At 44.2% G+C, this 72,089-nt stretch overlaps 1 protein-coding gene across 1 annotated transcript; it reads left to right on the forward strand.

Annotated features, from left to right (window-relative positions):
* The first annotated feature begins 10,647 nt into the window (after nt 1-10,647).
* On the forward strand, nt 10,648-47,732 carry NFIL3 (nuclear factor, interleukin 3 regulated). The gene is made up of 2 exons (XM_030193601.1): nt 10,648-10,857; nt 45,828-47,732. The coding sequence occupies exon 2, from the start codon at nt 46,005-46,007 to the stop codon at nt 47,370-47,372; it is 1,368 nt and encodes a 455-aa protein (XP_030049461.1). The 5' UTR covers nt 10,648-10,857; nt 45,828-46,004; the 3' UTR covers nt 47,373-47,732.
* Nucleotides 47,733-72,089: the final 24,357 nt, after the last annotated feature.

Consider the following 72,089-nt stretch of genomic DNA (forward strand, 5'->3'; position numbering starts at 1 on the left):
TGTCCTTTTGATTTTAATTATCTTTTTCATCTATCTACCTTTTAACCATATTGGTGATGGTTCGGTCTTCCTTCATCCCTTCTTTAATGCATAGACTACATTGTATCTGGACTTCCAAGACGGTATATTTAAACAGTACCCAAACCTTTCCTTATGACTTATTTAACCTTTCCAACCTGCTCCATTCAGTTTTTTTTCTAGTTTCCCCATGTATCATAATTTCTCGTTTTGCAATGAAATACTACTGCAGTACTATTATTTACTGCCTTTTCTCCAATGGTTATGTGATGTTTGATTGTGGTATCAAGTCTTGCATTCTGCTGAGGATTAGGTCTAAAGTAGATTCCTTTTTGTCAGTTCCATGACCAGCTTCTCCAGGAAGTAGTGGGAAGGAAAAAGGGGAGGGAGACGAGGATAAAAAAAAGAAAGGGTAAACTGAAAAAGAGAGAGAAAAAAAAAGTAAAGATGGGAGGAGAAAAAGAGGAGAGCAGGTTGAATGAGAGAAAGAGAAGACAGAGAAAGGGGCAGAGGAGAAAGATAGTAAAAAAAAAGAAAGAAAAAAGAGAGCTAGAAGCAGACAAGATAGAGGTAGAAATGTAAGATGAAAAAGAGATAAATGTCTCCCCCACCCTCCATTTACAAAGCTGCGCTAGCGACTGCCGGCCAACACAGCCCAGTGAATGGGATGTGTCAGCATTACCGCATGACTTTGTAAAAAAAAAAAAGTGGGGTTTAGTCAGGTAGATAGGAAAGAAGGTTTGAAAGAAAGGTGAAACAAAAAAAGAATGAGGAGAAAAGGGGAAGGAAAGAAAGAGAATAGGGTTCAGAAGATGATAAAAAGGAAAAAAAGAAGAGAGCTAAAAGCAGAAAAGTGAAAGGTGGAAATGTAAGATGAAAAAGAGATAAATGTCAGTCAGGTAGATAGACAAGCAAGTAGGAATGAAAGAAAAGTGAAATAAAAAAGGATGAGAAAAGGGGAAGGGGAGAAAGAGAATAAGGATTGAATATGGTAAAAATGAAAAAAAAAAGAAGAAGAAGACAGCTAGAAGCAGAAAAGTGAGAGGTGGAAGTGTGATCAAAAAGAGTTTTATGTGATTCAGGCAGATGGACTGAAAGAAAAGTAAAACAAAAAAAAAGATAATGTAGAAGAGAAAGGAAAACCAACAAGAGTTTGGACAAGATACAAAAATGGGAGCAGAGGGGTAACCAAGAACAGATAACATTTATTTTTTTGTTTCTATCATTTTATATGTACGACTTACAAATAGGGTGCACTACAAAAATTTGAAAATTAAATGAAATAAAAACAGCATAAACCAAGCAAGGAAAAAAAATGGAAAATGAAATGAAAGTTTTTTTGTTTGCGTGAGTTATGAGTTCCCCTAAGAACAATATGATGAAAAATATATTCAGACCAGAAAGACTGCAAAGAAAGTATTTTATTTTCAAATGTTACTTACATTTGCGGGTCTGAATGTGTTTGTTTGTGTGAGTGGGAGGGAAATTGGGGATGGGGTAGGTGGGAGGATACAACATACTGCTTTACCTTTTCTCTTTCCATCAGCTCCATCCTCAACCTCCAGAGTCTTCCTGATTTCACAAGTGAAAACATGGAATACCAGGAGGAAAGAGAAGTACAGGTAAAGGGCTAGAAGTTCCAGGTTGAGGAAGAAGCTCTCTCTTTTTTTCTCACTTCTACTCTGTTACTGAAACAGCTACATCTGTGAAAAGTGTTGTCTGATGACAGAAAGGGGAGCCAGTGACCACTCATGAAGGTACAATATCAGATCTTCCTCAGGCTGAAATGCTCTCATGGCAGCTTTCTTTTTTATTACATTTGTATCCCACACATAGCAGGTTCAATGCAGCTTACATATTATATACAGGTACTTATTCGGACCTGGGGCAATGGAGGGTTAAGTGACTTGCCCAGAGTCACAAGGAGCTGCCTGTGCCTGAAGTAGGAATTGAACCAAGTTCCCCAGGACCAAAGTCCACCACTCTAACCACTAGGCCACTCCTCTGACAAAGCTGCTATTATTCAGGTGTGTTTGTGTGGTGAAGTTCAGTGGTAGGTACCAAGCTGAGGTCAGAAAGTGGTTTTACCTATCACTCAAGCTGCAATGGAGAAAAGGAAGCAAGTTCCAAAAAGCTCCAGGTCAAATACAAAAGGCTGCCAAAAAAAAAAAAAAGAAAAAAATCACCACTGGTCATGTGAGATTGTGGATAGAAGTGACCCAGTGTGATGCTGCTGCTGCTAAGGGCTTAGTGCCAGTGTTAACACTGAAGTTATATTTACAAACAGCACTATAGACTTTAGCACTGCAAATAGTCCTGCATTTGGAAGTCAAGTCTAACAACACTGCTTTGCCAACTGATTTCTATGTCCCTTCATTTCAAATGATGTGAAAGGGGTAGGCAATTCTCCCCTCACAATGCTCCAGAAACAAAATCCCTGATTAATTTGTTTAGCATTCCGGATTCCGGATTTCCCACTGCTAAAAAGCAAGTGCTAATTTGGTTGCATTATTCTAATCAAAGTCCCCCCCCCCCCCCCCCCGACATTGAGAGTTTCCATACAACAAAATATTGGGCTGCATGTTTTCACAGTGGGGATGGGCACGCAGATGGTGAATGGATGAAATGTTGCATGGGCTGCACACAGTCAGCAGCCTTGTGCATGAGAGAAATGGGTCTTGCGGTGTGAGTGTGTATGTGTGAGTGCTTGTGTGGCTAGGGAAAAGCATTTTTAAGATATTTGGGCAATTTTTGATGGCTAAAGTAGCTATATTTTGAATGTTTGTATCTGAATCAGGCACGAGGGTGTTAGCATGCGGAACCTGATGATGTAAGGTGTTTAATGTGTATATGTGTTCTGATGTGGTAGTTGGGAGCCAGCACTGAAAGACAGGGATGCTACTGCATGAGTAACCACTGAAGGGGGTTCTATTGAATCTAAACTCTCTAGAAATAGTGGGGTTTAGACAGGTAAGCCCTGATGCGCCAGAAAAACATTGAGTCGGAATTACTGACCAATGCTCAACACTAACAGCATGCAAATAATATGCAAGCTATTAGTTTTGAGCATTGGTTGATAAAAGTGTCTGAGCATTCCTTGTGAATGCCCACAAGAGAAGTGCAGTAGGCACAGCTCTTGTGGGCATGTCCAACTATTATCAGACCCCTTCTGACCCTCTCCCTAACCTTTAAAACTCTTGGTGGTCCAATGAACCCTGACCTCAACCCCCTTAACCTTTAAAACTCCCTGGTCCAGCGGCCCCCTACCTGACCCTTCCAAAACCTTTAAGAACTCCCTGGTGGTCCAGCAGACCCCCTACTGATCCCCCCCTACTCCCAGAACAAAAAAATTCCCTTGTGGTCCAGTAGACCTCCTCTCGAGCCCCCCACTACTCAAAAAACTCTGTGTTGGTATAATGACCCCCACCCCTCCTCTCCCTTCCCTCCACATACTTTGTAAGAGTTGGAGGCAGGAGGGCAGGAGCAATGCCTACTCCCTCCTGCCTCTGGGCCCATCCTTCTCAAAATGGCAGCACTCAACCCCTGCCCAGTGTTTCCTGGGATGCACTGGGAGGGGCTAAGCACCATATAAGGAGTTTTTCCCTTATATGGTGTTTAGTCCCTCCCAGTGCATCCTAGGAAATATTTTGCGGCACTCATTTTCGCTGGTTGGAAGGCCAGTGCTTTTAGCGCTCCTGTCCCATTGAGGATATTACAAGGATTTTACAGCCAGAACTTTTACAACAATCTTGCTGTTAAGCATTCCTGTGACAACACCAGAGATTCACCAGACCCCTGAGGCAGGCCTTTGTGCCTAAACACGGCCGTGTCGGGTCATCTTTTAGCTGTTTTCCAATAAAGACCTTTGATATCCTCCTTGGATCCACCTCACTATTTTGTTTTGTTGCTCACGTTTACGTGAGGTCTGCTCCTCCTTTTCACTTGTCTTAGAAGTGTTGAGCCAAGCTGACATGTAGATGCTGGAATCATCATTGGCACCTCACATATTTCAGCTGGAACATGCACTTTAAGGTAAGACACACAGTTGTGAAATTTGAAAGAAATGTTGTAATGATCCTTTTGAATTTTAAATAATTTTATGCACTTTACTAACTGGCTATATATTAAACTGAGCTATTTAATTGGTTTTAAAATCTACCTTTACAATAAAACACGTATTAACGTTTAAGCAGTCTGTGAGGCCTGTTTGTACCTAGTACTTGCAAGAGTTAACATACTCACTGAAATCAATGCTGGTTTTTAAGCGGCTGTAATGTTTTAGGTCAAAGTGGGCCTTGATTTAGGGGAAATCAGCCAACATGCATTCACTGTGACCAACAGCCATCTTAGCTATTGCCACTGAACTGAGGCAGTGCTGAAGCCAAGGGGGTATTACATTGGCATTGCAGCCAGCGTTGTTATTGGAATCACTTCTGGGGAGAGCAGTTTCGATGTCTCAGACATTGCAGTAGTATTCCCAGATCCGTCCAAAGTCTAAGTCGACATCACTCTTAAGAGCCCTGAAGGAGGGAGAATAATAGGTCCAGAAGAGCTCAACAAAACACCATTGTTGTCCAAGTTAAGCTCCTTCCTATGCCTGACAGAGGATGCGTCTTGAACAACTGGAACCGTGTAAGATGTAGTCACGGTTTGTTGCAGTGAAGATGTTGCAAGTAGGGCATAAACCCTCTGTTTCCCTCTACGCTTTGGTATTGGAAAGTGAAGTAGAAAACATAGCGGAAAAAATTGATGTCACGTGGAACAGGAGCTTCCTCAACCCTGTCTTACGCAGACATTATTTTGTTCCTCCATCTTCAAAGAATGGTAGCCATGTAGGGGGTGATCTATAAGTAGGCATCTCCTTTTAGGTGCCCCACTGCCATGCAGTGAGATCCTATTCTATAACGAAATCTGGAATCAGATTTTGTTATAGAACACTATTGTAACCTGGCATCAGCATGCATATATGTATGTGCTAGGGATGGGCAGGCAAAAAATGTTCATTTTGTGTCATTTCCTATGTCGTTTAGGGGAATTTCTGTTCAGCAGTTCCTTCCCTTTTGTCATCAAGGGTGATGACAGAAAATAAATTTTTTTGGCCCCCTTCTTGCTGCTCCTTCTTCTGGCCCCCCTCCCCATGAACGTCCTTTCTGATCCCCTTCCCCACTGGACCCTCACCCCACTCTCTGTAGGCCCCCCAGGCCTACTTTAATCCCTGGTGGTCCAGCAAAGGTCCACTGGGGCAGGTGCGATGCCCATGTCCCAGCCACATTCAAAATGGCAGCTGTAACCTTTCATCCTAGTGTCATGGTGATATGTCATAGGCATCATATTGGACGTGGCCATGAGTCTGTGACTATTTGCAGGAGCGAATGGGACCCCCACTAGACCACCAAGGATTAAGGTAGGCCTGGAGGGCCTGTGGGGAGTGGGGTGGAGGAGCCGTGGAAAGGGCGAGGTAGAAGGGGTGGGACCAGAAGGGGGGCCTTGGATTATTTAGCAAATAGTAACATACATATAGTAACATAGTAGGTGACAGCAGAAAAAGACCTGTACAGTTCATCCAATCTGCCTAACAAGATAAACTCATATGCGCTACTTTATATGTATACCTGACCTTGATCTGTATCTACCATTTTCAGGGCACAGACCGTAGAAGTCTGCCCAGTACTAGCCCCGCCTCCCAACCATCGGTGCTGCTACCCCATCTCCGCTAAGCTTCTGAGGATCCATTCCTTCTGAACAGGATTCCTTCATGTTTATCCCACACATTTTTGAATTCCGTTACCGTTTTCATCTCCACCACCTCCTGCAGGAGGGCATTCCAAGTATCCACCACGCTCTGATAATTGCCAATTAGTGTTCATTATTGCTTGTTAAGTGCTGGCATCAATGCCAATTAGATTGTTAACACAAATAAGCTACGTGCGGTGTTATAGAATCGGCAACGATTTGGGGGCCTAAATCTAAGCACATTATACAGAATCTTGAAACCTTGCCCATTTAAATTTGCCAGCTACAGGAAGTGACAGAGAAAATGCTGTTTTGGCATTTTCTCTGCCATTAGTAATGACTGCCCATCCCAGCTGCACAAGTCATAGTCCTGGCATAACTGCGGTCGGTCATGTAAATGTGGCAGGGACGCATAACAGACAGTATTCTGTAAGTTGCGTATGTAAGTGTCAGCCTCACCCTTGTCCCACCCATGCTCTGCCCAAATAACCCCCCTCGCATTTACACACTATGCCACTCATGTACATCACTGCAGAATAGGGCTTAGCCTCCCTGCTATTTACTTGCATAACTGTCCACCTACCTGCGAAAGTGCTACTATTCTGCACATTTACGTACTCAAGTGGGATTCAGATGTGTGCACCCAGTTATAGAATTGCCCTTATTGTGGTAAGGAGATACTGGCTCCCTCACGAGCCCAAAAAGAATAGTAACTAAAAGTGGGGGTGCTCAGCTGCTATTAAATAAGAAATACCTGGACTACTGATGGGTATTTAGTTTAGTACAAAATTTCCCCCCTATTACTCAGATCACAAATTAGGTGGTTGGGGTAATTATAATCCTGAATTTGAAGTAAAGCCATGAACATGGGTGAAGGAAAGTTAGGGGTGTTTTAAAAGACAATGTTAGGAGCAGTACAAGATGTCTGTCCCATGGCTCAGCCAGGTAGCACTGTCAAGACAATTCTCAAAACCTATTGCCAAACGGTAAGGCCAGTTAGTGTGGGAACAGCGCACATATGAATCTGTGCGGAATGCTCAGAGGACTTTAGCATGGGAAACAATGTGCACAGCAGAAATGGCTGCAAATTGTATTTAAATGTAGTCAAAAGTATGCTAATCACATCATTTGCTATGCCTTCCCAATGCTTAGAGAACAGTGCACAAGCAAACCCTGCTCTTACCGCTGGAAAATAAAGCCAGCTCAGAGCTGGAAGTGGAAGGATTGATTTTCAGTTTAAAATCTGCCACTTTTGATTTCTTTTTGAAACAGAAGAAAGCTCGTGTAAGCCTGTAAGCGCAGGCACTGAGAAAGAAATGTGCATGAGTCCAGGCAAATCTGCCACTTTTATGTGCTTAAGTATATTTATTTATTTAGATTTTACTCACACATTTTTCAGTAGTAGCTCAAGGTGAGTTACATTCAGGTACACTGAATATTTCTCTATCCTAGGAGGGCTCACAATCTAAGCTTGTACCTGAGGCAATGGAGGGTTAAGTGACTTGTGCAAGATCACAAGGAGCAGCCGTGGGATTTGAACCAGCCACCTCTGGATTGCAAAACCAGTGCTCTAACCACTAGGCCACTCCTCCACCATAAGCCTGCCAACTTAAAAAAAAAATGAAAAATTGAAAAGTGTATATGTAAGGCTGCAGAAGAGTGGAGCTGATGTGTGCTGCATGGTTAGGTTTACCTGGTGCATGCGTACAAGAGCTGTGCTCATGTTAAAACTCTTCTGCGCATGCACCAAGCATGTTTCTCCCCAGGAGTGGATTGACCATTCGGTCAACTGGGCAGTGCCCGAGGGCCCAGATGCCTGCCGCTATCACTGCACACTACAGCCCTCCTCTGAACTCTCGATGGAGCAGGAGGCACGCAACAGGCTCTCTCTCCACTCCCATCCAATACCCCCCCCCCTGTAGCGGCCACCACTGCTACTGCTGCTGGTTCAGCAGTAGTGGCAAAAACAGTGAAACATATTGTGGGGCCGCACTGTTCCTGCTTGCGGCTGCTGGTCCCGCCTTCCTCTGACATAATTTCCTGTTCCAGGGCAGAGCCGGTCAGCCGCAAGTGGCAACAGTGTGGCCCCACAATCTTTTACTTTGTTTTTGCTGACACTGCTGAAACAGTGGTAGCATCAGCAGCAGTGGTGGCTGTAGCAGGAGGGTATTGGGTGAGATTGGGGAGAGCCTGATGTGTCAGTGGGTGTGTCCGGTGGGGGGAGGGCTGAAAAAACCCACAGACACTGGATGGAGGAGGGATGGGGACAGACGCTGGATGGAGAATGGAGGGGGAGGTAGAATAGATGCCGGATGGAAGGGAGGAGAGATGGGAGAGATGCTGGATGGAGGGAGTAGGGGGACAGATGTCATGTGGAAATGAGGAGATGTAGGGAGATGCTAGATGTAGGGAAATGTAGATGTAGGGAGAAGAGGAGGGTCAGAGGCTGGATGAGGGGTAGAGAGGGGTCAGATGCTGGATAGAAGGGGAGAGAGAGGTGGCAGACAATGGATGTAGGAAGAAGAGGAGGGCCAGACGCTGGATGAGAGAGAGAAAGAAGACATGTTGGATGGAAGGGGGGGGGGGGGGGGAGAGAGGTCACACATGGTGGTTGCGGGGAGAAGAAGAGGACCAGATTCTGGATGAGGAGGAGAAAGAGGAGAGACAGAGGTGGCAAACACTGGATGTAAGGAGAAGAGGAGGGTCAGGCACTGGATGAGGGGGACAGAGGGGTCAGATGCTGGATGGAAGGGGGGACAGAGATGGCAGACACTGGATGTAGGAAGAAGAGGAGGTGGATGAGGGGTGGGAGGTGAAAGAAGCTGGATTTAGTGGGTAAAGGAAGGACAGACATTGGATGAAGAGGGGAGCGGGTACAGATGTTGGATGGAAGGGGAGAGAGATGGCAGGCGCTGGATATAGGGGGAGAGGAGGGACAGACACTGGATGAGGGGGAGAGAGTGGACAGATGTCAGATGGAAAGAGGGAGAGGAGGGACAGGCACTCGACGAGGGGGAGAGAAGGGAGAGTTGCCAGATGGAAATGGAGAGAGGAGTGACAGACACTGGATGAGGTGGAGAGAGGGGATAGATGCCAGATGGAAAAGGTGGAGAGAGGATGCAGATGCTGGATGGAACTGGGGAGAGAGAGGGGCCTGAGTGGATGGAAGTGAGGGGAGAGAGGGGGCCAGATACTGGATAGAGGAGGGAGAAAAATAGGAGAGACTCTGGATGGAAGTGAGGACAGAGAAGGGTCAGATGCTAGATGGAAAGAGGGGGGGGGAGAGGAAGGGAAGACACTAGATGAAAAGGGAGGAGAGGGGGCAGATGCTGGATGGAAAGGATGGAGAGAGGGGGCAGATGATGGATGGAAAGGGGGGGGGAGAGAGAGGGGGCAGACACTGGTGAGAGTTAAGAAGAGATCAAGGAAAGAAGAAACAAGAGAGTGGGACCAACACAATTAGAAAAAGTAAATGGCCAGACAAGTAGAAAAAAATGCATTTTATTTTTAGTTTAGGATAAAGTAATGTGGTAGCTGTGTTAACAAATACAGAAAATGTAAATAAGATGGTATCTTTATTGGACTAATTCTAATACATTATTCTAATAAATTTTTGACTAATGTTTGGAGACCAAACCCTCCTTTCTCGTGTCAGAACAGAATACCTTAACAGCAGTATACTGTCTTGAACTGAGGAAATAGGCTTTGGCCTCTGAAGGCTAATTGAAAAATGAATTTAGTCCAATAAAATGGTATCATCATATTTTCCTTTTTTTTTAAACTTGTATTTGTTAACCTATAGTATAGTGACTGAAGTATGCCCGTTTTTGAAATTTGTATCTGCTGTTGAGACCTGCAAGACTACCACAGGAAGTCTCGGCTGCCATTTTGAAAACACAGTGGCCTGGTGGGCAGGGGAATAGCAGCAGCGCAGCCGGCAGTAAGGAACATGCTCCCCCCCCCCCACAGAGGCCACTAGACCACCAGGGCCCTTCAGGTAGGACCAGGATGGCAGGAGCATCGGATGTGGTGATAGGGAGGGACAGCAGCATGGCAGCAGGGTGAGTGTCGGGCAGCAGCCAGGCAGTGGGCCCAGACCACTCTCAGTGCCCAGGGACCCAGAACACTCTCAGTCCAGCCCTGTTTCTCCCCCTTGCTTTTGCTTTTACAGCACACATATAATTTGAATGTGATTTCCTTTGAGCATTGGAAAACTATTTTTCTGCATTGTGCGCTGCTGGCTCTACTGTGAGAGTTCTGAGAATCAGCCTGTTTGTATCTGTGAAGGGAAAAAGTAGATAAAGATAGCAGTGTTAAAAATAGTAATGAAAAATAAGGAATGAAAGAAACCTCTCCTTGCTGGTGAGAGCTGTATTGGTGCAGGCTGTTCGATTATAGGAAAATGTGCTTCAGATATTTGCTGTTTGCTCTGGCCTATTTATTCCACTGTACGACTGCATTCTGCCGAGAGATTACAAATTTTGCTTAACAACACCGTGGTTTGAAGGGGCAGCAGGGGAAGTGGTGGTGGGAGTGGGAAGGGTGGGAGTAGGGAGGGAGACCAGTAGTGAGAAGAAATGGTTGTGCACTGCTATGTATTGTTTCAAATACACACATATACCTTAACAACTGCTCCTGGATTCCTGCTGGGTAATTATGTAAATGCCAGCTCTCTCTGCCTCCTTCCCCCTCCTCCCCCTTTCCTAGTTATGCAATCCAACACATCCATCCTACTGTACCAGCCTTCACAGAGGTTTTTTTTTTTCTTTTTCAATTCAAGGTAGGTCCCGCCTTCTTTGTCCCTTGGGGGAGCCGCCATTGGCCGCCGTGCCGGAGCCCAGCTCCGATTGGCGCCGAGCTGTTGTGTGCCGGAGCTAGGCTGGCAGTGCACTGATTGTACGTCGAGGAGCATTGACCTACTAACACAGATCCCTGCTGCAGACTCCGGCAGAAAGCAGTGAGGGAAAGCACGAGAGGCGCTCGGGGAAAGCTGCTGTCGAACTTCATTCTCTGGTTGCATCCAGCGCATGAGGAAGCAAAAGAGACGCTGAGGCCAAGAGGGTCCTTGCTGGAGGTCATCTCACCCTGCCTGTGAATAGCAGAAAGGTAACACTCTTACTATTGTCCATCCAGTATATCGAAAGGGTTATATATTCCGTACACTCTCGGACCTGTTTCCTCTCTCTCTCTAACTTTCTGCTGGCATTTCGGGGCTCTGATCGATACATTCACATGATCTAATCTGGGGGGCGGAGAGGGGGGGACCTTCTGAGCAGCGCGTTACCCTGGGAGCTGCGGCTCTCCTACTTCATTCTTACATAAGCTGTCACATAAAAACATTGATAGCATTATAGAAGCTGCTTTTTGACATCGATCGATCCCCGGCGGAAACTGGCAGAGATTTCTTTTCTCGCTATTTGAAATATAGTAATGGTTATTTACTCATCGGTATTGTTTAAGGAAAGGATGGCAAAATGTTATGAGAAATTTCAATGAAAAAATTTTTTTTTTAAGGCTGTTTTTTTTTCCTTCTAGTCTTCCTTCTTTTGTTGCTGCTGTGGTGTTTAACCAGCCCGAGGGCGGGTTTGTGTGCCTTGCTCTTTCATACATTGCATAATTTGTACGCTGTAAAATCCTGCCCAGGATTACACGGTATGAATATGCAAGGTTTAGCAAATTCAGGTGTAGCATTACAAATTTAGGATTTGAAATCCAATTCAGACACGCAGTCGACAAATAACATTTATACATAAAGACCCTGTGGAACATAATGAAATGTAGACTATCTGGGAAAAATGCAGTTAAAATTTTTTTAATTAAAGCAAATGTTTACATAGTAGGGCTAAAAATATTTTCCTTGTTCGTATTTTCCGGCTAAATCATTTGCTCATCCCTTCTTGTTTCTTACCGAGTCCAAGGTCTGTCAGACCCTGCAACGCTGATCACATAACAGTTCTTGGAAATGTTGCATTATGTAACCACAGAATTTGCTGGCAGTCAGGCTGCGAGAGAGAGAGGGAGAGGGAGCTGATTACGCGATTTTATATTTTTGTCACAAAATATATTGGGACAATCAGCCTGGAAAATTTCGTTCGAAGAAATTTTGTTTAAGGATGTTGGAACACAGCTGGCAAAGGCGACTGGATGGGTGGCTCGTTTGCTCACGCCGCTGAGTGCGTCATACTCTCTCTGTAAAATCAAATTTGCGTCTGTCTATGTTTAGCACAAAGTATCAACATTTTCGCAGTTGTGGCTTCGCCTGCTATTTCTGTTCTTTCCTCCAGAGCAAGAGAATAGGCATCGCAGGGATATTTGCATCTCGTTTAAACCCGTGCTATCTAAGAACAGACTGCACGATGGATACGCTATTTGCGGCAATTAACAGTACCTCCTGTCTTTTCAAACACATGGCTGCTAGTGGCTTTTGCAGTACAGAACTGGAAGTGGTTGATTATATATGATTTTTTTACCCTTGATTTTTACTGATCGATGGTATAAAATAAAGTATCAGACATGACTTTTTTTGTAACATTTTCCCATAAAAATACAGAATCATTGGAATGTGCTGTGTGTGTATTAAACACACACACACACACACACATACATATATATTTATTTATTTATTTATTTATTTATTTATTTATTTATTTATTATACGCACGGACACACACACATACAATACTTACACATATACATTTTTTACATATAATCGTAACTCAATATTCTCCATATTTGACCATACCCTTTTGTGATACAGATCCATGAATTTTGAACATCTTTCAAGGAAAATAGATCAAACTCTCTAGTTTTGTGTACTTCACTTTTCTTCTTGTACAGTACTTACATACTGCTACGTAGGAAGTACAAGCAAGGTGTGGGCTTTCTTGCTCTGATGGTAGATCGGCAAATGAATAGGGAAGTATATTTTGCCTGGTTTCTATAGGAAGGGTAGAGGTTGGAACTCGGACCGCACGCCGCAGGCAGGGGTTGCGCGGGGGGGGGGGGGGGAGAGGGGAGGGGAATGGATTGTATTTACTGGAGTGTTGCGGTGCATAGGGTGTAGCTCTGATCCGGTGAATGGGGTGTTGGCCAGGACTCTGGAGCAGGGTAATGATCGGACCCGGCTGCGTTGCTATCACCGCATTCCTTTGTTCTGTAAGGCAAAGGGGGGAAAGCAGCAGCTGATGATGATTGGGGGGGGGGGGGGGGGGGGGGAGAGAGAGAGAGTGTTGACTGGGAGGACAGACGCTGCACAATTGACAGGAGTAAGAAAGGATCCTGCTGTTTGTTTGCACTGAGAGAGGGCTAAGTAGCCTGGAGAGGCAGGCATGCTCCTCCAGTCACGTACTCGCTGTTCATTAACACAGTCACACTGAAGGGGGGGGGGGGGGGGGGGGGAGAATAGGGCTTGCCGTCTCCCTCTGTGTTGCAAGTGGAAATATGTTAAGCAATCCAGCTAGTTTCTCCGAAGTGTACTTAACAGGCATTCTGCCACTCCAGTGTCTTGAATTTGCCAAACGAAGAGGGAAGTATGTATTAAGTCTGACGTTTTTCTAAGGAAGGAAGGTGCTTCCTGAAGTGTTTTAACTGCAGTGCAACCTGAGAATCGCCTTGCTCATTAACGTAAATTCCTGCTGCTCGTGGGGCTCTAGCCTTAAAGAAGCCCAGGAATGCTTTTGTTCTATTTCAGCTCTGTATATGGGTAGGGCTCATGCTGGACAGAGCATAGACAGTACGGTTTAGTAACCCGAATCACTTTACTCTGCCAGGGTTAAGGAGCACATCTTGAAATATTAGAAATAAGCCCTTACCCTGAAGTTATTTTGAGGAATTATGCCTATTCCTTAACCAGAAAAATTCTCTTTCGCTTTTTAACCAGACAGGGCACTTAACACCAGTTTTGGTTATTGTACTATGCCAGATATTAGAAACCCATTAAAAAAACTATACTGAAATGGCTTGCTTGGGTGGTTCTTGCCTGCCACCTGATAAATGAGAGTTGGCAGTGGTGGCATCTCCTGGTCATTAGTGTCCCCCTCCCTTGAGCACCCCAGCAGGATTCGGGATTCATTCCCAACATTCTGCTGGGACGTAATTCCTTCCACACACATGACCACTGGTTTACACCGAGTTTATTTGTAGAGTGATGTCTCCAGCAAGCTGAGGCAGTGCTTAATGGTTGTGAACTATAATTAGAGCACACTAGAGTAGCACAGCTGTTCCTAAAATACATCTTGCTGTCTGATTCTTACGCATGTGATGCTTTAACAATTCCTTTAAGCTTTTTAAAAGATCATTAGTGCATTCGAGGTATGCGGTATAATATAGGATCTAAAAGGTGACAGAGTCTATATTGATCAGTATGGAAATAGAAAGATACGACTGAGATTTTGTTTAAACCTTTGGGACACTATTAATCCGAATATCTCTAGGTAGAATTTGAGTTCATAGTCCGATTCAAAATATAATAGAAACCAGATCATTAATATTTCCTGTTTTGAATAAGTCCTCTTAAATAAGTAAGAAAAAATAGGTGATAATTGCTGAGTTTTTTTTGTTTTTGATGCTTTTTTTCTTTTATTGTTCCTATTGCATGAGTTAATCCTTTGCTGCAGTTGCATAACACCAGCACATATATTACATAACCAAATTCTTTAAGAGCAATATGGAAGGCTAACTTTCATAATCATTTTCCAGTTCTCTTTAGAACATTTTGTATCAGAAGTTTTGGAAAGAAAGGTCAGTGAAAGGTGCTGTCTTTTAATACATGGCTTGACTCAGGGTTTGGGAGCTTTTGGGGTGTTTTTTTTTTGTTTTGTTTTGTTTTGTTTTATTTTAAACAGTTAACAATAGGACAAAATGGGATTGGATCATAGGAACCAACTTTCCAAAATTATTGGGGGTGCTAAGCCCTGTGGAAATAACCCTTCCTTGGACACATACAAGGAATTTTCTCAATATTGGGGGTGCTCTAGCACCCGCAGCACCCACAGAGTCGGCTCCTATGGATTGGATGATATATTTTGCTTTGGTATCCTGTGGTATATCACTAATCCATTGCAACTATTGATATTTTCAGCCTAAGGAAATCTAGAGTCTCAGATGTAGGGGTCCAACAGACCAGGGCTGTAGGGAGGAGGGCAGTGCAAGCAGTTTGGTTGCACAGGGTACAAGGGAGGTGGAGGCAGGGCCGCTGAGAGGGGAGCATATTTCCCCCCCCCCCCCCCCGGGCCTGGCCTCCAAGGGGGGCCTGGTGCCAGCAAGGCCTCCGGAGGCAGGCAGAATGTTCTGCTCCCTTGGTCTGTCTCTCTCTTGCTCCTGAGTGTGTCGGGACCCAGATGATTGCTTTAATGCGATAGCCTGGGTCCCGACACACAAAAGCAGACCGAGGGAGGAGCAGACGCAGCTGCAGTGGCCCGGCTCTGTCTCTTGCTGGCCCTGAGTGGCGGTGCCAAAATTGCACCCTGTCAATTGTCTCCTGTGCTTGGCTGCAGTACAGTGGGCGGGTGCAGAAGAGCAGACCAAGGGAGGAGCAGATGCAGGAAGGTAAAGGGGGGGGGGGGCAGTTGTGGTGGCCCTGCCCCGGGCCTGGCTCTGTCTCTTGCCGGCCTTGAGTGGATGTGCCAAAATTGCACCCTGTCAATTGTCTCCTGTGCATGGCTACGGTACAGTGGCGGGTGCAGGGAGCATGTCACACAGAACATGATTCCAGCTCTATATAGTCCTTCTATAGATACTTAAATGCATCTTGTTTCCATTTTTATTTTTTAATAAATATACCTAAAATCAAGCTTAAATCAAGCCAGTGCTTGGGCCATCCCATTGGTGAATGTCCTGTATGGTGTGGCAGTTCCACCTTCAGAGGGGGGGGGGGGGGTGGAGGAATGACCTTGATCCTGGCATCCTGGCAACCTGGGTTCAATTCCCACTGCAGCTCCCTGTGACCTTGGGCAAGTCACCCAACCCCCCCCCCCCCCATTGCCCCAGGCATAGAAAACTTAGATTGTGAGCACTCAATGGACAGAGAAAATAACTGCATATATTGTGTACAACACTGTGTATGTCTAGTGTACACTGACTGCCTTGAGTGAGTTCCTTCCAAAAGGCAGTAAATAAATCCTAATAAATAAATAGTAGCACTATAGAAATGGTTAGTACTAGTATTAGAATGTGCTGTATAGATGAGGTTAATGGGTTTATAGATCTGAGATAATAAACTCAAGGCAAAAAAAAGGAAAGGAGAAAATGTGAAAACTCAGCATTTCAAAGACCAGAAAAGAGGTAAACAAAAGCCAGCAAAGCCAGGGAGGAGTGAGTTAACAGAAAGTCCTGCTGACTGAGGAAGTTATGGAAACCTTTCCATTCCCTCTCAGCTGCTGGTGACAGATCAGGTTACAGGTACATCATGATCCAGAACAGAAACAAAACCAGTAAAAAGGCTCACAGAGTACTGACTTTCAAGAAGTGGGTTCAAGAAGAGCAGCTCAAATGAGCAAGAGAACAAATGTTCATAAAATGTTTTTTTTTTTTTTTTTTTTAACTTGGAGCACTTAATACATTTTGGGTTTTATTTTGTGAGGGCACACATGTAGAGCAAATGTTAAGAGGAGGAAACGGAGCGCTGATTGCATGCTGAAATTCATTTTACATGAATATGTTAAAATAGTCAAGTTATTCAAAATTAGATGCATAAATCAGAATGAGAAAGGAAAAAGTTCCTTTTTGTTTTGTTTTTGGACATTTCTTAAAATGCTGGTGGATTTGCTGTTGTGCTTGAAATGAGGTATATAACCTCAAATGAACGATTTGGTGTTTTGGAGGACAACAAGTGAAGAATCAGAGGCTGGCCAGTGGATGTGCAAGTAAATCTGTGTCTAAATGCAGTGAATCTATAAACCGGTTTCCAAGCCTGCTTGCTTCCACTGTCAGCAGGGAAATAGCTCTTCAGTTTTTGGGCCAAGGTAGTTGGGAAAGATAACAGCCTCCCATGGCTCTGCTGTGAGTCACCTGTAATCAGCAGTACAGTTCCACTGAGAGCTTTGTTCTCTTCTGTTTCATGATCTGTAAAGATGAAGCAAGAGCACACAGAGGAATTAGAGCCCTGTTTACCAAAAAAATGTATTTAAAAAGGTAGTTCCTGGACAATGTGGCACCTGGGCAAAGGTGCCTTTCACATCCTCACGTACTCAGAGGGGGATGATCAAAGGCGAATGCGGGCGCTAGAGGCTATTAGCGCTGGACAAGTGCCCACATTTGCTTGTGCCACAGGATCAGAGCCGGTGAGCTCGTGTCACAACGAACTCCCTGGCTCTGAAGAACGTTAATAGCTTGCAAATGCAAGCTAAACAGGGACATTAGTAGTCCTCCTCAGTGCTCAGCAGGCAGTGCACCAAACAAGGGAGCTGCTCCCACAGCAAACTCTACACTAGCTCGGAGCTGGCAGTAGGGTTTACCAGGGCATTGGGGAGGAATGGGAAGACCCTCTTCAGCACACCTCTCCCGACACAAAGGGGCTGGAGGTCTGGTGGACCTCTAGACCCTCTGACACCACTTGACACCCCCCCACCCCGACATTAGGGACTGGACCCTCTGACCCCCCCACACAGAATCCCCCACTTAGCCGCACCCTCCCACCGGAGCCTGGTGGTCTAGTGCTTCCAACTCCCCCCTTGTACCTGGAAGCAGGAGGAGGGAGTAATCGCTCCCTCCTCCTGCAAGCGCCACCTCAAAACTGCAGCGCCCTGCCCTGCCTGGTGCATCCTGGGATGCACTGGGCCGGGCTTCGGTACCATATAAGGGAGAAGCTGTTCGAGCTGGTTTGACAGGTGTGGGCTTTTTTTGTTTTTGTTTTGACAGCCCGGACCTGTTAACTTCTGCGGGAGGATTGTGCTCTCGGGCAGATGCCCAGGCGTAGTCCTCCCACAGAAGTACCCCAATGATCAAATCTAATAGCATGCTATCGGTTTTGGATCATGGGGCTTTATTTCCCTGAATTGTTCCGGTGCTAATTTTACAGCGCTGTTCGGAACAGCTTGGGGAATTTGATCATTGACCTATCACGGACTTAGTCAAAAGGGTGATAGAGTGCCCCCACCTCAAGGGTGATCACTTTTATTTCCCACTTCTTGCAATGGCCCAATACTTTACTTCTTGTAGGATTTACTAAACCACAGTAAGTGATTATTGTCGCTTAGTAAATCCCATGTTACCATGGCCTACACTGGTTGGGCATTGCCAGTGACAGGAACATTCATTGGGTGGATAACATGAGGAGGGGACTAGCGAAGCTTGAAGAATGGTAGCTAAGATTTAATGCTAAAAGTGCATTTGGGCTGCAAAACTTTAACGGAGGTGTACAGTATAGCAGGATGACTACTTCTGTCCATGAAAGATGAGCAGGACCTGGGGGTGACTGTTTCTTTTCCCCATGTCGTTTGCAGCATTATTTGTTTTCTTTCACTTATCTTCATTTTCATTTCAGGGGTGAGCATTCTTGTGCACTTTTTTTCAGTTAGGTGTGCATTTGCAGAGAAGTTCATGGAACTGTGCCTGCCAGTGCTACAGTGCCCTGCCTGTGTGTGCTGCTACCACTGGTGCCTACTCAGTGAACAGAGTGGAGATCACCTGTTATATGTTCCCCTGCTGGACACTTTGTACTTTGGCTCTAACAGAAGGAGCAGCTGTATACAACCCACATTCTCCACAACCTGCGGAGGCTGGTGATCCAATGCAATCATTTCACCTGTGTACCGTGAAACCACTTTGGATGCAACCTGTCTCTTGGCATGGGACAGTGCGGAGGGACTCCCATGCCATTAGCTCCATTGCAGCCTGCCTCTGTGTCTCAGTAAGGCCTGTGTTGTAACTGCAGGAGGGGCTGGAGGAAGTGGGTAGGGCCTCTGAGAGGGGGGAGGACAGTGGGGGGGGGGGCAAAATTCCCTGTGCCCGGGCCTTCAAGGGGGCAGGGCCGCCGAGAGGGGGAGACAGGAGGGGACAAATTTCTTGGGGCCCGGGCCTCCAAGGGGACCCGGCACCGCAGTCCCACTCACCACCGCCACCGGGCCCCTTCCACCCCAACCCCCGCCAGCAGACGTGCTGTCTTCTGTTCTGACTCCGGCATGCGCAGCCCACACAGACGCGCTCCTCTCAGCTGATCTTCGCTGTACTCTGCAGGGCTTCTGTGCATCTGACGTTGTGCACAGAAGCCCTGCAGAGTACAGCGAAGATCAGCTGAGAGGAGCGCATCTGTGTGGGCCGCGCACGCCGGCGTCAGAAGACAGCACTTCTGCTGGCGGGGGTTCGGGTGGAAGGGGCTCGGCCTGGTGGTGGAGGCGGGTGGTACTGTGGCGCAGGGCTCCCCTCAGGGGGGGCGACGACAACCTGGGGGGTGGCAGTGGGGGCGGGGCCCAGGGGGCCCGGGAGCGGCCTTGTCCCGGGCCCGGCCCAGTCTGTTGGCGGCCCTGCAAGGGGGGCTCGGCACCAGGGTCTCTCTCCTGCTCCTGAGTATGGCATAGTTTACTACTTACAATGCAACACAATATGCAATAGAACATTTTAATTGACAATGTAGGGTATAAGCAAAGATGGAACATATAGAAAGGTAAGAGCATAGGAGCCAACTTTTCAAAATGATTGGGGGTGCTGATTTTTTTTTTTTACAGGTGGTGCATTCCCCCTCCCCCTGCCTCCCCCCTGTCCCCCTCCCTCATCCCCCTCCACCTCCCTCCGAGTTCCAGGTCCCCTCCCTCCCTCCCTTCGAGTTCCAGGCCCCCTCCCTCCCCTCTCTCTCTCCTTTCCCTCCCTTCGAGTTCCAGGGTCCCCCCTCCCAGTTCCAGGGCCCCCCCTCCCTTCCTCCCTTCGAGTTCCAGGCCCCCTCCCTCCGAATTTTAAAAGTCATCTATCTTACCTTGTTGGGGTTAGGGCAGCAGCAGTGTTAAAAAGCATGCAGGCTCGGCTCGGTGCTTAGTTTGTTTTCCCTTCTCTCTCTCTCTCTCAGCTCTGGTCCCACCCTTGCGGAAACAGGAAATGAGGGCGGGAGGGGGCCTGGAACTCGATGGGAGGAGGGAGGGAGGGAGGGAACAAACTTCCGGTGGGTGAAATATTGCAGGTGCTCGAGCACCCACAGCACCTATGGAGTCGGCGCCTATGGGTAAGAGGAGTTAGAAAATAAGGTGATTAAAGAAAGGTGCACAAGAGGTCAGAGATGGTTAAATATTATTTCAGCTAGGGTAGGAGTGAGACTAACAAGTTAGTTGCTTCTTCTATTAAAGGCCTGGTTGAAGAGCCAAGCTTTCACCTGCTTCCTGAAGTAGAGATAGTCTTGTGTTAAGCGGAGCCTCTCAGGGAGTGCATTTCAGAGTGTGGGGTATACTCTGGAGAAGGCTCACTTGGGGTATTACATCGTGTAATGTCTTTTGGAGAGGGTGTAGTTAGTGATAGTCCTTGGGAGGATCTTCGTGTCCTTGGAGGTGTGTAGATGATCATCCTATTCCTCAGGTACTTGGGGGCCATTTCCTTTAAGGGCCTTGAAGATCAGACAGAGTTTTAAATTTGTTTTAACATTTGGACATCTGCCGGTTGCAAAGCTGACTCAGTTAAGCGCAAGGCCCCTAGGAGGCTGCCCCTGTTGCCCTGCCAAGGTTCGCTGCATACATAAAACCTATACACTGATTGGCAGATTCAGTTTGGAACTTTGGACGCATGCACTGTGAAACTAAACTATTCCCTTATAAGTAAACACTTACAAGAAATTTGCAGGATCACTACTACTACTACTGCTACTACTACTCATCATTTCTATAGCGCTGAACATGAAGAGACGGTCCCTGCTCAACAGGATCAGTATGCATGACCATTCCCCTGCCCTTACGTAGGAAACCCTTCACATAGTATACAGTAGCCAAATACATGATATTCTTCTCCACCACTTTTCAGAGAATGTAACTGAAAAAGAGCCAAATTAGCTAAAACAAACATACAGCTGCAAGAAATTGGAATGCAGAGGGAGCAAGGTGCCCTAGGAATGACCCTGCAGGTGTTACATTGTCAATTAGGTAAACAGTGGGGGTGAAAAAGAAGTGTGGAGGGGCATAATTGAAAAGGACGCCCAAGTTTTGTTGAGGACGTCCTTGCAAGACGTCCCGATGGAGGGACGGGGAAACCCATATTATCGAAACAAGATGGACGTCCATCTTTCATTTCGATAATACGGTTGGGGACGCCGAAATCTTAAATTTTGGTTGTCCTTAGAGATGGTCGTCCCTAGACTTGGTCGTTTCTGATTTTCGGCGATAATGGAAACCAAGGATGCCCATCTCAGAAACAACCAAATGCAAGCCCTTTGGTCGTGGGAGGAGCCAGCATTTCTAGTGCACTGGTCCCCCTGACATGCCAGGACACCCTATGGGGCACTGCAGTGGAGTTCATAAAATGCTCCCAGAAACATAGCTCCCTTACCTTGTCTGCTGAGCCCCCCCCCCCAAACCCCCCTAAAACCCACTACCCCCAACTGTACACCACTACCATAGCCCTTATGGGTGAAGGGGAGCACCTAGATGTGGGTTTCCGGTGGGTTTTGGAGGGCTCGCTGTTTCCTCCACAAACGTAAGAGGTAGGGAGGGGGGTGGGCCTGGGTCCGCCTGCCTGAAGTGCACTGCACCCTAAAACTGCTCCAGGTACCTGCATACTACTACTACTACTTAACATTTCTAGAGCGCTACTAGGGTTACGCAGCATACTGCTGTGATGGACCTGAGTATGACATCTGAGGCTGGCATAGAGGATGGAAAAATATTTTTAAAGATATTTTTTGAGGGTGGGAGGGGGTTAGTGACCACTGGGGGAGTAAGTGGAGGTCATCCCCGATTCTCTCCGGTGGTCATCTGGTTATTTCATCCACCTTTTTGTGCCTTGGTTGTAAGAAAAACACAACCAGGTAAAGTCGTCCAAGTGCTCGTCAGAGACGCCCTTTTTTTTCCCATTATGGGTCGAGGACGTCCATGTGTTAGGCACGCCCAGGTCCCGCCTTCACTACGCGTCCGATATGCCCCCTTGAATTTTGGCCATCCCTGCGACGGAAAGCAGTTGGGGACGTCCAAAATCATCTTTCGATTATACCAATTTGGATGACCCTTGGAGAAGGACGCCCATCTTCTGATTTGTGTCGAAAGATGGGCGTCCTTCTCTTTCGAAAATGAGCCCAAAAGTGACTTAGCAATCACTCCACAGTTCCGGTAGTGGACATAATTTGATATGAGTGCATGTGTTCTTGTTTAGTGCATAGTATTCTCTTTTAGTGCACAGTATTTTACGAAGATGACATGGAACAAAGTTTTGGATTTTTCCCAGCCATTTTTGGGTTTTAACAACGTGAAATAAATGTTGTTGACATTTCCCATGTTGTTGCAACTGACAGCCTGTCTTTAGTATCTGATGATCTTAAGGTGGCCAAACAGGTACAAAATGTGATGGCAAAAGCCAGAAGGATGGTTGGGTGCAAAGGGAGAGGAATGGCCAGCAGGAAAAAGGAGGTGATAATGCCTCTTTATAAGTCAATGGTGAGACCTCATTTAGAATACTGTGTGCAGTTCTGGAGACCGCACTTTCAAAAATATAAAAACAGGATAGAGTCACTCCAGAGGGCTGCTACTAAAATGGTCAGTGATCTTTGTCATAAAACATAGTGGGGGGGGGGGGGCAAACTTAAATATCTCAATATGTATACTTTGGAAGAAAGGTAGGCAAGGGGATATATGATAGAAACATTTAAATACATCCATGGAATAAATATATACGAGGTGAGCTTCTTTCATTTGAAAGGAAGTTCTGGAATGAGGGGGAAAGGATGAAGATGTAAGGGAATAGCCTCAGGAATAATCTAAGAAAACACTTTTTTACAGAAAGGGTGGTTGTTTCTTGGAATGGCTTCCTAACAGAGGTGGTAGAACTGAGGACTGTATCTGAATTAAAGATAGTATGGGACAAGTACAGTGGACCTTTAAGGGAGAAGGAGAGACTGTAGAGATTAATAGTTGTTATGGATGGGCAGGTTGGATAGGTCATATGGTCTTTCTCTGTCGTTATTTTCTCTGTTTCTGAGTTACAACCCCCACACTGAAATGCATTGGCATACCTAGGTTGGTTGCCACCCGGGAAGGGTCGCCACTATGCCCCCCCTAGCGTATCACCCCCCTTTGGCACATCATCCACTCCCCACTTGGCACCTGGGGATGCACAGAGCAGTTGCACTGCTGTTGGCTCCGCTGGTCCCCTGCCCCGGAACAGGAAGTAACGTCAAAGGTGGCAGGGAACCAGCAGAGCCAACAGCCGCGCGACTGCTCCATGTACCACCTTGCTGCCTGCACCTGGGGCGGACCGCCCCCACCACCCCACCCTTGGTAAGCTAGAGCTGAAATGTTTCCCTGCCAACACTTAAAATCTCCTTGGCCAAAAACTAGATTGCTCTTTAGTCTTTGATATTCTTCATTAGCTCTCCTCCTCCATTTATTAGCTTTTCCCACCAAAGATCTCCCAGCTTTCAGTACTGAACCTCTTTATCCTATACACAGAGACTCCCAGGAGAATAAGGGGGTGCCTGGGGGGTGAGGGAGAGACATGGGGACAATGTTGGGGTGGTGGTTGAGAGAGACTGCACAGAAAAAGAAGACCAGGAAAAAATAAATAAAAGAAAGCTTGGGAGGAGGAGTAGGAATGTGTGTATGAGGGAAGAAGCGGGAATGAGTGCAAGGGGGAGGGGAGTAAGGGAAAATGCAGTTCAAAGGGGAGGGAAAGGGGAAAACAGGATGGGGAAGAGGAGCAACAACACCCCAAAGATACACTTTCCCCAGCCTCCAGACGCCAACTCCTTGACATCTCACTGAAACACACACATACACACCAACATGCATTCCACGACACCACCCTTCCCCAGCCACTTTTCCATTGTATCACTCTCTCCACCCCTCAAAACCTGCCAACACTATTTCACACATACAGCATACACCTGTCAAACATACCTAGAGATGCATACCTGTTTTTTTTTTTTTACCATACACACACGCATGCACATCGTACCACTCACAGATATCAGAATCCACATACAACACAAAGACAGCACATACTTCCCCTACTCCTCACCCACCCTGACCCTATGGAGACACACTTTCCATATCTCTGCCACTGAATCATCCTCAAAAATATATGCCTGACTCTGCAAATGAGAAAGGGGAAACATGGCACCTTGTCACACTGTGGGGTAGATTCAAGAAAAGTTGCCAAAAATTAGGCACAAGAAATATGGACGTTGAGCTCTAATTTTGTAGTGGCATGTGTGCGCCCAACTTTAAACGCAAACATTTATGCCCTGTCAATGGCTGGTAGAAATGGTCGCACCAAAAGTACGCAGTTGCATGCATAAGTGATAGGACAGTACAGTCTCAATTACCTGACCTTCGCTAATCCAACCATCCAGCATATCTGTCACGTTGCCGTTAAGTGTGCAGATTCTCTTCCTGTTTTCTGACTTCACACGCTGCTGGTTACTGTTAATAAATCATACTGCTTTTTAAATACAGATGCCTTATGCCTGTTCATTATGTACAAAGTATGCTTTCCATGCATTTTTTAAGAGGTTACCATTGTTTTCTGTATTATCTGACTTTTCACTTGTCTGACAAAGGCTCTGTCCCATTTTGTGTCGGATAATCGAGACTGTACTGTATTATAGAACTCATGCTTGCAAATGCAAGACCTGCCCCTGATCCACCCATGTGCATGTTCATTTTGTACTTGCATGCTATAGCATTTAAGTGCTAAATTGATAGAATAGCACCAAAGTGCAAAACTACAAATTAGTGCAAAATAGCACCAATTAACGCCACTTAGGGGCTATTATTGGTACTTCAGGACAATTTAATAATTAAGTCAGGCACACAACTGGCCCTAGTCCAGTGGTTCCCAAACCTGGTCCTGGAGGCGCCCCACCCAGTCAGGTTTTCAGGATATCCACAATGAATATTCATGAGATTATATTTGTATGCAGCGGAGGCAGTGCATGCAAATCTCTCTCATGAATATTTATTGTGGATATCCTGAAAACCTGACTGTCTGGGGTGCCTCCAGGACCAGGTTTGGGAACCACTGCCCTAGTCTATAACTTACATGGCCAAATTTGTGCACTAGTTGGAAATTTGAGTGCGCAACTTTATAGAATCCGGCCCTACGTGTGCACATTTCCTGTTGGCCGGCTGGAATCCTGGTGGGAAAGCTGAACTCATTCCGTGACAGGATGCTGTCAGCGTATTGCACACGGTCAAGGAACACAGATTAGAGGAGTGGCAGGCCTTTATATTTGAAAAGATATACATTTGTAAATGTAGAAGTTGCCTGTTAGTACTGGAATAAGGTGTGTGCAAAGGGCTCATTTTGCTACAGAGCTCAAAGAGGTGCAGTGTCGTCGGGGGGGGGGGGGGGGGGAGCCTGTGTTTTCTCGTGAACTTATGAGGTTTCTCGAAGATGAATCCAAAAAAGAGCGCAGTACAGAGACTAATGTCTTCCCCCTGTACCCCTCTTCCCCCAGATTGTTACTGCTCTCACTCTTAAACCTTCCTCGTTAGTTGTGAACGTATTTTGTTACACTGGTCATGCACTGTCTTCTCTCCCAGTAGTGGCAATCAGTGCTTATGTGATATTGGAAATGAGGAAAGAATCCCTTTCTTTCTTTTTGTCACCTTCCAAATTGTGTTGAGAGTAATTGATAAATTCCTGTGCATTGTGAGAGACGTGATTCTTGCCAACCCAGCTGAACGTTGTGGCAAAATTACAATTTCCAGGTTTAGAAGCCTGTGTGACTTAGAAGGTATCCACGCCTTGTCTTGTATAACCTGCGTTGTGTAATGCGATTGAGTGGTTGGAGTGGTTTTAATTGCTGGTAGAAATCCCTACTCACCATGGAATGTTGCCAGAAATATAAGCAGAGAGACACACACTACTTAACAGGTCCCAGAAAGCAGAGCTAAATGTTTCTTGCAGCATGTTGTGTAGCAGAGGTTTAGACTGAGGTATGCTAGGCACTAAAAATAGGTTTCATGGTGTCCATGTCACATCATTGTTGATTAGATAGTGACTCTGTGTGCTTGTGTATCATCTCCTCACTCCTCAAACTTCACTAAGTGATAATCATAATTTAAATGTCTTCAGAAAGGTACAAAATTACATTTATCAACCATAGTCAGGCCCGTTTTTGGAGCGAGTAGGCTGGTGGTAAGATTACATACGCACACACCCAGAGAGATTACTACCTTTGGCATTGTCCTGTATCTGTGCTGCCAAATGGCCTGGTTTCTGAAGAGAGATTATCAGCATACTTAGGTTCTGAGCTTGCATCACAATGCATCAAGATTCTTCCACCTGAAAACGGCACATCCTCATATGTTAAATTGTACCAGATGTGGGTGTGAAAAATCAGGATGAAACAGATGTCTTCCTTCTGAAAATGGGACACTTGTCCGTTTGTAATCTTTTACTTTACTTTGGGTTTTTTTTTTACAAAGCCACGCTAGTGATTCCCGCTCGGCAATTGAGAGGAAGCCCATATGAATTGAATGGGCTTCCTCTCATTTGCTGTACCGGGAATTGGTAGCGCGGCTTTGCAAAAGAGGCCCTTTATTTCTTATGAATTGCAACATACCCAAAAGAGTTCAGTGTGATTTACATAAAAGATAACTTGACATTCCAGGAATTACAAACAAATAAAATGCCAGTTGCAATAAAAATACATTTTCCTTGCAATTTGTTTAAAACAAACTTTTCAAACAGATAGATTTTCAGAGATTTTGCGAAACATTTTATAGTAAAGGCTAAATTCTAAAGATCAATGATACAAACTTTTCTCAATTATACAAAAAAATATATAAATACAACTAAAAATCCTTTGAGCACAACAAAATCCTGAAAACTAAATAGGCAGGTTTAGTTTTCAGGATTTTGTAGTGCTCAAAGGATTTTTAGTTGCATTTATATATGTATATTTTTTTATAATTGAATAAAGCTTGTATCATTGATCTTTAGCCTTTACTAGTTTTTGTATTTATTCATTTTTAGTCTTGATTTTTTTTTTAAATCCCATCTATATTGTTTAATACGGTATTATGTAACATCTTATATCTCACTCCATTTGGAGAGGGGAACAACAGATCCATATAATTTCCAGTATATCTTCTATCCCTAGACTTGAGCAATACAATCAAACTAGTCAAATAAGCTGGTACACGTTCCTGTAATATCAAATAAATGAACATACAAAGCTTAAAAATTCTCCGGGTTTCAACCGGCAGCCAGTCTAATTTAACAAATAACGGGATTGCTCTTTCATATTTTGTTAAAAAAAAATCAGCCTAGTAGCTACATTCTGTATGGTTTGTAATCATTTCCTAACCAAACTGGTACAACCTACATGTAAAACATTACAGTAGTCTACTTGAGATAAAATCAGGGATTTCACTGGCAGCCTAAAATTATCTCTGTCAAAACAATGACCAATTTGTTTCAATTTCCTCAGTACAACAAAGGACTTTTTTAACTACCTGGCATGACAGCTTTTCCATAGTCAAATGGAACAGAGGTGCTCTCAAAGAAGAACTTTCTTCACCTAAGCTGTATAAACTATACTGGCATTTGAGGCTAATGTTATTAACGAAAGTACCAAAAACACGTTGACTGCGCTATGGTTAAAGATATTACTGTGTAAGTCAAGATTACTGTTAACATGGGCATAGTGCAGCTTAATGCAAATAATATTTAAAGGAGATAATTCGATTAAATGAAATAATTAGAATGTTTTCTAACTGTTATGAGTCAAACAATGAAGTAACGTGGTCAACAGGACACGTCCAGACATACCAGGAAGGCGGTAGTAGTTGCAAACAGTTTATTCCATTAAATATATTGACTCAAGGTGGCACCGCATTTCAGCCAGAGTGCTTGCCTCAGGAGTCTACAAAATATAGATAAGATTGTTATGCAATATCTATTAACTAATGGTTTATGCATACTTTTCTCTATAAAAGACTAGTGTAAGAGGCCAAAATGAGTGTACATTATAGCAGTGGCATAGGAGGGGGGGGGGGGGGGGGTGGTGGTGGGGCGGTCCACCCTGGGTGCACGCCGCTGGGGAGTGTCAGTTCCGCTGGTTCCCTGCTCCCTCTGCCCCGGAACAGGTTACTTCCTGTTCTGGGGCAGAGAGAGCAGGGAACCAGCGGCGCCGACGCAGCTCCCAGCAACATGCACTCGGGGCAGTTCGGCCCTCCCGCCTGTTCCTCGCCGCTTTCCCATGTAAGTACGCGCTCCGGGGGGGGGGGGGGTGTATGTGCTCCAGAGAGGGGAGGGTGCGCCGTGCTGCACCCGGGGGGGGGGGGGTGCACAGCGGCGACCCGCCCCGGGTGTCAGCTGCCCTCGCTACGGCACTGCATTATAGTATTTTATAATTCACACACATGTTAATCTCTACCCAGCCTTCTCCCAACCTCTGCCCATGGGCACGCCCACAGTAAAAGTACGCACCATGCAAAGAAGGCATGTATTTTTAAGCTGGCCATTATTTATGGGGTCATTTACATGCATGTTTCCACTTTTGCGCTTAAATGGTTAAAGTACAGGTTTCTTGCAGCCTAAAGTTAGGTGGCTCCTTAGAAAATTGCCCCCAATAGGTGGAACCTCACACAGGCAAGGAAGCTAGATATGCCTAAACAAATATCGGTGACAACCTTCTGTCCCACTTGTTGCTGTTTAGAGCACACAAATTCTTTGAGAAGATTTCTTGATCAAAGATTCAGTATTTTGTGTAAGTGACTGTAGCATTGGCATTCTGCTGCCTTAGCATAATACGAGAATGATGGTGGAGCAGCATCATTCACAGCTTGCAGGCCAGAATGACATTCATATGGCCTGTAATCACGCCTAATGGTTAGAGAGGGAAAACAAAACTAGTCAACTGAGAAACTAAGAACTTCATGGATGTGACTGAAGATTCCGAGTATAATAAAGTGGGCCAAATGTTTTACTGTTGTTTTTTTAATTTTGATTTTGAAAGGAAAATGGATAGATGGACATAGATGGTTTCTGCATATGCTTCTTGTTTTCTCAATTGAATTTTAGAGCAACTATACGGTTGAAGGTATTGGCAGTAATAACAGTGCCATTATGCTGCTGACCCTACACTCAATGCTATTAACATAGTAACATAGTAAATGACGGCAGAAAAAGACCTGCATGGTCCATCCAGTCTGCCCAACAAGACAAACTCATATGTGCTACTTTTTGTGTATACCCTACTTTGATTTGTACCTGTCCTCTTCAGGGCAAAGGCCGTATAAGTCTGTCCAGCACTATCCTCGCCTCCCACCACCGGCTGGCTCTGCCACCCAATCTCGGCTAAGCTCCTTAGGATCCATTCCTTCTGAATAGGATTCCTTTATGTTTATCCCACGCGTGTTTGAATTGTTACCGTTTTCATTTCCACCACCTCCCGTGGGAGGGCATTCCAAGCATCCACTACTCTCTCCGTGAAAAAATACTTCCTGACATTTTTCTTGAGTCTGCCCCCCTTCAATCTCATTTCATGTCCTCTCGTTCTACCGCCTTCGCACCTCCGGAAAAGGTTCGTTTGCGGATTAATACTTTTCAAATATTTGAACGTCTGTATCATATCACCCCTGTTTCTCCTTTCTTCCAGAGTATACATGTTCAGGTCAAGTCTCTCCTCATACGTCTTGTAACGCAAATCCCTTACCATTCTCGTAGCTTTTCTTTGCACCGCTTCAATTCTTGTTACATCCTTTGCAAGGTACGGCCTCCAAAACTGAACACAATACTCTAGGTGGGCCCTCTCCAACGACTTATACAGGGGCATCAACACCTCCTTTCTTCTGCTGGTCACACCTCTCTCTATACAGCCTAACAACCTTCTAGCTACGGCCACCGCCTTGTCACACTGTTTCGTCGCCTTCAGATCCTCAGACACTATCACCCCAAGATTCCTCTCCCCGTCCGTACCTATCAGATTCATTCCCTTTCCTCCTTTCCTGAAGTTACTATTGAGGAAACTACACTTCTCCTTTCTTCCTCAAAATGTACCACCTGTTCCTCTGATCCCATTCCCACCCACCTTCTTAATGCCATCTCTCCTACTCTTATTCCTTTCATCTGTCACATTCTCAACCTCTCACTTTCCACTGCGACTGTCCCTGCTGCCTTTAAACATGCTGTGGTCACACCTCTCCTTAAGAAGCCTTCACTTGACCCTACTTGTCCCTCTAATTACCGACCCATCTCCCTCCTTAATTACTTGAGCGTGCTGTTCACCGCCGCTGCCTTGATTTTCTCTCCTCACATGCTATTCTTGACCCATTACAATCTGGTTTTCGCCCTCTCCACTCAACCGAAACTGCGCTTACTAAAGTCTCCAATGACCTATTACTGGCTAAATCCAGAGGTCAATATTCCATCCTCATTCTTCTTGATCTTTCCGCTGCTTTTGACACTGTCGATCACAGCATACTTCTCGATACCCTGTCCTCACTTGAATTCCAGGGCTCTGTCCTTTCCTGGTTCTCGTCCTACCTCTCCCTCCGCACCTTTAGTGTTCACTCTGGTGGATCCTCTTCTACTTCTATCCCTCTGCCTGTCGGCGTACCTCAGGGTTCTGTTCTTGGTCCCCTCCTCTTTTCTATCTACACTTCTTCCCTTGGTTCATTAATCTCATCCCATGGCTTTTCCTACCATCTCTATGCTGATGACTCCCAAATCTACCTTTCTACCCCTGATATCTCACCTTGCATCCAAACTAAAGTTTCAGCGTGCTTGTCTGACATTGCTGCCTGGATGTCTCAACGCCACCTGAAATTAAATATGACCAAAACCGAGCTTCTCATTTTCCCCCCCAAACCCACCTCCCTGCTCCCCCCGTTTTCTATTTCTGTTGATGGCTCTCTCATTCTCCCTGTCTCCTCAGCTCGAAACCTTGGGGTCATCTTTGACTCTTCTCTCTCCTTCTCTGCTCATATCCAGCAGACCGCCAAGACCTGTCGTTTCTTTCTTTACAACATCCGTAAAATCCGCCCCTTTCTTTCCGAGCACTCTACCAAAACCCTCATCCACACCCTTGTCACCTCTCGTTTAGACTACTGCAATCTGCTTTTTGCTGGCCTCCCACTTAGTCACCTCTCCCCTCTCCAGTCGGTTCAAAACTCTGCTGCCCGTCTCATCTTCCGCCAGGGTCGCTTTACTCATACTACCCCTCTCCTCAAGACCCTTCACTGGCTCCCTATCCGTTTTCGCATCCTGTTCAAACTTCTTCTACTAACCTATAAATGTATTCACTCTGCTGCTCCCCAGTATCTCTCCACACTCGTCCTTCCCTACACCCCTTCCCGTGCACTCCGCTCCATGGATAAATCCTTCTTATCTGTTCCCTTCTCCACTACTGCCAACTCCAGACTTCGCGCCTTCTGTCTCGCTGCACCCTACGCCTGGAATAAACTTCCTGAGCCCCTACGTCTTGCCCCATCCTTGGCCACCTTTAAATCTAGACTGCAAGCCCACCTCTTTAACATTGCTTTTGACTCGTAACCACTTGTAACCACTTGCCTCCACCTACCCTCCTCTCTTCCTTCCCGTTCACATTAATTGATTTGATTTGCTTACTTTATTTATTTTTTGTCTATTAGATTGTAAACTCTTTGAGCAGGGACTGTCTTTCTTCTATGTTTGTGCAGCGCTGCGTATGCCTTGTAGCGCTATAGAAATGCTAAATAGTAGTAGTAGTAGTAATTCTCCCCGCCTAACACATACATCTCCCGAGGGTTTCTATTCCCTAAGTGCATCACTTTGCATTTCTTTGCATTGAATTTTAATTGCCAAACCTTAGACCATTCTTCTAGCTTCCTCAGATCCTTTTTCATGTTTTCCACTCCCTCCCGGGTGTCCACTCTGTTGCAGATCTTAGTATCATCCGCAAATAGGCAAACTTTACCTTCTAACCCTTCGGCAATGTCACTCACAAATATATTGAACAGAATCAGTCCCAGCACCGATCCCTGAGGCACACCACTACTCACCTTTCCCTCCTCCGAGCGAATTCCATTCACCACCACCCTCTGGCTTCTGTCCGTCAACCAGTTCCTAATCCAGTTCACCACTTCGGGTCCTATCTTCAGCCCTTCCAGTTTATTTAAGAGCCTCCTGTGGGGAACCGTGTCAAAAGCTTTGCTGAAATCTAAGTAGATTACGTCCATAGCTCGTCCCTGATTCAATTCTTCTGTCACCCAATCAAAGAACTCAATGAGATTCGTTTGGCACGATTTCCCTTTGGTAAAACCATGTTGTCTCGGATCTTGCAACTTATTGGCTTCCAGGAAATTCACTATCCTTTCCTTCAGCATCGCTTCCATTATTTTTCCAATAATCGAAGTGAGGCTTACCGGTCTATAGTTTCCAGCTTCTTCCCTATCACCACTCTTGTGAAGAGGGACCACCTCCGCCATTCTCCAATCCTTCGGAACCTCTCCCGTCTGCAAGGATATGTTAAACAAATCTTTAAGAGGACCCGCCAGAACCTCTCTGAGCTCCCTCAATATCCTGGGGTGGATCTCATCCGGTCCCATGGCTTTATCCACCTTTAACCTAAGGAAATACTTTTTCATGGAAAGGGTGGTGAGATTGTGGAACAGCCTCCTGATAGAGGTGGTGGAGATGAAGACTGTCTGAATTCAAGCAAGCTTGGATCTCTAAAGGAAAGGAAGGAATAGTAGATGGTGTAACATAGTAACTATGTTACTATGTTACACCATCTACTATCTCTTCCTTTCCTTTAGAGATCCAAGCTTGCTTGAATTCAGACACAGTAGCTTACTGAAAAGGGAAGGCCTACAGTAGTGACTCATGGTAGGCAGTGAGATATCTTGGTTGGTTGATTTTTTTTTTTTTTTAATCAGAGGTTTAGCCTAATAGAGCAGTGAGCCGAGAACCAGGGAAACTAGGTTCAAATCTGATTGCCACTCCCTGTGATCTTGAGCAACTCATTTAACCCTGTGGCACAAACTTCAGGCCTGACTATTTAAAGGATTTATTCTCCTAACTTTGAGAGTTATGCTGCTAAACTGGCCTCTTTGAAAATTTACTAGAACTGTGTGCCTAAATTTGTACTTGAAAATTTCACTACACTAAGTGTAGACTCCTACACTTAGGTACATAAAAAGTGGTTGATAATGGGGGGCAGTTTAGGGTGGAGAAAAAAAATGTAGGGGCTTCGCTCTATTTTTCATAATCTAGGTAAATGAATGGCAGATCTAAAGTTTTAAGTATAGCTTTTGAGCTTCTAAGTTAAGGTACATTTTCAACTAAAACTTTAGGGGGTGTTTTACTAAAGATTAGCTTGAGTTATCTGCAGCAGGGCCCATTTTATTCCTATAGGCCCTGCTGCAAATAACTGGAGCTAACCTTTAGGAAGAGACCCCCTTAGGCTGCTTAGTTTGGCTGGAAGTAGGGCACAAATTTAGAAGCCTAACTTAGGAGCTATGAAAGTCTATTTGAGATAGAATGTAGAAATTGGAATGGATATTTCGAGTTCAGGATGTTTACATTTGGTATGTTAGAAAAGGATCTGTCAATGTAGAGCCTTTTCTAAAATATATGCAGGAATGAATATGTATGTGGCAGCGTGTGCAGCAGGAGCATTCATTTTAAAAATATATGTGTGGGAGAAAGCATGGAGGAAACGTGGCAACTTTCATGTGTAACATTATGAAATGCCATTTCCAGCTGTGGAGGAGTGGCCTAATGGAGTAGAGGTATGGCCTAATGGTTAGTGAAGTGGGCTTTGATCTTGTCACTCTGGGTTCGATTCCCACTGCAGTTCCTTGTGACCGTGGGCAAATCACTTAACCCTCCATTGCCCCAGGTACAAAAACAGATTGTGAGCCCTCTAGGGACAAAGAAAGTAGCTGCATATGTCTAGTAGCACTATAGAAATGATTATTATTAGTAGTAGTACCATTTGCATGTATGTCAGCCATTTTGAAAACCTACACATTTGACTGTTGCTATTAAATATAGAGTCTGTTATCATTTCTCTAATTAGAAGGGGGAAATACACACTGGGTGAGGTTAGTTCCCTTAACCCCTCCTTTAAAGCAAGCACTTTTGAAAAACTTAGTTGTGTGAAGGAGCAGCTATAAATCCTGATGTTAAAATTTTGGGAAATACACACTCATTCCCTTTTTCAAAAGGGGAATAAAGCAAACATGTAGATTATGGTTCTGCCCAAGCCCCACCCAAACCACACCTCCTTGCAATATACACATAGTGCAGATTTCTACGTGTAACTAGCTGCTTTCTGAAATTGGCACGCTGTTTGATGAACTGCTAATTAAAGATATCCTGCCTTTCTCATCAAACTCCACTGGCCTCTTTTTGCTTACTTGTATGCCATATATGTGTGTAAATTTCATTCCACATTTACATGTGGAAATTGTGACTAGGGCTTATAAACTAAGGGCCTAAATTTAGGAGCGCAGATATATAAATTTTTTTGAATGTTGAGTTCTCCAGAGACAGGAAAAATACATTTGTTTACAGCAAGTAACTCGCTTTGAGCTACAACTGAAAAAGGTGTGAGCTAAATGCAATTCTCTTTCCTTTATGTAACGGAAAAAAATTAATCTGAAAAAAGTAACATACTGCATACTGTCAGAGGGATCATTACAGATCAATAGTGCGTCTCAGCACTCGTGTTTTGCTACAGCACACTTAATACAGATGTGGTGAAGTGGCTTTACACTGGAGATGCTTTGCTGCCATCACTGGATGTAAATTCATTATTTTGTGGGCTATGGATTGGGCTGACTCGCTAAGAAAGTTATTAAGAGATAAACTTTGTGTGTTGTGTGCATGAATTACAGCATCACAATTAGATTATCCTAAAAAAAAAAAAACCCTGAAAGACAGCTAAATCTTTGCTGTGTGACCTTATTGATCCCTGTAGGTAGGCTATTTTCTATTACTAGCCTAAGAACACCCAAATTCTCTTTTTTGTTTAAGACTTTTTTTTCCGTTATGCTTGTCGAATTCTGTCAGAAAATCAAGCTAGCAGTTTATTGGCACTGCTGTAGCCAGAGTCACAAAATCACCAGTCTGGCTGCTAAATAGTTCTTCAAAATGAAGGTTTGTGTGGAAGCAGAAGGCTTACTAGAAAATAGGAAAGTTTATGAACAACACTCCTGACATGTTTGGAGCCATGAAAGGTCTTTTCCTCATCGAGTCGTGGGAATTCTGTCTGTGTTCTGAAGGGTATAAATATGTCAGAACATCATTAATATCTGTCTTGTGAGGATATTTTGGCACTCTGTCTCTTTAACCATGGCCTGAGTGGAATGCAGTGTGTATCTCTGGTTTGGTCTTTTATTTATTTATTTTTGTTAACGATGATATGACTTGAAGTATGGGTGAAGCTGGGAGTTGAATTTAGCGCATACTTTTTCACTCTAGGTGGGTTACATTCAGATACAGTAGGTATTTTCTCAATTCACATGTGTACCTGAGACAATGGAGGGTTAAGTGGCCCTTTTACTAAGCTTCATTAAGTTCTAATTTGTGCTTAATGCAGAAAAACTGGTCTAACGCAGGACATGCTAAAATGTTCTCTGTTAGTTTTGCCATTTGCATGCAATAAGTGGGAGGTATTTTAATGTTTTTTGGGAAGGGGGCATTACGGGGGCAGAGAATGATCATGGAAGCACTATTCAGCTAATGTGCCAACATTACCAGCATGCCAACTGGTTAGTTCGTCCCAGGGGCATAGTCAGACCTCAACATTTGAGGGGTCCAGAGCCCAAAGTAGGGAGGCACAGTTTGGCCCTGCTGCAATCCCCCGCTGCAACCCCACGTACCTTGGCTGGCAGGGTTCCTCAACCTCTGCCAGCTGAAGCTTTTCTGCAGCGCTGTTCTCTGCGCATTGCCTGCCCTGCTTCCCCTCACATCACATGCATGCTCGTTTTTGGTGAAAGTGTGAGGAGAGAGAAGGGAAGTATGATGAGAACAATTAAATACCTCAAATGCAGATTTGGGGGATAGTGGGGTGGGGATGGGAGTGGGTGGGTGGGGGGTGGGGATCTTGTCTCTGATGTTCTGGGATCGGGACCCAGCGAAGAAATGAGAATTGGGGAGGGGTCTCAAATGCAGCACTGCTTCCTATGCAATATTCCAAGCCTATTAGCAAACCCTGGCCTTTTAAAGAGGTAAGTATGACAGCAGCATCCCATTTAATCTGCTTCCTTAAAGGTGCAGGAGCTTTGCCAATTTGAAGACAGTGGGCATTTCAGGTACAACCAAAGCAGATTACTTAACCCTCCATTGCCTCAGGTACAAACTTAGATTGTGAGCCTTCTTGGGACAGAGAAATATCCAGAGTACCTGAATGTCACCTTGAGCTACTACTGAAAAAGGTGTGAGCAAAATCTAAATAATAATAATTATATATATACACACACTTTCTCTGTCCCTGGAATGCTTACAATCTAAGTTTTGTATCTAGGACAGTGGAGGGTTAAGTGACTTGCCCAGGGTCATAAGGTGCTGCAGTGGGGATTGAACCCTCTACTTCCATGGCCAGTAGGCCTGTATCTAGTAAAGGCCCCTATTCAAAGGTGTAAGGAATTCAGAGAAAGTTGATATTTTTAGAGAAAGGAAATTTCTACTACTACTTAACATTTCTAGAGCGCTACTAGGGTTGCGCAGCGCTGTACAGTTTAACAAAGAAGGACAGTCCCTGCTCAAAAGAGCTACAATCTAAAGGACGAAATGTCAAGTTGGGGCAGTCAAGATTTCCTGAATAGAGGTGTAGTGGTTAGGTGCTGAAGGCGACATTGAAGAGGTGGGCTTTGAGCAAGGATTTGAAGATAGGCAGGGAGGGGGCCTGGCGTATGGGCTCAGGGAGTTTATTCCAAGCATGGGGTGAGGCGAGGCAGAAAGGGCGGAGCCTGGAGTTGGCGGTGGTGGAGAAGGGTACTGAGAGGAGGGATTTCTATAGCAAGAAATCATGATAAGAAGCTCAAAAAGGTAGACTCAGGTTCAGCATTTGAATGTATTTTTCCACAGAAAGGATGGTGGCTCCATGGAGCAACCTCTCAGGGGTTGTGGTTAAAACGAAAACAAACACTGTATTCAGGAATGCCCAGGATTAGCACAGAGGATCCACATCACAGTATGAAAAATCAAAGGATAGCCAGAGAAAAAAATCAGGGTCTGTGGTTGTGCACCAGGAGGTGAACTCCGCAGACTGGATTTATGGATCTTATGGTTCTTACCTACTGTCACAGTCTGTGTTTCAAGAGAATCAATTTTATATGTTAGGACAGTTTTGAAAGGGATCTAGGTGCCCAATCAGAGAATAGATTGCCCTGGGCACAGATAGTGCAGCTGGTTTTAGCCTCTGTAACAGAGTGGTTTGATTCAGGGGAGAGAAACATGCACATAGAAATGAATGTTCATTTTGATGTTTCTACAGCACTTACCACATAAAGAGCAGGTACAAAGTTTGTGAGCATTTTTGAATTTTCAAAGAGAAAACTGATTAAAGGTAGGCTCAAAAGTACTCACACACTTTGTTACTGTGAGGTTTATTGAAATTTGCCCCACGTATTTGCCACAATTTACTCCTGTTCTGCTCTGTGAGATATTCCATTGCTGATACTGTTAGAAGTTCAGTACCAGTCACACAGCATGGCTAGCTTTTGATCGTATTCATAGCGTTGAAACTCCTGTTATCAAAGATTCTGTAATTATAAAGCCTAGGTTTCAGGGGAGTGGATTGCTTGCCTTGCTTGTATTTTCTGGAAAAGGCAAGAAAAACTGGTGGGAAGAGGGCTTTTTGACACCTCAGATAAGATTGTGGCAGAGGTATGATGAAAATGCCACTAAGCTGCTCTCTGCAGTCATTTTAAAAGTACCTTTGAGAAACAGTGTGATGTTAACTAACAAGCACTGACGTAGATAGACAGCCAGGAGGGTACAGTGTGAGTACTGACTGGATGGCAAAAGGATGTGTGCGTGAGTCGTTATCTTACTAAATGTGGTTTAAGCAGGACTGTGACTAATTGGAAAGTTAGGTATGGGGAAGCCGTGTACAGGAATGAGAACACAGTTTTGTTATGAAGGCAGCCAAATTTTGTTTTCGCATGCGTTCTGCCAGATGTGAAGTCTAAATGCAAAGCTAGGTTTAGAAGGTAAGCATTTCTGGCAGCTGAAATTCAGCTAGATATTGGGATCCAGATTAGGAATGGGCACCAAGAAACTTTTTGTTGTCGTGTTCATTTTATTTTTGAAGTGGGAATGATTACATAAGTACTCAAGTAATGCCATATTGGGAAAAGACCAAAGGTCCATCGAGCCCAGCATCCTGTCCACAACAGCGGCCAATCAAGGTGAAGGGTACCTGGCAAGCTTCCCAAACGTATAAACATTTTATGCAAGTTATTCCCGAAATTGTGAATTTTTCCCAAGTCCATTTAGTAGCGATCTATGGACTTGTCCTTTAGGAAACCGTCCAACCCCTTTTTAAACTCTGCCAAGCTAACCGCTTTCACTACATTCTCCGGCAACGAATTCCAGAGTTTAATTATGCGTTGGGTGAAGAAAGATTTTCTCCTATTTGTTTTAAATTTACTACACTGTAGTTTCATCGCATGCCCCCTAGTCCTAGTATTTTTGGAAATCATGAAGAGATGCTTCACATCCACCTGTTCCACTCCACTCATTATTTTATATACCTCTATCATGTCTCCCCTCAGCTGCCTTTTCTCCAAGCTGAAAAGCCCTAGCCTCCTTAGTCTTTCTTCATAGGGAAGTCGTCCCATCCCCGCTATAATTTTTGTCGCCCTTCGCTGCACCTTTTCCAATTCTACTATATCTTTCTTGAGATGTGGCGACCAGAATTGAACACAATACATGCCCAGATTGCCGACTGTTGCGCAAAGGGGTGCACATGACTAATAGAATAAGGTCAGTTGTGATCGTAACTTAATAGATTAATTAGATACTAATTGGCCTTAACCAATTATTGGTAATTGGCACTAATTGGCATTTGTGAATGTAACTGTCCTTTGTTGGTATTCTATAAGTTGCATGCTCAAATTCCAGAGCATGCAAATCCAAGAGAACATGGACCTGAGGGGCATGGGCAGGTCAGGGGCATGTCAGGCATTTATGAACCCGGGTCATAGCTATTTGGATGGCTTAAGTGCTTTTTCGTACAGTTAGGCAGATAATGGCAGACTTAAGTGAACAGTCTATAACAGCTGGTGTTCTATGAAGAATTACCCTCTATGTGCACATAGGAGGTAATTCTTTAAAGTTGTGCACTATATCTATAATGGGACCTTGGCACCAAGATTCTGTTATAGAACACTAGCACAAGCCACCATTGGTGCACCAAAATATAACACACCATCAGTTATGGCTGTCATAGACTTGGTGTTGGCTCATTAGTGTGGCAAGAGTGCCCGTAACTTACAGGATTCTGTAAGGTACATGTGTCAGTTGGTGCCTTCTCATGTTCTACCCATTGACACAGGGCCGCTAAGAGGGTGGGGGGGCAAAATTCCCTTGGAGGCCCTGCGCCGGGGTCAGGCCGCTGGCGCTGCAGTGCCCCGGTCTCACCTGCCTGCCTCCTCGGCTCCGGCCCCTTGCATTCAAAGCGGCAGTCGCAGATCGCCTCTCTTCTGGCCTTCCCTCCCTGTGTCCCGCCCTTGCGGAAACCGGAAGTTACATCAGACGAGGGCGGGACATAGGGAGGGAAGGCCAGAAGAGACGCGATCTGCGACTGCCGCTTTGAATGAAGAGAGCCGTGGAGGCAGGCAGGTGAGACCACGGACTGCAGCGGCGGGCGGGCGGGGGGGGGGGGGGGGGCGGAGGCGAGGCGACCTTGCCCCCGGGCCCGGCCTAGTCTCTCGCTGGCCCTGCATTGACACGCCCCTACCACTTTTGCATGCCTTTATAGAATGGTGCTTAGTGCATTACGTGCTTAACTGCCAGTTTTTCTCAGCAGGGATGCACATGAGTGGTGTGTCACTGTAGGTGCCAGTTTCTAGCATTGTCTCCATACTGCACACCTCGAAGCACAGCAACAAACAGTGGAAATGGCCTCGAGCCATTGTGCATGCACATATTATCTTCATTTTATTATTGCTGCCCTTTCAAAAATTAAATGCTAATGCATTTGATTTCCATAGTGTGGTTAATTCAAATTTGATCATGTTATGATCGCTATTGCCGTGTGGCCTGAACAACATTACCTCTCACACCAAGTTATGCATTCCATAAGGGGCTAGAATAGATCTAAAATAAATTATATTCTGCCACGCGTTTTGGATGTGCGTAGAAATTAGAACTATCGTCTGGCGCATGCGGTAACCAGGTGGTATTTCTAATTTGACAAGCGTTGGATGCACGTAAGCGTCTGCGCGTCTTAGTAAAAAGGGCCCCTTGTTGCTTGCTGATTACCGCATGCTAAATGCCATACAGCCCATAAGAATATAATGTTAGAGCGTGCTAAATCTGTTAGCACACTTAGGGGCTCTTTCACAAAAGGGTTGCCATGAGGCAGCCTAGAACTACCACCGGCCCAACGCAGCCTCCAGCGGTAGATTGTAAGCTCATTTGAGCAGGGACCGTCCTTCTTTATTTTGTACAGCGCTGCGTAACCCTAGTAGCGCTCTAGAAATGTTAAGTAGTAGTTTCAACTCGAGCACATGCCATTTCCAGTGCAATAAAAATATTTTTGTAATTTTTACTGTGGCACTAACCCGGCGGTTATCGGGCAGCACCGTGCGCTGCCTGGTTACTGCCAGGTTACCATAGGAGCCCTTACCTTCACCTCGATGGGTGGCAGTAAGTGCTCCCCACCACATGACCACATGGAAAGAGTAATCTTACCGTATGGCCATTTCTTTTAGAGGCTTTTTACCTGCAGTGGTAAAAAGGGCCCTGGTGTGCGGGAAAAACGGCCACCTCTTCTACTGTAGGGTTCTTTTTTCCTCATCTTGGTAAAAGGACCCCATAAGCACATAAGTATTGCCATACTGGGAAAGACCAAAGGTCCATCAAGCCCAGCATCCTGTTTCCAACAGTGGCCAATCCAGGTCACAAATACCTGGCAAGATCCCAAAAAAGTCCAAAACATTTTATACTGCTTATCCCAGAAACAGTGGATTTTCCCCCAAGTCCATTTAATAATGGTCTATGGACTTTTCCTTTAGGAAGCTGTCCAAACCTTTTTTAAACTCCGCTAAGGTAACCGCCTTTACCACATTCTCTGGCAACGAATTCCAGAGTTTAATTACACGTTGAGTGAAGAAAATTTTTCTCTGATTCGTTTTAAACTTGGCAACATTAGCGCATGGTGATTAATACAAAAATAGGTCATTTTTATGGCTGTGGTAAAAAATAGCCTTAGCACACAGGAAAAACCCACATAAGTGTGTGCTTAGGCCACTTTTACCACAGCTTTGTAAAAGTGCCCAGCTGTGACATATTTTTATCCAAACTTAATTTAGGAGGTTGAAAGTTATGATTATAAATGTAGGCCTGCCATTCATTTGCCTAAATGCATGAGCTTTATTTATTTAGATTTTGCTCACACCTTTTTTCAGTAGTAGCTCAAGGTGAGTTACAGGCAGGATATTTCTCTGTCCCAGGAGGCCTCACAATCTAAGTTTATACCTGAGGCAATGGAGGGTTTAGTGGCTTGCCCAAGATCACAAGGAGCAGCAGTGGGATTTGAACCAGCCACCTCTGTATTGCAAGATTGGTGCTCTAACCGCTTGGCCACTCCTCCACTCCGGAATGCTGAATGTAGTGCCATGAGAAAGTTTTACTTCTTTGTCAAGTGGAGAATTTCCTTTTGAGTGCTGGTGAGGGCAGCTGTCTATACACCGAGTATTCTAACTGTGGTTGATTTTGTTGCTCACACCCTACACTGTACAGTTTTTTAAGGAGCCCTTTTACCAAACAGTGGTAAAAAATGGCTTAGCAGGTCTTTCCCACACGCTATGGCCATATTTACTGCAGGAATAAAATAGCAGAATTTCCTATTTTTTGTATTAATGGCCATATGCTAATTTTGCCAGTAGTAAGTGAGCCCTTACTGCCACCCATTTTGTAAGCGCTAAGGGCTCATGCGCTAATCACGCACTAATCGGTTAGCATGCGGCAATACAGCCATGCTGATTAGCACAGAACGTACCCACTCTCTGCCCCAGACACACCCTCATCATGAAAAAATATTTATTTTTTAGCACATGGGTAACGCTCACATTCCGAAATTACTGCAGGATGCCTGACTACCATTTATACGCTAGTTATACACACAGGGGCCGATATTCAGACTGTAGGAGGCAGCCTGGCTAACTCCCGTGGTCGGTGGTGAACCCGGAATTTCGATGCCGGGCAGTATCCAGCGACCAACATTGAATTTCTGTTTGTTTTTTTTTACCGCTGTGCACATAGCCGGTTAAGCTGATATTCATCGGCTGGCCAGTTAAGTTATAGTGGCCAAAGATAGACCTGCTATTTTTGCTTTTCCAGGCTGTGGGGAGATATGATTGCGTCTACAAAATCCTGCGTGTATCTCTGGTATATACGGCACAAGCTCTTATCCCAGCTCTATGGCTATGCAAGTACTCAGGGACTTTCATTTACATGGCCGCAATTACACCGCCATAGACCTAGCACAACGGGGAGCATCTAAATGCAGCAGGGGCACATGTAACTTACGTTAATTGGCAACAATTAGGAGATTTACACACGCATCTCGCTAGGCGCTATTCTATAAAGGTACACGTGTAAATCTTTTAGGGTGGAGCTGAAAAGGGGCATGGCTGCGGCTGGGGCATGGGCAGGTCAGGGTCGTTCCCTAAAGATGCACACACACTATTGTAGAATTCAGGGAATCTGCGCCTAATTTCCGCACAAGGATTTACACCAGGTTTCAGTGCCCAGAGTTGGGTGCAGAACCTGGCTTTTCTGTAAACAGCGCCCAGCTTGGAGCACCATTTATAGAATAGCGCTCAGTGCTTATTTTTTTTTTCTTTGCCCAAATCCGGGTGCCGTTTACTGAAGCTAGTTCATAGCGTGCTGTGTCAGCATTTTTCAAGGACAAGAGGACAATTTTTTAAAATGCTCTTGCTTTAAGGCTTCTTAGCCTTTCTTTAAAAGTAACTGTATTCAGATAAGACTATTTTTTTTATTTTGTGGGGGTTAGGTTCTTCTTATCAGATACTCTGCAACAAAATGCCAGTAGAGCCTGTGCAATAAGAACTCCATTTAGAATTATTTTTGCTGGAATGGGGGAGGGGATATTAGTGTGTTTGTGTGTGTGAGAGAGACCTATTTATGTTATAGAAAAGCATATGGCAACGTGCTTGCATAAAGAAGCAGTTTATATGTAACGGTGTCCAGCAGTACTCCTGGCATTTAAAAAAAATGTCTTTTGATACAAGGTCACAAGATTTTCTCTGTAATGTCTACTTTGATATTATCAAAGAGACAGCTGCTTTTTGAAGATGTAAATTGCTTAGATTCCTACTGAGGCCAGTTGTTGTTCTGATCCTTAAACCATCCTTATGGTGTCTGAGGTTTTAGTGAGTAATTTGCAGCCATCCTAATGTGTAGCTACAAAGAAGCTCTGTCGTACCTCCGTTATATAACAGAGTGTGACTTGTGAGCAGCTTGGGCTCCAGAGAGCGATATAATTAGATAGGGCATCCCACTCATTCAAAGAAAAAGTGCATATTGTAGCAATCCACTGTATACTTCATAGATATCTCAGAGTTACTAACAGGCTTATTTTCGAACGAGAAGGGCGCCCATCTTTCGACACAAATCAGGAGATGGGCGTCCTCTCAGGGCCGCCCATATTGGCATAATCGAAAGCCGATTTTGGCTGTCCCCAACTGCTTCCCGTCGTGGGGACGACCAAAGTTCCCGGGGGCGTGTCGGAGGCGTAGCGAAGGCCGGACTGGGGCGTGCCTAACAGATGGGCGATAATGGAAAAAAGAAGGGCGTCCCTGACGAGCACTTGGGTGACTTTACTTGGTCCATTTTTTCTTTACGACCAAGCCTCAAAAAGGTGCGCGAACTGACCAGGTGACCACCGGAGAGAATCGGGGATGACCTCCCCTGACTCCCCCAGTGGTGACTAACCCCCTCCCACCCTGAAAAAAACAGGCCTGAAATGTCATACTCAGGTTCATCGTAACAGTATGTAAGTCCCTGGGAGGGGAGGTATGTGAGTGTCAAACATACCTTCTTTCAAACATTTTGGATGTCTTGAACTGCTCCCCCCCCCCCACAGGGACGGCCAAATTTCAAGGGAGTGGATGAGTGACCTAGTGGTTAGAGCATTGGTCTTGCAATCCAGAGGTGGCCAGTAGAAATCCCACTGCTACTACTTGTGATCCAAAATCCAAATAAATAAAGGGGGTGTCAGAGGCATAGCAGGCATGGACATCCTTCTCACAGAAACATCCACATTTTGGACATCCTCAACTGCCATCGCAGGGACGGAGGCATAGCAAAGGACGTCCTGCACCCATACTCTAAAAAAAAAAAAGGCGTCCCTGGCGAGCACTTGGACTTGTATTTTTCTAAGGTTGTAGATGGCAATTTATTTAAGGTTGTAGTCGGCTATTATACACGCAGCTTGTCTGCATGTATGAAGCCATCTTTGGCATGCGCAGAGCTGGCTGCTCTGCACTGGCTTCCCCTCCTTAGGAAGGAAATCATGTGCAAATGAGCTAACAGTGAGCAGCTCATTTGCATGCGATTTCCTTCATTCCTGCCCGTTCCTTTCCGAATCGCTTAGGGATCAGTAAGGGAAGGGCTTTTTCCATTCAGTTAGTGCATCAGTTAGTCCACTGCAGTGCTCCTTAGGGTGCCCAGCTGGTGTCCTGGCATGTCAGGGGGACCAGTGCACTACGAATGCTGGCTCCTCCCATGACCAAATGAGTTGGATTTGGTTGTTTTTGAGATGGGCGTCCTCAGTTTCCATTATCGCTGAAAACCGGGGATGACCATCTCTAAGGTCGACCATCTCAACATTTATGTCAACTATCTGTAAGGTCGACCTAAATGTTGAGGTTTGGCCGTCCCCGACCGTATTATCGAAACGAAAGATGGATGCCCATCTTGTTTCGATAATACAGGTTTCCCCGCCCCTTTGTGGGGACGTCCTGCGAAGACGCCCTCAGGAATAATTGGGTGCCCCGTTTGATTATGCCCCTCTATGTCAACGGTCTGCTTACTTGGACAAGGTTCCCTGCCAAATATGGATCGTCATTGCAAAAACCTCAGAAAGGCGATATATCAAGTCCCATTTCCCTTTCCCCTTTCTCCCTCTCTAAGTTCCCCCCAGTTGTACCTACCATATATGTACCTCATTCTACCACAATATCACCTTGTATGTTCATACCTTGTATTTGTTCAGACTGGAATTGGCTAACGCCGTTTACGGTACTATGTAAGCCACATTGAGCCTTCAAAAAGGTGGGAAAATGTGGGATACAAATGTAACAAATAAATAAATAAATGTTCTGAAGGCAGCGATGTGCAGTCTGAAAGCACAATCTATGAGTAGGGAGATGCAGTCATTTTTACCCTGAAATGACAGGGGAAAAAAACACTGTTTCGGATTTTTATCAGTCTTGTTAATAGGACACCCTTGCTTAATAGACAGCTATTGAAATGTTCCATAGTTCCCTATTGCTTCAGTAGGCACCTGTCAAAATGCTCAGTAGGTGTTTTTCTTCAATGGGCATCTGTTGAAGAATAATGCTCAAGATTGCTCAAAGGGTACCTATTGATTTACTTAAAGGCACCTACTAGGTGTGTACTATAGTGCAATTAATGACATTGCCCTGAAACCAACATTTAAAAAAAGAATCACAAATAACAGTGAAAATTAAACAAAGCATTTTTTTGTCTGCATACCTCATATTTATTACTAAAACTTATCATGTGTTTCTTTATTTCAGGACACTTAGAAGCTGTTAGTGATTCCCAAAGAGAAGATGAAGTTCAGATATTCTTCTCATGTGACAACTTGATACAAGAGGGTGAATCCAGACAGATTTCAAACGAGGCAGTGTCCATTGGGTTGGTATGGTCTAAGAAGCAATAGTTTACTCACTCAGGAACCCATACTTTTTCTAATGCAGTTGAGGACAATGCAGCCCATGAAAAAGGAGCCATCATCTTCTGATACAAATAGCAACATGGACAATGTTCTAGCACTTAAATCTCCTTTAGCAGACACATCCGAATCTCTGGATTCCGGTGATGACTTAAACGAAAAGAATAATCAGAAAGCAAATAAAATGGCATGCCGGAGAAAACGAGAATTCATTCCAGATGAGAAAAAGGATGCCATGTATTGGGAAAAAAGACGGAAAAACAATGAAGCTGCTAAGAGATCTCGTGAAAAACGGCGACTGAATGACATGGTGTTAGAGAATAAACTTCTTGCATTAGGCGAAGAGAATGCCAGCTTAAAGACCGAGCTGCTGTCCTTGAAATTAAAATTTGGTTTAATTAGTTCTGCAGTTTATGCCCAAGAAATTCAGAAGCTCAATAGCTCAACTGCTGCATATTTCCAGGACTATCCACCTTCCAAGTCGAACATGAACTCTTTCATAGGTGATCATCCTTTGGTAGGGAATAGCTGTATTTCTGTAATTAAGCATTCCCCGCAAAGTTCCCTTTCTGACATATCAGAGACATCTTCTGGAGAACTTGCTCAAGAGAGCCCCATTCAGAACAGTTGCAGAACCTCTGAAAGTAAGTTCCAAGCTGTAAAGCAGGAGCCTATGGAAGTGGACAACTATTCAAGAGAAGTAAGGGATGACAATGGCTCCTATGCAGCATCCATATATCAGAGCTACATGGGAAATACATTTGCTGGGTACTCTCATTCGCCTTTGCTGCAAATTAATAGTAGTTCTAGCAATTCTCCAAGAACATCTGAAGCGGATGACGTTGTGGTGGGAAAGTCATCTGATGGGGAAGATGAGCAGCAGGTTCCCAAAGGTCCGATTCATTCACCAGTTGAACTGAAAAATATTCATATGACAGTCATAAAAGTACCAGAGGTGAACTCTTCGGCACTGCCTCATAAACTCCGAATTAAGGCTAAAGCCATGAAGGTTAAAGTGGAAACCACTGATAATGAGTTTGACACCACTCAGAAGTCACCATCACCAATCGACATGTCCGCTAAACGATATTTACATCTTGATAAACACAATGCACACAACCTTGTCCATTCTTCCCTCCCCCCTTTGTCTGTCCAAGTGACTAGTATTCAGGATTGGACTTTAAAGCCAAGTCATTGGCACCAAAAAGAACCCAGTGATATGGCCATTTGTAACAATGGAGTGATTGAAATGAAGGACAATATCTATAAGGCCTCTGAGTCAGAGAGCTTCTATTTAAAGCAAGGTATAGCAAACTTATCGGCAGAGGTTGCCTCACTTAAGAGGCTTATATCTACACAACAGATCTCTGCCTCAGACTGTGGCTAAAATACTACTGAAAAAATATACACAAACAAATGCCTACTGTCTAAAGGATGTCATTTGCAGTAGTCTGGTATGTTTTGTATAATGCTGAATTTTCACTGGGCTTGTGATGTCATTTCACTGTAATTTTTTCACATAATGTCTGGTTGATGGTGTCCTTTCTTTCTTTTTCCCCCTCCCTCTATACAAAACGTTCTTAAGACTAGTCTGTGTTTTGATCACTAGTACCTTGTGTACAGTCCAGTGGCCTGTTCAAGGTTGTACATATACGTATGTATATACATATGAAACCTTATTTTTTGCTGTTTGGTTATAAATTGTGCAAGTTACCAGTTACAATAAAGCCTTGGTGACAAACATGGATTTTTTTCCACGTTTTGTTTGCAAATAAGGTGTACTACTGTTTTAGTCAACTGACAAGTTCTGCAGGTCTTATAGCTTGGCCTAGTTATAAGACACTGACAAGTTCTGCAGGTCTTACAGCTTGGCCTAGTTAAAAGAGCTTTCTAGGAAAATTATAAATCACAGCATGCCTTTTTTTTTAAGCCATTTACAGAAAGAGAAAAAACAAATAAAGAAAACAATTTAGTGGATGGATTTTAGAAACACCCTGAATCAATGACCCAATTCATTGTCTGCAGCTTTTTTGAATTGTATAAAACAGAAATAATAAATAATTAAATCAGTAGTTTATTAAACAAAGAGCCCAATTCATTAAATGGGATTTCCCCGTGGACACTGAATAGAAAACCCTGAAAAATCACACCCAACAATTCAGGTTTCCCTCCATTGTTTTATCTCTAATCATGTTTCTGGGGAGCTATATAACATTTGTGGAAGCTCTTCTCACATAAACAGTTCTACTACTGTGAATCTGAGGGGCTCTTTACTAATGTTGTTATTGTTATTCAGGACCGAGTGAAGCACTGGCTTGGGTTGCACAAGATTAAGGGCGCTGCAGGGCCAGCTTGAGCATTAGGTAGACTAGGCATCCTCCTTGGGCAGCACAGTTTTGGGGGCTGTCCCAGTGCGATAGTCGTGACAACTAAACAATAGTTTTGTGGTAAGTGTGAGGCTTTTTTAAGCATTTGTGCATCCTCAAGGGCCGCTGCCTTTCACCCTTCAAAAATAGGAAGTTTGAAGAGGTTGGAATGTAGCAGGTGTAGCGTATGCACAGATGCTCTAGGTCTTGCACAGGCTTCAGGATCCTTGTTTAGTGCTGCAGGTATGGATGGCAGTGGCACAGAGCATTGAGTGGGAGGAGGAGACCCAACAGGGAGAAAAGAGAGAGGGAGATGCTGGGAACCTTGGTAGGGGGGTATAGAAAGGAAGACTAATGCTGAACACCTTGAGTGAGTAGGATAGGAAAAGGAAGAACAGATGTTGGACAACTTAGGGGGGGGGGGGGAGTAGGGAAGGGAAGATACTGGACTGTTGGGGGGAGGACAAAATAAGGCTTTGAACTACCCCATGGGAGAGGGGATAGGGTTTTGAGCTGCCCTGTGGGAGCTCATGGCTGAAGGTTCACCTAGGATGTAAGATACCCTTGGTCCACCAGCTTCCACTTTCACAGTGGTGAGATGATGTTCCTGCCTTCCCAGCACTGTTGTGCTTCTCTTCCTACTGTGCCGTGGGCTGAAGTTCATATTTGAAATGCAAATTAAGGCTCCATAGTCTCAGTGGCTTACTGGGTAAGACACTAGCCTCCTAAACCATGGTTTTGGGTTCATGTTCCACTTAGAGTGGTATTTTTAGGTTTTCATTTCTGGAAACACCATATGACTATTTTGGAAGAAAGAGGGGGAGATAAGAAACAGATTTTTAAATATCATTCATGACATAAATGCACAGGAGGTGGGCCTTTTTCAATTGAAATGAAGCTCTGGAACGAGGGGGCATAGGTTGAAGGTGAAAGGGGATAACTCAGGAGTTAATGAAGGAAATATTTCTGTATGGAAAAGGTGGTGGATATATGGAATGGTTTCCCAGCAAAGGTTGTGGAGACAAGGATTGTATCTGAATTCAGGAAAATCTAGGACAACCACAAAAGATCTCTGAGGGCGAGGAAGGGATTATAGACCTTAGTAGATGATATGGATGGGAAAACTGGATATGCCTTGGGGTCTTTATCTGTCATTATTTTCTCTGTTTTCTGTTTCTTGCGAGAAACAGGAAATGCCTTTTTCATACCTCCTAAGAGAGGAACATAAACCCGCTGCTGTCTACAATGGCCTTGCTGGAGCTGGAGACTGATGTTGGAGCAGATGGAAGCTGGAGGTAAGGGCTAAGGGTTGGGGGCTGATGCTGAAGAAGGGGACTGGAAGTGGGGACTTAATGCTGATCTGGGAGCTGGGGAAAGGGAGCTAGAGCTAGTGCTAGGAGAATAAGGTTGGAGACTGATGCTGGGGTTGTGGGCTGAGCATTGGGAGACGTGGGCTGGGGTTTGGGAGAAGGAGGCTGGAGGCTGATGCAGGGACTGGTTGGGGATTTGGAGAAGGGGGCTGAAGGCTGATAAATAAGGGGCATATATGGGGAATATGCTAGTGAAGGAGACAAGTATAGGGAAAAAGCAGGGGCTATTGGCCTAGGAAAAGGGGGAAAAAGAGATAAGGCAGATCTGAGGACAAATGGATGCAGGAAAGCAGACAGAGACTATAGCATTGGGTGGGAGACCAGAAAAAGACAGACTGCCTGATATTTAACGCTATTTAACTGGTCAGAATGGATTGGATGCTGACCAGTTAAATAGTGCTTAACTGTCTATTCGACGATATTCAGCAGAGGATAACCGGCTATCCCTGAGGTTAGTGGCTGATGGATAACCGGTTATATCACGTGATATAACTGGCTATCCGCCAATTTTTAAACCGGGTTTGGCGGTCATATTTGGCCATGTCAAATCCTGGTATATCTTTGGCCAGCTTAACTGGCTATGTCCGAATATTGACATAGCTGGTTATCTTCAAAGCAGCTGAACCCCCCCCCCCCCCGGATATTCAATGACGGTCACCGGAAACGGCCAGGCATTGAATATCCAGGTTCAGTGCGGACCACGGGACACAGCCTGGCTATCTCTCATGATCTGAATATTGGGGCCAGATTGGCTGAGTTTTGGGTGTGTAAGTGAAGACCCAGAGCTTGGGTCTGATTGTGATTGAAAACTCAACTGGGGACTTGGGAATTAGGTGGAAGGATGGGAACTAAAACTGAGCAGGGATTAGGGAATACAATGGGGACTAGGTGATTGGATGAAGGAATGAATAGGGTAGTGAATGTGTGCAGAATTAATGGGGAGGGGAGATGGTTTGAAGGATCTGGAGGGGATGAGAGGCAGCTGAAAGGCACAGAGTGCTATGGAGAGGGTGAGAGACAAAAAAATTTGGTCTTTCAAGGAGGTGAGAGAGGGTAGAAATGGGAGAGGTCAAATGGGGGAAATGGGAGAAGATGTAAGAAAGGGACAGGAAGTGGAGAGGGGTTGAATTATAGGGTTGGAGCTAGGGGTATGAGAAGCAGAGGAAGGAACATGAGGCTGGGGAAGGAGAAAGTACAGAGGTGGAAAGTGGGGGCTGGAAATTAGGTGGAAGATAAAGGAGAATAGGAGATTAAGGAAGGAATGAGAGATAGATGGAGGGCTAGGGAAGTAAGAATTGGCGATAGAAAGCTAGTAATTAGATAAAAGGTGAAATGAAGGAGGCTGAAGACTGGAGGGGGAGAAGGAGGAGTGAAATTAGCTTTATACAGATAAAAGGCAGATGAGAGAAAAGGAGAAAAGAAATATAACAGAAGGATCAATGTCGAACAGGAGGAAAGGAAAAAGACAGAGTATAAATTGAAATGAGATGCTGGAAAAGGACTTAGAAGAAAAACAACAAAGGAAGTGGTAAAGAGACACCAGGACCCACCCAACAGGAAAACTAAAATATACAGACAACACAGGTAGCTTCAGGTGTGGAGCCATTCTCCTGGTATGAGCCTTGACATCTCTGTGTTTCATAGGGCATGATTGTCAAAAGTTGTGGCTCAGAACCCCTTGAGCTGGCTCTGTTATTATTAAAATAATTGATATATGTTAGACAAATATGAAGCTTTTCTTTTACAACGTGGATCGGCCCGTCAGCTGGTTCGGAAGGCCTTTTTGATTGGTAAGAGGCTAATACTGAGCCAGTGGGTGGTTCCGGATTTCTGGCACTGGCGAAACAAATTGCATGAGTTCATGTTGTTTGAGAGGAGAGGTGTGGGCAGCTCCCCTGGGCTGCAGAGGCGGTTTCTAGATATTTGGGGGCCATATATTCACAGCCTGTCTCCTAAAGGGTGGAGTTTAGTGGTGAACTCGCTTTAGATACACACTGAGGTGGGGCCATCCTTTGTTGTAAGGAGTTGGGAGTCCAGATATCTCTCAGCAGGGGGAGGGGGGTAGGTAGGGGGGGGGGGAGGGAAGGATTTTAGTGTTTGTCTTACTGTTCTAATTTTTGATACATTTCTTATTCCTTACGAGATTAAGAGAGTGGTGGAAGTTCGGTATGGGTTGGGGTAATATACGAGTTCATAGTCCACTGTTCTAGCATGCTGGCAGGGGGGGAGGGGGGCTCTATACCAAAACATTGATGATAATGTTATATGTTAGGTTTTTGAGCTATGAATTTGTCAATTATCAGAGTACACGTTATGTTTTTCTTGGTACTGTTATCCGTGTAATATCATCAATAAAATTGTTGAACCATAAAATAATTGATGTACATCAAAATGGTTTGCAAAAATAAATGCAGCTAAGTAGTTAACTATTAGTATGCTGTCACTGATGCAGACAGCACAGATGCACTTGGGAAGTGGTAATTGCAGTAGTTTTTTTTTCCGTGCAGTAACTAGGAACATGTTAGGAACATCCCTAACAGGGCATGGTCTTCGCAATTACTGCATAGTAATTTGACAACTCAAGAAAGTACCTCATATAATATTTCTGAAAGGGGAGGAAAAGCCTCTAAAGAGCTCCAAGTAACTTCAACTGATAGAGCTATGGTGATCATAGAGTGATTCACTCTTCATCATCGGCAAAAACCTCCCTTCAAAGAACGTTCTGACAGTGTTCATCAAACTATTTAAAATACAAAATCCACATTTAGTGAAAAAAACTTATTGACTTCAGTCAGCACACTTAACTTTAGATGTGTCTCCATCTGCTACTCCTCCCCCCCCCCCCCCCCCGACCAGGATTTTGTTTTGTTTTTGGTAGTGCATAGTAATTTGGTCATTTACCACACAGTGAGTATAAAAGTTCACTATACTTTAGTAAAAGCTTGGCTTTAGCACTAGAGGTCCCCAGTCAGTTTAGATCCATCCCCACTCCATCTCCACCTGTCTCCAGTTAGTTTGGATCCATTCTACCCCATGCCCAGCCAATTCTATTCCATCCCCACATCTTCTTCCCCATTTCCTATCATATCACAACTGTCCCCTCACGATCCCCGCAGTTTTCTTTCCCATTCCTGTACCCAACCTACATTTGAGCAGTCTTTTAAATTCAAGAAAAACATAGTTAATATTAACACTTTATATTAAGCAAATTAGGTAAAAAATGTAAGCAAACAAGTAAATACTGGCAAGTAAGCTATTTTCTTAAATATTAAAGTCCATAATGCTCTCACTGTTCCACCAATTTCACACTAGATGGAGACATAATTTGGTCCTCATCTCTACCCTTCCTCAGCCAGTTTGGATCCATGCTCAGTCGATTATTTTCCATCCCCACCCCATCCCCAGCAAAAATTGGTCTTTTGTCTCCAATACCACAGATTTCCATGCATTTCCCATGGTCCCCATTCTGTGCACACCTCTATTCAGCACCCAGTTTTGTGGGTGCCTTATTTAAAGATGGGTTTTGTGCACAAGCTAACCATGTGCAAAACCTCACATAGGCCCCGACGCTCAAAACTCTGGTGCTGTTCCGAATAGCACCGTATAAATACCGCCAGAATAGCACAGAACTCCCTAATGTTCAACGCTAATGAGATGCAAATATAGGCGCACTTATAGCATTGAGCATTAGGAAGTCTGGTGGGAGAATTGCGTTTGGCGCATGCACAGAAGATTTCTGAGGTAAGCTTGGCTCCTGTGCGCATGCACCTGGGAAAATCCAAATGTGAAGCACTACACAACATTGGTGTCTGTTTTCTGCGGCCTAAATATAAGCATTTTTAATTTATTGTTTTTAGTTTGGTCACTTATATTTAGATGCAGGAAACAGATGCCAATGTATGATTTCACCTTGGGCTTTTAATTTTTTTTTTTTTTTTTTTTAAGCATAGACGCTTTAAATTTAGACACAGGAAACATGCCAATGTGTGCTTTCACTTGGGTCTGCTGCTGTTTCTCATTGACCAGTGCTTAAGGGCTTACACAGGCTTCCTTCTGCTTCCAGAAGCAATCAAACCCCATAGATTTTGCAGAAAGAATCATGAGAGAAGCATGAGATTCATGAGAAATCCAGTCTTCCAACACCCTAACCCCTGCTCTGACCTAGCGATATTTTTGCAGCAATAAGGCAGGTTTTTTTTTTTTCGAGTGCTCTTTTCTGAGCATTGGGAAGGAATACAAAATGACCTAATTTACATGAGCTTGACTACATTAGTATGCAGCTTGCATTGTTCGTCTGCACGCTTGTTTGTTCCCGCACTCCAGGCCACTGAACATTCTGTGCAGAGAAATGCAGGCGTATGACGCTAATGCCTCCAGTGCCCGCATCTACTTTTGAGCATCGGGGCCATAGACACCAGTGCACAACACACTTAAATCCTATGATAATGAGGCTATTAGCTAGTCAGCACAGAAGCTCAATTCTAGGGCTTTTTTCCAGGGGCTGAGGAGATAAGCTCATTATTCTGCAATCAGTTTTAGAAGGGAATTAATGCCTGTTTCTTTTTTTTTTTTTTCTGGATTACATAAAGAGCATGGGTAAAAAATAAATAATAGAACTGAGTGGGAAGGGTCCTGGAGCAAAGAGCAAACTGCTGGACTGTTAAGAGTAACGTGTGCACACAAGCCTGAGCAGGAACGATCATCAGCACCTGTAGTTTCATGTGCATACTGGAACGCTATTTTGTGTACAAACTGCTGCTCCAGATTTTTGCCAGCTTAGCAGGCAAATAAATAAATCTACACCTGAATGGATCAACCTGTACTTAAAAATATATATATATAAATCCAGATGACAAGCCAACCAGAGTTTGCTGCAAATTTAGCAATTACTGTATAGCTAAATACAAGCCAAGTCTGCCTCCTCTGACTATGGAGATAATACAAAGCAATGGAATATGGACCTACAATAGCTGTGTTTTTCTTGTCAGCTCATTTCAGACACAGGTTTCAGCATTAGAGAAAACTATGTAGTGATTATCTGCCCAGAGAATGTTGATTTAACCATCAAAGATACTAAAAAGGGAAATAGTTTCTGGATGCTGATCTTGACTGACATTTTCTAGGTTAATTCAAAATGTTTTAAGTGGAGATGCAGGGCCGCCGAGAGACTAGGCCGGGGCGGGGCAGGGCCGCCCCTCCTCCACCCCCCCCCCACTGCTACCACCCCCGTCGCTCCCCCCTGCCGCTGCCGCCCTCCGTTGCTCCCCCCGCCGCTGCAGTCTACTGTCTCACCTGCCTGCCTCCACGGCTCCGGGCCCCCTGCATTCAAGGCGGCAGTTGCAGATCACCTCTCTTCTGGCCCTCCCTGTGTCCCGCACTCGTCTGATGTAACTTCCGGTTTCCGCGAGGGCGGGGCACAGGAGGGAAGGCCCGAAGAGAGGCAATCTATGACTGCTGCTTCGAATGCAGGGGGCCCGAAGCCGAGGAGGCAGACAGGTGAGACCGGGAACTGCAGCGCCGGGCCCCCCTTGGAGGCCCGAGGAATTTTGTCCCCCCTGCCCCCCCTCTCAGCGGCTCTGAGGAGATGTTAATGTGTTAAACCCTTTGCCTGAACAAATACAACCCTCGCTCTCATCTTTACCTAAGGCCCAGATTGTCTTTTATTTGAACATCTTGAAATGTTCAACACTGACAGATAAAAGCAGAAATCAGGGAAAGTTGAGAATGCTGTGTTAGACCAGATTGAAGAGGGGCATTTAGATAGGAGGAGGGGGTGCTGGCTATAAATGACGAGGAGTTTTGCGCAGGCAGAGGACCCTCAGACTGGGCTTAATGGGAGGATGTGCAGGTACAATACAGGCTGAGCTCCAGTGCCATCTTGACTTTACAGGAGGAATTCAGACCAAGATCTAAATTTCCTAGGCCTTGCATGTTTTTCAGCTTACTGTAGCTGTAGTATGCAGCATTTATCAGCCCACCAATTCTAGATGATTCAATCAACAACCATGTGTTTTGAAGAAAACCCACTAGGAATTATGAACATAATAGTAAAACTGCTCAGAAAACATGGGTGGGGATTCTTATTTATTTCAGTTTTATCTATTTGTAAGTATGCTCCAGGTGAATTACAATACAGCTTCTGCATTCAGCATCTATAAAACAACATTAACATAATATACAGGACAACAAGCTGCATTACTGTGTTTATTGCTCCAGGCATGAGCGTAGTTTGACAGTTTCATTTGGGGGAGCAAAGGGTGGGGCGTGTCTCTCTCCCGCTGCCGCCCCCCCTCCTCCGCTGCCCCTACCAGGCTGCTTGTGGAAATTGGATGCACCTCATTTGCATGTGAATTCCTTTCAGCATCGCTCACTATTTAGAACTCAGTAACTTTTTCCAGGGATCAAAAAGCAAGCTATGCATTTGGGTTGCAAAAACTCAAGGGAGCGGTATTGTATAGGGGGTAAAGTACTTCTGTGCATGAAAGAAGAATGGGCCTTTGGGGGTGATCGTTATCTGATGATCTTAAGGTGGTCAAACTGGTAGAAAACATGATAGCAAAATCCAGAAGGATGTTTGGATGCATAAGGAAAGGAATGGCCAGCAGGAAAAAGGAAGTGAAAATGCCTCTGTATCAGTCTCTGGTGAGGCCCCATTTAGAGCATTGTGTACAATTCAACAGACTGCACCTCCATAAGGAGTCAGTCCAGAGGGTACAACTAAAATGTTTTGTGGTCTTCGTCATAAAGCATATTGGGACAGATTTAAAGACCTCGATTAGTATATTTTGGAAGACATTTAAATACCATCATTACATAAATGCAAGGACGCCAGGGCTGGTGTTAGATATACAGGGGCCTAGGGCAGAAAATGGGAAGGGGCCCTGAAAGCTGGTCATCAGCCTATGCCTCCTTCAGCTTGAGGCAGGCTTGGGGGGCCCCTTTTGATATGATTGTCACCCCCTAATGCTGGCCCTGCAGGAGGTGAATCTCTTTTAACTGAAAGAAAGCTCTGGAATGAAGGGCATAGAATGAAGTTAAAAGGGGTTAGACTGAGGATTAATGTAAGGAAATACTTCTTTATGGAGAGGGTGGTGGATGCATGGAAAGATCTCCCAATGGAGATGGGGGAGACAAGGACTGAATTCAAGAAAGCATAGGACAGGCACATAGAATCTCTTAGGGAGAGGAAGAGATAGCAGATGGCAATAGATGGGCAGACTGCATAGGCCATATGGTATTGATCTGCAATCTTTTCTGTGTTTTTATGTTTCAATTAATTATGCTTGTACTGTCAGCACATCTCCTGGGCGGTATCTAATTTGAGTTATGTTTTTCTGATGTTCCTCAGACCTCTCTTGATGTGAAAGTACTGCACACATCCCCGTATGGCTGTTCAGCATGTCTTGGTTTTGGATGTCTCTTGTCAACTGAGGTTGTACTTAACTGGGGTGGTGCTGGCTTACTCTCCCACAGCAAGGTTTTGGAGGTATATTGGACTCAGGTTAATTCCTTCTTGTTGGTTGCCCATTTTGTCCTCCTCATTCTGGTCAGATTCTTTTTTAGATGGCTCCTTGAGGAATGAAAGCCTGCTCCTCTTCCTCCTTTGGTGGCATATTCTGGGACTTGACAGCTGCAGATGGAGGTAAAATCTTTTGGGTCTGTATTGAAAGACATGTCAAAAAGATATGTACTGATTTTAAAGGATCATAAGAACATAAGAGAATACAGGTCAAGAGAATCCAGTAAGCAAAGAGAGTTGGTACAGCTAAGGTGATCCTATCAAGTGCTACATCCTTTACTGTTTGTCCATCCCTCTTTTTTTGATCTGTATTTTTCTTTCACAATTGCCTTAAGGTCTACACACCTATCTAACAATCCTGATATCAGGCAAATCTATTAAACTAGATGCTATAAAATCAATGAACTAACCTTTTGCAAAAATTTAGTTAGTGAAAGTTCATGCCCCCATGTGCTTAAAACCTTGATTAGTCATCTCAAACCACAGGAGATATTGCTGTTTGTCAAAGGTGTGAAGGAGTGTCAATGTGAAAGATTCCATTTGAACTCTGCTGTGCAGCTTATTTAACTACCTCATCATTCCCAGCTATCTTTCAACTTAGGAGAGAAGTCAGTGGAAACAAACAAACAGGGTACTTTAAGATTTTACTTGGCTGCAAATTTTGCACAGAGAAAACAAGCACAACAAAAGTATGGTTTTGGCACTCAGCACCTATGACACTGACTCAGTTGTGGTTGCAATAAAATGTTTTACTGAGGCAGCAGAAAGTTTTTATCTCTCCTTCAAACTTGTGTGTGTAACTAAGGTGCATGGAAAAGATAGCACTGTTAGGTTTTCCACAAACCAACAGAGAAAATACGTGTTGCACACAAGTCTGAGAAACGGAGTATGAGCCAAAGAATAGTGCCAAAGAATTAATCAGTCTTCTACATCCATAAACAGCACTTATCAGTTGGCTCAGTTTAATGCACACCATTTTGCCAGTGAGAGATCATACCATGTGAAGATTCCTTGCAGACATTCACATTCCAGTGGGGATGCTCAATTACTTCTTGCAGATTTTCCCTTCAAATTTCCAGTTACTGTTGCGATCCTCTGAAATAAAAGTAAATAGAAAAGGTGGCAGGGTTAGATCCTCAATTGCAGAGAATAGCTGGGTGTGACCTAGAGCCTATGCCAGGTGGGCTGGATCCCTAGCCCCTTATCATACGCTATCCATACATGGTTCCCACTAGGTACCCTCACCTTGGGTGACTGGTGTCTTGAGCTCTGACAAGGATTAATATGGAAGCTGTAACCACCTTTCCACATTACAAAACCTCTTGCATTCTAGCCTTACAAAGCCCCTTAGCAAACGATAAATACAAAGCTGCATAGATTGCAATAAAAACACAATTGGATGGAATTAAGCTCAGCCGCAGCTTGGCTTAATGTATAAAACACCTAAATTGGCAAATGTTATAAAACATAAACACCCAAGCTATAAATAGAATTTGATGGAATAATAGAACAGAAACTTAAACATGATAACTTCTCGCCATGTAGCCATGTCATGCAGTTTCAGCTAGGGATTGTGTAACAGGCAAGGTCCTCCTTGCCACATCACCAGGTCACCTGACCCACTTCATACATAATTTCCACAGCTGGGTGAAAAGTATAAGAATCCATCCAACCTAAAGAGCATAAATTAGCTTGGGTGACTGCCCAGCTGCGATTCACTTTGTCCCATTCCCATCAATTCACTGAATTAATCGTCTCATGAGACAGATAGAGAGGCAGGCGGCCAATCATGAGCATGAAATTTGGCACCTCAGATTCAAAATTACCCCCCCCCCCTCCCCAATCATCTGTTGAACACCCTTCTACCTGCCTAAACCCTATTTCATTCTGCCCACACCAAAATTCAGGGGGCAGTGCTCAAGACACTGCCCTCGCTCATGTTACAAACATATGTCCATTGCAAATTCTGGTTCTTCTCACCTATTTCTTCTTCAGGTCTGCCTCGGGCATAACATCTGAACTCCTGGAAACTCAAGACTCTCCTATGCTCAACACTGAGTTACTATTCCTTCCAGGTGCGCTCAGGAGTTTTTATTCACTTTTAGAATCAATGTTAGTACAACCAAATGATCAGGGCTTTTCTCTCTCCCCAATAATCTTTATGTCTACACAACCAAGGCCATCTGCCAGTATCCTCACTGTCTTGAAGCTGTGCTTCCTGCTTACTGGCACAGTAATTGCAACATGGTTTGTTAATTTATAGGCCGCTTTCAAACAGGGTCTAGCTTTCTTTCCTTAGGTTTAATTCCCACAGGGTTCACTTTCACCCTTGACATTAACCCAGGGCCATATAGCTTTCCTCTTTGGGTTTAAACACAACAGCATTATTACTTTAACCCCTGCTTGTAAATACAAAACAGCAGTACCATTCCCTTGCTGTTTATTACCGTTAAAAGTGGACCAACTGGGCACCACACTATTTTATCTCTCTCCTTTGAATACAAGCTGGGGAATGCTAATGACTACAGTTGTCTGGATTGCAGCTCCACCCCTCACTGCCTGTATGGAGTTGTAGTGCCTTCAGGAAAAATCCCTATTGCCTCTCAGCTACTCAGGTTTAAAGGTGATACTAGACATCTAGTCCTGCCTATGTTTAAGAAGGAAGGAAATATTTCCTATATAATAATTCTCACCTCCAACGTTCTGTGCCTGGGACCATGGCTCCCTAGGCTGGAGGTGGTCTGCTAGGCAGACACGCACTGACGTCACTGATGTCATGACAGCTGATTCCAAGGCAAGGGGAGGAGTAGGGAAACACCCGCAGCGTGTTTCCCTACTCCTCCCCCCCCTGCCTCGGAATCAGCTGTCACCCCCGCGCTATGGCCCCCTCGACCCCCCTCCGCGAACCGTCGCCCCCCCAGACCACTGAAAACTGCCCCCCCCGCCGCCGTTGTGTACTACCTGTGTTGACGGGGGGACCCAAACCCCCAACAGCCGAAGTGTTGTTGTGCCCTTTGCGTTCCTTCCTCATCTTCTCTGGAAGTTCCTCTGCGTGCATCTGATGTCAGACGCACGCAGTCAGATGCAAGCAGAGGAACTTCCAGAGAAGATGAGGAAGGAATGCGAAGGGCACAATAACTCTTCGGCTGTCGGGGGTTTGGGTCCCCGTCAGCACAGGTAGTAAACAACGGCGGCGGGGGGCAGTTTTCGGCGGTCCGGGGGGGGGGGGCGACAGGTTTGCGGAGGGGGGGCGAGGGGGCCATAGCGTGGGGGGAGGAATTGCCTGCCAAGGGCCCGTTTCCATGCCTACAGAAACGGGCCTTTTTTACTAGTCTTTACATAACTTTTTAAATCTTTCCATGTCTTGGGATGTACATCTCACAGGGGTATGGGGGAATAGAGGACTGATCCAATCAGAGGTGTAGCCAGACCTAAATTTGGAGGGGGGGCGGTTGAGTCCAAAGTGGGAGGCACATTTTGCTCCACCTCCCCACTGCTCTCCAAAACCTGCTGCAAGCCCATATACCTCACCAGCAGAAGCCCTCCTGTAATGATACTCAGCACCACGCTGCCTGCTCTGCTTTCTGCCCTGGTGTACATGCTCAGTTTTAGTGAAATTGAGCACGCACGAAACTTGCGCATGCTCGATTTAATTAAAACTGAGCATGCACGTGAGGGAGGGGGAAGCATGGCAGGCAGCGTGGTGGTAAATATCGCCACAGGAAAGCTTCTGGTGGCGGGACTTGGGAATTTCCACCAGCCAAACCAGCAATGTTTGGGGGCCCGAATCCAAATTGAGATGTCCCAGGCCCCCAAGGCCCCCCGTGCCTATGCCACTGGACCCAATAGGGGAGTGGGGAGTTATGGTAGAGAGGAAAAAGGGGAGAAATGGAAAGGGGCAAGAGATGGAGCTTATGCAGGTGGATGGCAGGTAAGTGGTAAGGTTACTGGACATCATGGATTTTTGGTGATTGCCTGCGATTTTAGACATGGGTCCTTAACTCCTTCCTATTTAGTTACCTTCTGTCCCTGATTTTAATAACGAGCACAGAGGTGGCATATTGAAGTTTGGCATAAGCATAGTATTTCCTCCACCTGTCTCATTCCATGTACTACTACTAATAGCATTTATATAGCGCTACCAGACGCACGCAGCGCTGAACACCTGACATAGAGAGACAGGCCATGCTCAAAGAGCTTACAATCTAGATAAAACAGACAGACAAGACATTAAGGGCAAGGGAATTACAGGGTAAAGAGGAACAGGGGAGGAGGAGGGCAAATGAGTAGCGGTTAGGAGCCAAAGGCAGTAGTGAAAAGGTGAGCTTTCAGCATAGATTTAAAAACAGGTAGAGATGGAGCTAGACGTATGGGTTCGGGAAGACGGTTCCATGTAGTTAGGGTTACCATATGGCTCCAGAAAAAGGAGGACAGATTGAGCCAGTCCGGGTTTTACTTCCATTGCTTTCAATGGAAGCAAAACCCGGACTGGATCAATGTGTCCTCCTTTTTCTGGAGCCATATGGTAACCCTACATGTAGTCCAGTTTCTCCCACTCCCAGGGTCTGACTCTCCCCTCAAACCTCCATTCACATATCCTTCCTATTTGATTTGGTGTCAGCATAAAAAGCTGTGATGCTCCATGGAGCCTCCATTCAAGTGTACTGCAAGTCTCTGCTGTCTTCCACTCCCATGGCAATGGGATTCATGTGGCAGAGTGGGCGGGACCTGGCAAAGACTTGTAGAATGGACTGGAAGGGGGAAATGAGAGAAGTGAGAGGTGCAGGTGCTGGACAGGGTCACAGGGGAGAGAGACAAGAAGATAGCTGAACTGGAGTGAGGGAAGAAAGAGCAGTGGAGATGGCTGGAGGGCAGGAAGAGAGAGTGAACGTTTGTCAGGAGGGAGAGTGAAAATGGAAAAAGAGAGTACCCAAAGGAGAAATGGAGAAAAAGTGGGAACAAAATGCTGGAGGAAGAGGATGAGAAATGGAAGAGAAAACTCGTGATGTAAGAGAGAAGGAATGGGAAGAAGAGCAGAAAAGATAGGAAAGGGAGATATCATCAAGGGAAAGGGGTAGAAACATACATAGAAAAGGAAAATTATTTAAATATCCACAGATGAAGGAAAGAGACAAAAAAGGAAGAGATAGAGCTGAAACTCAATAACAAAAAAAGACACCAGACAGAAAAACAAAAGGAAAAGATAAGACCAGAGAATAAGAAAAGAGAGAGATGGTGAACAGTAAAACCATGCCAGAGACACCAAAAGTTGAATTTTTTTGTTGTCTGATAGACTACTCATTAATGCAAAATGTCTTGGGACGTTTCAGAACCTGAACATATGTCCCAAACAAGGGGATATTTCTACATTTGGGGGACTCCATTTACATACCCCAAGGATGATGGTAGGAGCCTATTCTATAAGAGCACCTGGGTGCCCAAATTCCATTATAGAATACCAGCTCAACCCTATATCAGTTATACACCTACAGTTACAGCAGCCATACAGCTGGCATAAGTCTGAGCTCTTAAATGCAGCAGTGATGTGCGTAACTTACAGTATTTTGTAAGTTACCTGTGTAACTTGGAACCCCATCTAGGTCCCTCTCATGCTTGTCCCATGCGTTTGCCTCTCTTGAATTTACACACTATGGGCCAGATTCAGGTGCCTGTTTACTAAGCAGTGATAAGGGCGCACTAGCATTTTGAGCACACGCTAAACGTTAGCACGTGCTAAACACTAAAGACACCCATAGGAATATATGAGTGTCTCTAGCATTTAGCACACACTAATTTTAGGTGCGTGCTAAAAATGCTAGCAGGGCCCTCAGAAAATGGTGCTTAAAAATCGAAATTAGCGCTCAATGCTGTTCTATAATGGGCACTCAAAGATGAGAGCCCATTACAGAATAGCACTGAGCGTGGATTTCGGCACCCAAATTTGGGCACCAGGACATACACCTGCTGAAACCAGGTGTAATTCCCGGCACCCAATTTGGGCATACCTCCCCGGTATTCTATAACACTGTGTGCAAATTTTAGGAATGCCTAGGCACCTCCCATGGCCATGTCCCCTTCTGAGTTGTGTGCTATGAGATTTGGATGCACATTGTTATAGAATAGTGTGTAGCAAAATTGCGCCTAATTCCAAATTGGCTAATTGGCTCCTTAGCAAATTTAAATGGGCGCATATCTTGAATCGTTGCCCAATATTGTTGCCCACTTTTGGGTGCCATATAAAGACTCTTGGGGTATGGGGACCCATGCAAAAAGTTTCATGGTATATAGCCTGCACTCTACTGCAAAATTATCAAACAAAAAAATATACTGTGGCATGTAATAATACATGAGCATGCAAATTACTGCCAAGTTAAAATTGTAGCAGCAATTTGCAGCTTATTGCTAAATGTCACCTTTTCTGTCAATGCCTGAACAGTGATTGGCTCAGGCACTGACAGGGTGACATTGAATTAAAAAAAAAACTGCTGACACTGCGATAGATTTGTGCATGGCCCTATCCCTGGTAGTCTAGTGGCCGCCCTCCCTCCCTCTTCCCCCACCCAACCTCACCCAAACTCCCCCCCCCCCCAATACCCCAACAGTAAAGCTGGTAGTTTAGTGCCTCCCACTTCCTGATCCATACCCCTAATCTTAACCCTTCTGCCCCCAACATCAGCACAAAAAAATCCCTGGTGGTTTATTGGGCCTGCTCCCTTCCCCCACCCCAACCTGCCCACCCTTACATACTAAAGAAAACCTGAAAGCAGGAGTGATGCCCACTAACTCATAGGAACATATCATAAGAATAGTCATACTGGGTCAGACCAGTGGTCCATCTAGCCCAGTATCCTGCTTCTAAAAATGTCCAATCCAGGTCACAAGTACCTGGCACCATTTTTTCAAAATGGCGGCAACCTGCCCCATGCAGAGCATCCTGGGATGCACCAGGTGGAGCCAGTTTACCATAAGAACATAAGAATAGCCATACTGGGTCTGAACAATGGCCCATCTAGCTCATTGTCCTGTTGCCAACAGTGGCTAATCCAGGTCACAAGTACCTTTCAGAAACCCAAATAGTTCATATACGAAAAGGGAACAAAAGGTACTGTGATGTAAGGCGGAGGAAAAAAGGAACCGGGGGCATCAGATATGAATCAGTGGCCAGGCTATTAGATCTCCTAGAGGGCTTAGCTATTTCAAACCCTTGAGCCTACTGCTTAACATCAATCATTTGCTCACTGGAACCAAAACCTCCATATATATAACATCATTACTTTATTAGAAAACAAATATAAAAAAATCTTATAACCTAGTATTGTAGAAAAAAAGAAAATATAAAGTTATAGGACATCAAGTGCCATAAACCAATTTTAACAAATGCAGCTTTATGAAGCTGATAATAGGCGACTACTTATCTACAGCGCTGTCTTCCAATTTTCTAAGGTGTTCTGGCAATTTTCACAGTTCGCATGTGAAACATGCGAACAACTTTGAATAGTTTTGTGTCATCTGCAAATGTAATCACCTCACTTATCATTCCAATTTTCAGATAATTTATAAATATGTTAAATAGCACCGGTCCCAGTACAAATCCCTGCGGCACTCTACTATTCACCTTCCTCCATTGAGAAAAATGGCCATTTAGCCCTCTGTTTTCTGTCCAATAACCAAGTCCTAATCCAGAGAAGGACATTGCATCTTATCCTATGACTTTTCAATGTTCTTAGGAGTCTCTCATGAGGAACTTTGTCAGAAGCTTTCTGAAAATCTAGATACACTACATCAATCAGTTCACCTTTATCAACATTTTAAATGAAGCAAATTGGTGAGGCAAGACTTCCCTTGGCTGAACCCATGCTTTGTCTGTCCCATTAAACCATATTTTTCAATGTGTTCCATAATTTTATTTTTTTTATAATAGTTTGCCTGGCACTGAAGTCAGGCTTACCAGTCTGTAATTTCCTGGATCATCCCTGAAACCCTTTTAAAAAATTGGTATTACATTGGCCACCCTCCAGCCTTCAGGTACTATGGACAATTATAATCAGGTTAAAGATCACGAACAGTAGATCAGCAACTTCATGTGTGAGCTCTTTCAGTATCCTGGGAAGGACCTGCCCTACTCCAACAATTCTGCCTGGCTGTCCCAGATTTGCAAACCAAAAATGTGGTAACCTTAGAAAGCAGAGTCTTCAGGAAGGGCCAAATTAAATTATTTAATTTAAAAAAAGCACTCTCACAGTTGGAAGAGGTGATGGATATCATGAGGAGTGAAAGAAGATTAAGGGAAAAACAGGGCATGAGGTATTTACTTTCTCACCTAAAGGTGAAGCTGAAACCTTCCAGTTTTCCCATAGTAATATCATTTTCAGTTGTAAAGTATATCTCAGGTTGAATGTATGCTTCTTTTATTGATTATGTTGCTTGTAATGTTGCAGGACATTTGAGACAAATATCAAGTATGAAGGACGATATGGTGAAGGCATGGACTGTATAACTGATGTCTGGCTGATAGAGTTGGTGGCATGTGGGTCCATTTCCTTTAAGAACCAGCCTAAGTTGGATGGGAAGAGCTGGTACCCTAGCTGGATGGAAGGCTACCAAATGATCTGGTGGCATTTTGTCTTGGTTAGGCAGGCTTGGAGGAAGGACCATTCTATTAGTAATATGACAAATGGCTCTAAAGCCAGGCACGTTTCATTCTAATGGCTCAGGTATGTTGGGGGGGGGGCACTCCTTAACGTTATATTAATAAAGTTGTGGCCTACTGTGTGATGATAACATGGGCCACATGCTTATGTACTTATGCCATTGACTGCTATATCTGTTTCCCTATTCAGAATTTGAAGCCCTTTTCTTCAAACTATATCACCTTGACAGATTCACTGCAACACTTCAGATCTTTGAACGTCAACTAAATAAACATTTAGGGGTCAACATTCAAAAGGATTTATCAGGCAGGAGAAGCTAAAGAGGTTAGGGCTCTTCAACTTGGAAAACATACGGTTGAGAGGAGATATGACTGAGGTCTACAAAATCCTAAGTAGTGTAGAACAAGTAGATGTAAATCGATTTTTTACTCGTTCCAAAAATACAAAGACTAGGGGAAACTCAAGGAAGTTACATAGAAATACTTTTAAAACAAATAGGAGGAAATATTTTTTCACTCAACAAATAGTTAAGCTCTGGAACTCTTTGCTGGAGGATGTAGTAACAGCTGTTAGTGTATCTGGGTTTAAAAAAGGCTTGGACAATTTCCTGGATAAAAGTTTGCTATTGAGACAGACATGGGGAAGCTACTGCTTTCCTGGGATTGGTGGCATGGAATGTTGTCACTATTTTGGTTTCTGCCAGGAACATGTGACCTGGCTTGGCCACTGTTGGAAACAGGATACTGGGCTAGATGGACCATTTATCTGACCCAGTATGGCTATTCTTATATTCTTATGTTCTTTTGTAAGGTGATCCAAGCAATATATTAAAAACTCTTCACAAGTATCTCCATACAAATATCAACGTTGAATTAATCTTATCAGATGTATCAACATAAATTGAAAAATTTACTTAGCACTACTGAAAGTAACCACAAAACACAATTGCTCTACACGTACATAATTAGGACAACATCATCATTCATTCATTCATGTACTTATATACTACCTAGACATAAGTGGTTTACAGTTTTATTTTACAGGTACTGGGTCTGTCTCTAGTGGGTTCACAGTCTAGGACTAGGACTAGGGGGGCATGCGATGAAAGTACAGTGTAGTAAATTTAAAACAAATCGGAGAAAAGTTTTCTTCGCCCAACGCGTAATTAAACTCTGGAATTTGTTTCCGGAGAACGTGGTGAAGGAGGTTAGCTTAGCAGAGTTTAAAAAGGGGTTAGATGGTTTCCTAAAGGACAAGTCCATAAACTGCTACTAAATGGACTTGGGAAAAATCCACAATTACGGGAATAACATGTATAGAATATTTGTACGTTTGGGAAGCTTGCCAGGTGCCCTTGGCCTGGATTGGCCGCTGTCGTGGACAGGATACTGGGCTCAATGGACCCTTGGTCTTTTCCCAGTGTACTGTTGTACCTGGGGGAAAGAGAGGGTTAAGTGACTTGTGTAGGGTCACACAGAGCTGCAGAGAGAATTAAACCTGGTTTTCCAGGATCTCAATCCACTGTGGACCATCAAGCAGCAGCAGGAGTTGAAGCCAGTTCCACAACCTGCTACACTAACCATTAGGCCAATCCTCCACTCCACTCCACTCATCAATCCTAAGGAGTCTGAATGTATGCAACTAAAGTTTTAAAAAAATTGTACATATCTAATACTGCAGACCCAAGTTAAAGAGAATGGGTTCACAAATTCACGTAACAAAAGAAAGGAAGAACACGCCTAATTACGTGGAGGGGCATAATTGAACAAAAATGTCTATCTCCATGGGCGTTTATCTCCGAGAACGGGTCCGTGAAGGGGCGGACCGAACCGTATTTTCAAAAAAAATAGACGTCCATGTTTTATTCGACAATTTGTGAGCTGGGCATTTTTGTTTTTCAGTGATAATGGAAAATGAAAGCGCCCAGCTCAAAAACAAATAAATCCAAGGCATTTGTTCGTGGGAGGGGCCAGGAGTCATAGTGCACTGGTCCCCCTCACATGCCAGGACACCAACTGGGCACCCTAGGGGGCATTTTTACAAAAACAAAAAAAAAGGTAAAAGAGCTCCCAGGTGCATAGCACCCTTCCCTTGTGTGTTGAGCCCCCCAAATCCCCCTCAAAACCCACTGCCCACAAGTCTACACCATTACTATAGCCCTAAGGGGTGAAGGGGGGCACCTACATGTGGGTACAGTGGGTTTGGGGGGTGGTTTGGAGGGCTCCCATTTACCAGCACAAGTGTAACAGGTGGGGGGGGGATGGGCCTGGGTCCACCTGCCTGAAGTCCACTGCACCCCCTAATAACTGCTCCAGTGACCTGCATACTGCTGCCAGGGAGGTGGGTATGACATTTGAGGGTGAAAATAAAAAGTTGTGAAACGGCATATTTTGTGGTGGGAGGGGGTTTGTGACCACTGGGGGAGTCAGGGGAGGTCATCCCCGATTCCCTCCAGTGGTCATCTGGTCATTTAGGGCACTTTTTGGTGCCTTATTCGTGGAAAAACAGGGTCCAGGAAAAGTGCCCTAAATTCTCGCTAAAAACGCATATTTTTCTTCCATTATCGGCGAAAGGCGCCCATCTCTGATCGCCCGATAACCACGCCCCAGTTCCGCCTTCACCACGCCTTCGACACGCCCCCATCAACTTTGTCCGCATCCGCGACGGAGTGCAGTTGAAAACGTCCAAATTCGGCTTTCGATTATACCGCTTTATTCGTTTTTGTGAGATAAACGTCTATCTCCCGATTTGGGTCGCAATATAGGCGTTTTTCTTTTTCAATTATAAGCTGGATATTCTCTTAAAAGAGCCAATTGGATAACATAAAAATTTAAACAAAAGTGCTTTGAACATTAGTGGTGGAGAACAAAAATGTAACTGGAAAACAAAAGCACAAATAACTATATAAATTGTATCCATTTGGATACAGAAAGTGAATGTGCCTTGTTGCTTTGTAGCTTTTACTACATGAGACGTGGGGTAAGGAATAATATATTGTAGAGGAATATATTTGGGTTATTCCCCAAGTTTTCCACATCATCACTGTGACCCCTGATGCAGGTGCTAGTCACCGAAACACGGCCCGTGTTGGATCTTTTTGTCAAGGCTCATTCATTAAAGAACTGTGTTCCATTTTTAAAGGCCCGTGGTGCTGTTTTTTTTGTTTGGACTTTAGATTGTACTTCGTTCCCTCTCTTTTGTTATATCCAACATTGTTTGTCCAACACATCCATTAGAGGTATTGTTTTCCTTTATAGATTATTTACACCACGTGTTGAATTTTTGAATTTTGATATTTGTAATTTTTTATATATATATATATTTATCATTGTCTATGTTTTATCTTGTTAACATTCCCCCTTGTTTACTAATCCGACTTTGAATGGGCTGTGTCAGCATTGCCGTGCAGCAGCCGCTAACGTGCCGTGAGTAAACAGGGGGATTGTGAAAAAGGGTCAGATTATAGTTTCCAGCATTAGTAAGGCAAAAAAAAGTTGAAGAGACCAGAAAAATAGTTTGCTTGCATAATTTTGAAATTATGCCATAGTTTTGCCCAGCAATTTAATTTCTTGCAACTTCAAAAAAGAGGGAAGAATTGTGCAAGATAAAACTTCTGTAATAAAGTGGGAAGTTATGTTATGATAATGCAGTATGGTTCAAAATTATTATTTGCATTATGAAAGATCTTCTCACTTGATCATTTCTGGAGAAAAAAGGATCCACATCTTCTCATTCTTGGTTTAATCCAGAGTTTCCCTACTTTAGGGGGCCTTTTATGTAGGCGCGCTGGTGTTTTTTGGCGCCGATTAAAAATAGGTGCATGCTAAACGCTAAAGATGCCTATAGAAATACATTCTAATTTAAGGGGACCACGTACTTATTTGTGTGGGGATTAAAACATAATCCAATAATCAGAGTATCCCTAACACCTAATATTTAAGTCATCTTTATCTATAGTCAATCCTTTCACAGTGTGCTCATTTATACAGTCATCATTTTGACTAATCAGGGATATTCAGAATCTTTAACAGCGCAACCATCCAAGTCATTCTTCAATGTAATGATGGTGCTGTTTAACTCGTCATAATTCAACCCGTTTTCTTATTACTTTTTATTTAACCAATAATATAAAACTTTTCTTAGATGGTGAATTCCAACTTCTCAAATAATAAGCTTCAAGGTAAATAATTATAACTTAGCTTTTAAGCAGCTGTATATAGCATTGATTCTCCAACTTCAAACCTCCGCCGACTTGGTCAGGTTTCGAATTTCTTCGTCAGGGAAGAGGTTTGCTGAGAAGGAAACACAATCTATCAAAAAAATGTCCCCCAAAACATTAAAGTTTCCTAATACCCACTCACTGTGAAATTACCGTCTTAAATATTGCTTCAACATCAAAGTAAAATGGCTGCGGCGTCTCTTCTACCTCAGCAATTTAAATAACCACAGCTGAATAAAGTCCACCAATTATAATGCAACCACGTCATATCCAGACCCACCAATCATAAAGAAGGGGGTGGAGAAAATCATATAGTCTTAAAGGTATAAATCAAATTAAAGACCACCAATCTATTTCAGAATTTAGTCCATAGGGATATAACGAATGCAGATGAAAAATCCACCTTTGTTCTTTATAATTTAATAAAGATTCAGGATTTCCACCTTCCCATCCTAACTGAATGTAGTCTATAATTCGCCACCTAATATCTTCAATTTGATGATTTTTTTCTATCCAATGTTGGACTATAGGAGCAGTCAATACTTTATTTTTTATCCGTGACTTGTGCTCATTCAGTCTGATTTTAATCGGGCGGCTTGATCTGCCTATATAAATCAAATGGCACGGGCATTCAATGATATATATACCATTATATGAATTGCAATTAGTTCGAGCCCTTGCCACTATCGGTTGTGTAGATCTGGGAGGTGTCCAAGATATTCCTTCGATCGTAAACTGACACCATTGACATGAATTACATTTAAAATGTCCCAAACTGACAGGATCCGATGCAATATAATCCAGTCTCTTATAGGTCAGCATCTCACCTATCGTTTTCCCTCTTTTGAACGCACAGATCGGATGATCTTCAAAGCAAGAATGTATCTGTAGCATTTTCCAATACCAATGTATACTTCTATTAATATTCGAACTCAAAGTAGAGTATGGAATGACCAAAACCAATTTATCTTCTGCCTGTCGCACATTATATTGTAGAAGCCAGTCCCTGCAGGCATATTTTGCTCTACGATATGCCTTTTTAATAACCGTGATAGGATATCCTCTATTCAAAAATCGTGTTGTCATATTACATGCTTGATCTTCAAACATCACCTCTTCAGAGCAAATTCTTTTAATTCTTAGGAACTGGCTAATTGGCAGACTGGCTTTAAGATGGTATGGATGAAAGCTTGAGAAATGAAGCAAAGTATTGCGCATAGTAGGTTTTTGATACAAATTGGTACATAAGTGTCCATGTTTTTTATATACCCAGACGTCCAAAAATTCAATGCCTGTCAAATGTGACTTAGATGTAAATTTCAGATTACTTTGATAAGAATTTAATTTTACCATGAAATTTTGCAGAGACTGAGGAGTTCCATTCCAGATGAAAAATATGTCGTCTAAAAAACGCTTCCAAAGGGAGATCTGTTGAAATTCTCCTGATGAATATATAAAGGAATCCTCAAACTTGGCTAGATAAAGAGTTGCAATTGAGGGGGCTAAAGACGCCCCCATTGCCACACCTTGAATCTGTTCAAAAAACTCCTGTTGGAAAAAGAAGTAATTTTTTTCAATCACCAATTTTGCTAATTGCATCAAAAAATCTTTAGGGATGCGTTGAGGAGATGAACTCATATCTAATATATCCGCAATAATTTGTAAAGCTTCTCTCTGAGGAATCACCATGTATAAAGAAGTGACATCTACCGTCACTAAAATAGAATCCTCAGTTACTTGGACAGTTTGCAAAGAACGCAAAAAGTCAGTAGTGTCTTGAAGAAAAGATGTAACTCTACTAGCCGCAGGTTTTAAAAAAACGTCCAAAAACTTTGATAGAGGTTCAAGAACAGTATTACATAGAGCCACAATAGGGCGGCCAGGAGGATTATCTATATCTTTATGCACTTTTGGTAAAAAATAAATCCTAGGGATATTTGGGTATTCCTCCAAGAGGAAGCGAGCCTCCCTCGATGTTA

Source organism: Microcaecilia unicolor, chromosome 2 (genome assembly GCF_901765095.1).
Source record: "Microcaecilia unicolor chromosome 2, aMicUni1.1, whole genome shotgun sequence".
Classification (NCBI taxonomy): Eukaryota; Metazoa; Chordata; class Amphibia; order Gymnophiona; family Siphonopidae; genus Microcaecilia; species Microcaecilia unicolor.

What these genes read in the sequence shown, in the direction of transcription:
- NFIL3 (XM_030193601.1), top strand. Translation starts at nt 46,005, where the DNA reads ATGCAGTTGAGGACAATGCAGCCCATGAAAAAGGAGCCATCATCTTCT.